We start from the raw sequence: 72,089 nt of genomic DNA on the forward strand, positions 1-72,089 counted from the left end.
TAAAGGCTTCTAATTCTTACCAAAAACAAAAAAACAAAAAAGAGGCCACTGCTCTGTGTGTGTGTGTGTTTTGACTGCTTCAGATGGATTAAAGTCAGAGAAAGAATTTCTCTGTGCTGTAATATATGTGACAAATAAAGGCTCCTAATTCTAAAAATCTAATCAGAAATGTTCTGTAACCCTGTGATTTTTACAGGCAACAAAATACGTGAATCAACAGACTTCACTTTTATGAAGTTTAAATCTCACTCAGCTAGGTAACGCATATGCAGTACTGACAAAGTTACTCGTAAACAATGGACGTTATCACAGCAACATGATTCTTGCTATCTAAAAAGCTCTATTTTCTCAGTGAATGAAAAGCAAAAGAATGTCACATAAAAATACAAGGAAAATTGCATTTTTTTTGGGGGGGGACAACGACTGTGTGAGTAGCTGGTGATGGAGTAAGCATGGGTAGGAGTTTGCTTACTGTTTACTTGTTTGTGTGCATGCGCGTATAGATAGATAGATAGATAGATAGATAGATAGATAGGAGAACAAGAAGGATGTGGTATGACCTCACTGTGTGGCCTTTCAGGAAGGAAGGATGCGGCTTGTTGTCCTCCAGTGACACTCCACATCTCAAGAAAAAAAGAAACAGCATTATTAATTCCAGGCTCATCTCCTCTCTTTCTTTCATCACACACACACACACACACACGTCTCCCTCCTCTTCCTGTGAGCTCCCGTTAGACATGAGAAAAAACTGCAAATTGGCAGACCATGCTTTGCTATGGTCTTTGCGCTTAAGGCTTGTGCTTTGCCTTATCCTGCTTTGCATTAACTTGTTTATTTCTTTGTCATGTTCCTTTTATGTGCCTGCTGCTTGACACCAGACAGAACACAAAACTAATGTGATTCAGGCTTTTCTTTGTGACACTCGTGTTTTTTTTTTATCCATAAACCATACATTATACACAACTACTAAAGACAACACAGTACCTCCTAAAATATGCTTTTGGCTGTATGAAAATGTGTCATTCATCACAATAAAATCCACCTAGGTACATGAGAGCATGGCTAACAGATTTTGTAGTACTTTATAGGAGATCACACTATAGTAACACCGCCATCTAATGGTCACAGCTGTTCACTGCTCGTTTGATAAAGCAGTAAACTTGCACATTAGACACATAATTTTGTTGTAAAATGAAATTGTAAAATACTGAAACAGATGTGAATGTGGAAAGGAAGGGACAGTTATTCACAAGGAGTGTTAATCAGTTTTTATTAGCCAAAATTAAAAGTCTAACCTCTAAACAGTTCACTGTAGAAGTTGATGATGTCATGAACATCTGTTTAAAAGGTGCCAACTGCAAAGTTGAATTAAGGGCAAAATGTTCCATTTTTATTCCTGTTGGAGTTTCAAGATGTTTCACAAGTTCACACATCATGTATCCTATATGTAAATGTTATCCCGAGATAAAACATAGCACGCATTTTACGACTCCAGAGACTGCTGAAGCAAGTGAGCAACAATATCCTCCTGAGAACCAACCCATAGACTTGTGTCCTCTGTAGTTGACATTTGTTTTATGTGCACACCCTCTTACTCTTTCAAGCTATTCACTTGAATCCTGGTGTCTTGTAAAGAGTACATCCTGGGCTTTCCAATGATATATCATGTGACAAGGAGGGTTGCTGGGAAATTCCTAGTAAGGAAATCACAACAAAAGAGAAAGTGAGAGACATTTTTTTCTTGGTTCCCAGGAGGATATCACATGACCACCATGAGGTGTGTTTGACCTACTTTTAACCAAAACAAGTTGGTGTGGGCAAACAGGGACGGATCTAGCCCAAGAATCTGACAAATGCACATTTGCAGAAATATTTTCAGTAATTTTACCAGGTCGCAATGGATTTTTGTTATCAGGTCAACAGACCATGTACAACAATGCTTCATTTATCAGTATCATACTGTTTGAGTTATGTTTTTGTACTGTACACATAAATCACATTTAATAACTATGCAACAAGTTCATATGAATTGTAAAAAAAAAAAAATTTAGAAAAAATTTAAAAAAAATACTGACAAACTGGACTAAAGCTGGTGACAAAGACGAGTGTTTTTACCACAGAAATAAAATCTACAAAAGACTAGGCACAACTACATTATTCTACAGTAATGTTTCTCAAGTGCCATCTAGTGGGCCATGATTTTTTTTTCCAAGTTTGAAGCCAAAGACTAAATAGTTCAGTGTATCGTGCTGTCCCAAATTCAGTAGCTTGTTTGCCATACACTTTTCAAGTAGAATAAATAAAGTTGTGGGTAAATTAAGAAGAAACAGCCTTAATTTTTGTCACATTCCTCCTCTGCATTTAACCCACATGCACGTGCGCGCGCGCGCACACACACACACACACACACACACGTGTGCATACAGTAGGCAGAATAAATAAATAAATAAAATATATGTTTGGGCGGCACGGTGGTGTAGTGGTTAGCGCTGTCGCCTCACAGCAAGAAGGTCCTGGGTTCGAGCCCCGGGGCCGGCGAGGGCCTTTCTGTGTGGAGTTTGCATGTTCTCCCCGTGTCCGCGTGGGTTTCCTCCGGGTGCTCCGGTTTCCCCCACAGTCCAAAGACATGCAGGTTAGGTTAACTGGTGACTCTAAATTGACCGTAGGCATGAATGTGAGTGTGAATGGTTGTCTGTGTCTATGTATCAGCCCTGTGATGACCTGGCGACTTGTCCAGGGTGTACCCCGCCTTTCGCCCGTAGTCAGCTGGGATAGGCTCCAGCTTGCCTGCGACCCTGTAGAAGGATAAAGCGGCTAGAGATAATGAGATGAGATGAATATATGTTTGATACCTGAATGATGCATGCTGGAAGAGAAAAGCAGGGAGGATTGAAAATCAAGCAGCTCTGGTTTGTTTACACCTGATACTAAAACTTGTAGCATCCTAGAAACCATCTCACAGACAGTCAAAAAGCCCAGAAATTCCTCCTTACCCAGGCAAAAATGATACAGGATTGATCTGGTCCCCAGATCTTTAACCCAGCCACATTAAAAGTTATTCACCTCCATGCTCTTCCAGGTTTTCATCCGTTTGTCTGTGTAGAACTATGTCTGCAGCACCAGGTAGTTTGAGATGTTGGGGAACTCAACAGATGGATAATTTTCCAACTCAGAATGAATGAATGACTATTTAAATATTAAAGTTGATCGTCAGAGCTGGTGGGATCATGAATGTACAGATACAAATAATTACAAATACAAAAGACTAAAAATATACACAATGTCAGGATACAGGCACTTACAGATGTAATTGCAGGGGAGAGCAGAGAGCAAACAGTAACCAAGCGAAATCATGAGACTAGAGTCGTGGTCAAAGGCAGGCGAGGGTTGGTTGATCAGTGAACAGGACAATGTAGGAAAGACAAGAAGCGTACATGAGGAAGGATAGCAAGAATCAGAACAACAATAGGCAGGCAGAGAGATAAAGGCTCAGTATGCACTGGAGAACACAGAACGATACTTCACACTGAGTGTTTGTGAGAGAGGTTTAAGTTGCGTTGTTGCCGATTTGTTAATGATCCTCAGTTGAGTTCAATACTCTGGTGACAGGGTACGCTGTGGCTCATGAGCATTGTAGTCTTGAGTGGCCATGTTTTTAGTTTGCTCAGTGTTGTTGTTCTCAATACTCTCACTGACACACAAATCTTTAATCCCTTTTGACTGAGAATGCCCTGCATGCAAGGTTTGGCTTCTGGCACATCCATACAGTTTTAAATACAAGACCTACATTCAAAAAAAATTTTTTTTATTGCATTTATTTAATTCCTTAGCTCCCATCTGTAACAGGGAGTGATGTTGCATTCCATTAATACACTTTACAAGGGATTATTAATTTCTAATAAAATAGAGGAAACAAAATAATTGGGGATCTTTTTAATGGGCCTTGAGTCATTGCAAGTATGAATAGGCGGGATGTGAAGCAGAAAAGGTTGAGAACCCTTGTTGTACAGTATCCAACAGGAACATATGTACACAAATTCTCAGGTCATGCTATTCTTCGTGTGTAACCATGTGACAAAACCAGTGTGACGTAAGCACCCGCCGCCATGTTGGATGATATACAAATCCAGAATGCAAGGACATGTACATAAGTGTCAGTAACAGCGTTGAGAGCACAAGCTTGAAACAGCCATCAAACATGGCCACCACAAACTACACTTTCCAAGAACCACAGTGCCCTCTGTCTCCAGCTTCTTAATTACACCTGTCACTCATTTCCTCCGTGATCAGCTTCCCTACTTAAACACCACTCTCACTCCCAGTCAGCACGAAGTATCATTCAGTGTTTATCTCCTGTCATTACCAAGCCATTTACTTTCTGCCTGCCTTTTTGCTACTTGCCTTTGTTTACGGTTTCCTTGATCTTGTCTCCTAGTCTTGCCTTTGCTATTCTGTTTGCCGATTGACCGACCTCCATCTGTTTGTCTGACCATGATTCTCGTCTACTAACTTGGCTTCATTTACAGTTTGCTTTTCCTGCTCTCCCCTGCCCCTGTGCCTGCATCCGTAAATGCCTGCACCCTGACAGGATATTTTGCCATCAATGGATGTAGCAGAGGAGGTGAAGCAGACTACTCTGAACACTCAAGGGTGTCTCTTAGGAGAACACCAGCAGATACTCAGCTACCTCAACACCCGAATGGCGCAGCTTACTGCTGTGATGTCGTAGGCCCTCCTAACACGCCCTGAGTCCTCCAGGAGTGCCACAAAGCTTCTCTTGCTACCTGAGAAATACACCAGCAATGCTACCAATTGTAAGGGATTTCTTCTCCAATGCTTCCTATATTTCTCATATCTCACTGGCATTTCTGAGGAACAGAAAATTGGCAAGTTTCTCACACTGCTGACTGGAAAAGCTCTGCAAAGGGCTTATGCTGTTTGGGAGCATGGAGGGGAGCACACAACATCTTATGATCATTTCCTGAAATTATTTAAACTAGTCTTCAATCATGAACCAGAGGGCATCGAAGTCGGAGAAAGTCTGTTGACCATCAAGCAGGGTAAGAGAAGAGTCGCAGAATATGCTCTGGACTTCCGAAGCCTCACTGCAGGCAGTGGTTGGAATGAGCCAGCTCTGAGGGTGGTCTACACCCAGAAGTATTGAGTGAGCTAGCTTGTTGAGACCAACATTTAACTTTGGATTCTCTCATTGATCCAGCCATTGGTCTAGACCATTTAATCAACAGTAGACCTTCTTTACAAAATGTTGCCACACTATCTCCTACCACCAACACACCCACACCTATGGAGGTGTCTCAGGCTCATTTAAAATGCTCAGAGAGAGAAAGAAGAAAATGTGAGGGTTTGTTTCTACTGTGGTGATTCCAATCATCTTATTTCCAAGTGCCCTGTTCATCCACCTCGCACCAGTTCTGCTGAAACCTCATCTAGTCTTAAAATGCCAGTCTTATTGAGGCTACCATTGGTGACACATGTGCTCTTTCCATTTATTGACTCGGGGCAGAGGGGATTTCATCAACATTTCAATCCTCCAAAAGTTCAGCCTGTCCACTAACACACTACAGAGACCATTCAGCATCAAGACCTTCAATGGAGGTCCCATAGGGGACAGACTCTGGGCTATTCACGGCTTCAACTACATGGCCTGTTAATTTCTTGGCAGTGTAAGGACATTCTTCAGTGGTCACTAACCTGTTTCCAAAATTGCCTGCTTCGTTCCCAACTGACACTATCTTCCACATCCATGGAGAGTCCCCAGCCTGATTTGTTTAACAACTTTCCTGAATGCTACATGGACTTAAAGGAAGTCTTTAGTAAGGGTAAGGCTTGTGGCCTACCATCTCATCGCACATATGACTGTGCAATTGATCTCCTCTCAGGTACCACTCTGCCACACAACCACATCTATCCACTTTACCAGACTGAGCAAGCCACCATGGAAGGGTATGTACAGGAAGCTTTGAGCCAAGGATAAATCCAACCTTCCACCTCACCTGCCTCAGCTGGCTTCTTCTTTGTGGAGAAGAAGGGAGGAGGTCTTTGACTGTGTATTGATTATAGGGGCCTGAAACAATTCACAGTGAAATACCCCATCCTCTTCCACTGGTACCCTCAGCCCTTGAACAACTACATGCCATGAAAATCTTCTCCAAACTAGACTTACGTAGTGCTTATAATCTGATCAGAATCAGAGAAGGGGATGAGTAGTAGACGGCCTTCAGTACCACTGCCGGCCATTTTGAGTACCAGGTAATGCCTTATGGCCTTTCTTCAGCACCCAGTGTTTTTCAATGTCTGATAAATGACGTGCTCAGAGATGTGGTGGGGAGATATATCATCTACATAGATAACATCCTGATCTACTCCCCAGATGAAGAAAACCATCTTAGACACGTTAGATTGGTACTCTCCCATCTTCTCTAAAATCACCTGTATGTGAAGGCCAAGAAGTGTGAATTTCACATACATCAGATTCCTTTTGGGGGTATGTTATCAACGCTGAGGGAGTTAGTATGGACCAGTCAAAGGTATCAGCCATCACGTCTTGGCCCATTCCTGCTTGTCAAGGAACTACAGCATTTTCTGGGCTTCGCCAATTTCTACCATCGCTTAATTAGGGGCTTTAGCACCATCGCAGCACCACTGACCTCTCTCCTAAAGAACAGACCTCAATACCTCCAGTGGAATCCAGCAGCCGAGGAAGCCTTCAAAAGGCTCAAGGCCAATTTTACCACAGCCCCCATACATCATCATATTGGATTTGGACAAAGAAATTAAAGAATCACAACCTCAGACACCTCCAGAAAACTGCTCCCCCAGTCTCCTGTACAACCTCAGAGGCAGGCTCATTATTTGAGCTTATGCATCTCTTGCCACAGGCCACCCCAGCAGCCACTGTACACACCAGCTGCTGAGGAACAAGTATTGGTGGGAGGACATGGTGATGGAGATCAACCACTTTGTTTCCTCATGTTCAGAGTGTGCTCAAGCCAAGATACCACAAACCCCACCCACGGGAAAATTATGCCCCTTCCCTGTATCTCAAAGACCCTGGTCTCACCTGGCCATCGATTTCATCACTGATCTACCTCCTTCCCAAGGAAACACAACCATCCTGGTCATCACTGACAGGTTTTCCAAAGCCCTCAGACTCATCCCAGTACCTGGTCTACCAACAGCCTTTCAAACCGCCAAACTCTTCTATCGCATTTTGAGATTTTGGCATTCCTGAGGACATTGTCAGAAACTGTGGGCCTCAGTTCATCTCCCAACTCTCGTCTTGCTTTATGGCGAGATTGGGAATTTTGGTGAGTCTCACCTCTGACTATCACCTGCAATCCAACGGCCAGGTTGAATGAGCCAACTAGGAAGTAGGATGCTTCCTACAGATCTTCTGTATTTGGAACCAGGGTGACTGGGCACAATTCCTTCCATGGGCTGAATATGCACAGAACTCGCTCAAGCACTCTGCAACTCCACTAACTCCATTCCAGTGCATACTTGGCTACCAACTCCCCCGTTCCCATGGGATGATGCACCCGTCCAAGTACAAGCAGTCAACAACTGGTTCAGATGGAGCCAACAGGTATGGGAGGAGGTTCACCAAAGAACTGAAGTAGTTGACTCCAAGTATAAACAATATGCTGACAAACACAGGAGCAAGAACCCGGAATACTCTCCAGGAGATCAGGTGTGGGTCTCCACAAGGGATGTGAAGGAACCCAACACATGCAAGAAACTTCAGGCATGCTATATTGGTCCATACAAAGTCCCCCATCACATAAACAAGGTTTCATACAAACTAGAGCTCCCACCTCACAGCTGAGTGGCACCTACATTTCACATCTCCTGTCTGAAGCCAGCTATCCAAGGTCCATTATCTGAAAACACTCCCATCCAAGAGCCCCCCCCCCCAAACATAGAGGGGGAACCCATCTACCAGGTAAACAAGATCCTGCAGCCGGTTTCACTAACTTAGACTATGACTTTAACTTAGACAGCGGGTATAGTCGGGCTTAGCATAGACGTCTAACAAATACTGTTGCACAAAGCAGTTAAGACTCCAACTATCTTAAGTCGTACTATGCTGCAAAGGATTGTGGGTATTTTAAGACTCTTTTCAAAACAAAAAAATGGCGGACAGTGGTCGTTCAGTGCCGTTTAGCCACTCGGAAAATCTGGCTATATTAGAGGAATTTAATTCCTACAAAGACGTTTTATTAGGCAAATTCAGCGAAGAATGTAGCAATAAGAAAAAACATGAAGTGTGGGAAAAATAACGTCTGTGAATAGCGTTAATCCATCTGTGAGAAGAGATGTTGCTGCCATGCAGAAACGGTTTAAAAATATCGTCCAAGAAGGAAAAAAAGAAATTTTCAAACGTAAAAACACCCCCACTGGAGGAGGGGGTTTGAAGAAACTAAAAGTAACCACCGAAATGGTCATCAACATTTATGGTGACGAGTCGCCCTTATTCTGGGGAGTGAAAGGAGGAAAGGAGAGTGGAGTAACCGGCTTCGCCAGACCCAGCAGCAACTCCCTTAGCACCGAAGCTGAGGCTCCTTCATCCTTGGAGTTGTCATCACCCAGTACCTGCGCGGATGTGACACTACACGAAGAGCCTACCGATCAGGAGGAAATTACAGGTAGAGTCTTGTTTAAGTTATAAACGTTGTCAAGTGGGGTTTTATTGTCATTTCAGCATAAACAGTAGGGGAGATTATGTTCCCACAGCACTGAGCTAAGCTACAGTTACCTTGCGATGGCGAAATAGCTATTCCACTCGGTTGATACCAAGGTCTGTTACTAAACGATGGAACATAGGTTTGACCCATAGACTATACAGTCGTTGGTTTGACCAACATAGATTTAAATTCTGCTACAGTAGGTAGTACACGTAAAGAAAGACGTTTGGAACAAGCTGACCTAAATACTATGTTGTGGTGTGACTACAGTTTCTAATAATGAAAACCTTGGTCTGATTTTTTTTTTTTTTAAGTTTCCTTGATCCCTGAACCAGTTGTGGAGGACTCCCAGACATCTGCCACCACCACCACCACCAGAACCACCACCATGGCCATGGTGCTTGACAAGCAATACAACAACCTTCATCTGGAGGAGAAAAAACTCCTTCTGGAGATTGAGGTCTTGCAGCTCCAAAAGGAAAGACTGCAACTTAAATTGAAGAGACTCGCGCAGATGGAGGAGTGATGTAGTAATGTGTGTGCATGTGTGTGTGTGTATGAGAGAGAGAGATAAGTGATGAGTGGTGATGTAATTATATGCATAAATATGTGTGTGTGTGTGTGTGTGTGTGTGTGTGTGTGTGTGAGAGAGAGAGAGAGAGAGAGAGAGAGAGAAGTGATGAGTGGTGATGTAATTATATGCATAAATGAATATATAAATAATATATTTATATTATTTATAAGTAATAAAATGAATAAGCTGGCATTACACTGTTTGTTCTTTATTGAATACTTTATAGTTAGATTATAATAGCCTAAATTTGTGTATTACATACTTGCAATGTACTTCACTGCCTTAACATTTCAAGCTTTCTTGTAGTTATTGACATTGATGGCACTTGCGATGGCGAAATAGCTATTCCACTCGGTTGATACCAAGGTCTGTTACTAAACGATGGAACATAGGTTTGACCCATAGACTATACAGTCGTTGGTTTGACCAACATAGATTTAAATTCTGCTACAGTAGGTAGTACACGTAAAGAAAGACGTTTGGAACAAGCTGACCTAAATACTATGTTGTGGTGTGACTACAGTTTCTAATAATGAAAACCTTGGTCTGATTTTTTTTTTTTTAAGTTTCCTTGATCCCTGAACCAGTTGTGGAGGACTCCCAGACATCTGCCACCACCACCACCACCAGAACCACCACCATGGCCATGGTGCTTGACAAGCAATACAACAACCTTCATCTGGAGGAGAAAAAACTCCTTCTGGAGATTGAGGTCTTGCAGCTCCAAAAGGAAAGACTGCAACTTAAATTGAAGAGACTCGCGCAGATGGAGGAGTGATGTAGTAATGTGTGTGCGTGTGTGTGTGTGTATGAGAGAGAGAGATAAGTGATGAGTGGTGATGTAATTATATGCATAAATATGTGTGTGTGTGTGTGTGTGTGAGAGAGAGAGAGAGAGAGAGAGAGAAGTGATGAGTGGTGATGTAATTATATGCATAAATGAATATATAAATAATATATTTATATTATTTATAAGTAATAAAATGAATAAGCTGGCATTACACTGTTTGTTCTTTATTGAATACTTTATAGTTAGATTATAATAGCCTAAATTTGTGTATTACATACTTGCAATGTACTTCACTGCCTTAACATTTCAAGCTTTCTTGTAGTTATTGACATTGATGGCACTTATGGCTTGACTGTTTTTTTTTAATTAAATTTTATTCATTTAAGAAAGTATGTCCAGTAATAATAGTAACAATAGTAATAATAATAACAATAGTAATAATAATTAAAGCCGCAAGCGGCCTCGACGGGCCCTCGCGCCAGCAGCCAAGGGGGGCGGGGGCATGCGTCCCCGCGAAAAACCTTCCACAGCTTCTTCGGCAAGAGACATTACTCCCGCAATGGCGACAAAGAACAGAATTGGACACATGGCAACGATAGGGTCTCGCACTGTACGGTGCTCGGGCCCTAATGATAATAGCGCCCTAATAAGGGTCTTGTAAAGAGTTTGCTTGCCAAGTTTGACAAATCAGAAGCTGCAATATCATTTTTGCCATAACCAGCACCCCCAGGGGCGAAAGTGCACAAAATTAGGTGAACATGTAAGGTGAGCTATGAAGAGTTTGCGTATGAAGTTTGATGACAATTGAGTAAAGAGAAGATGAGATATAGATTTTTGAAGAATAAAATTTTTGGTTTTTCCCATGTCAGTAGGTGGTGCTATGCTGTACATGAGCGATTATGAGTTGGAAAAATAAGTGTCTACAACAGCAACGCACTATCACAAGGTAGTGGTGTGAAGGAAAAGCATTATGGAATTATTTACCAAAAACCCGTTTTGGAGCAATTGCGTCGGCCAAAAACAGTGCCCCCCATGGACAAAAATTCCCAAAATGTGGTATACATGACATGGGAGGTAGGAAGAGGGTGGCCGTGAAGTTTGACCAAATTTGAGGAAAGACTGGAATTTTTGCCCAAAAATAGCGCCCCCAGTGGCGAAATATCACAGAAAGTGGGTAACATGTCAGAAGCCCAATGAGTGATCTGCGTGTGAAGTATGAGCAGTTTTGAGCAAGTAGAAGATTTGTTATGAATTTTTAAGCATGTAAAATGTTGCATTGAAAATTGATTGGCGTATAACTTCTGAACGGTTTATGCTACGTGAAACCTATGTAGTAACTTTTGTCAGCCATGTCTGTAGATGATGTGTATCAATTTTGGTGACATTCCTATGAACGGTCTAGGAGGAGTTGCGCCGTCTTCGTGGCCATGCATTTCGCACAAAAGTGAAATTACCTCACTTCCTGTGGGGCGTGGCTAATGCATTGGCATTACATTTTTGTCCGGCTTAGTGAGATACATATGCGTACCAAATGGCATGCCACTACTACAAACTACATGGCAACCAGGCACCTTAATGCGGGAGGCCAAAATCACAACGAGTTTAGGGGGCGCTATAGAGGCCCTGAGGCCCGCCTGGATCTGGGCTTCTGGTTCTCAGTAGCGGTGGCAGTCTAAGAAAAAGGAGCCAAATTTCGTGCGTTGTCGACCATGGCAAGCGCCCCAGTAAGGGTCTTGTAAAGAGTTTGCTTGGCAAGTTTGACAAATCAGAAGCTGCAATATCATTTTTGCCATAACCAGCACCCCCAGGGGCGAAAGTGCACAAAATTTGGCGTAGACGTCAGGTGAGCTATGAAGAGTTTGCGTATGAAGTTTGATGACAATTGAGTAAATAGAAGATGAGATATAGATTTTTGAAGAATAAATTTTTTGGTTTTTCCCATGTCAGTAGGTGGCGCTATGCTGTACATGAGCGATTATGAGTTGGAAAAAGAAGTGTCTACAACAGCAATGTACTATCACAAGGAAGTGGTGTGAAGGAAAAGCATTATGGAATTATTTTCCAAAAACCCGTTTTGGAGAAATTGCGTCGGCCAAAAACAGCGCCCCCCATGGACGAAAATTTCCAAAACGTGGTATACATGACATGGGAGGTAGGAAGAGGGTGGCCGTGAAGTTTGACCAAAATTGAGGAAAGATTGGAATTTTTGCCCAAAAATAGCGCCCCCAGTGGCGAAATATCACAGAAATTGGGTAATATGTCAGAAGCCCAATGAGTGATTTGCGTGTGAAATATGAGCAGTTTTGAGCAATCAGAAGATTTGTTATGAATTTTTAAGCATGTAAAATTTTGCATCGAAAATTGATTGACGTATAACTTCTGAACGGTTAATCCTACGTGAAACGTATTTAGTAACTTTTGTCAGCCATGTCTGTAGACGATGTGTATCAATGTTGGTGACATTCCTATGAACGGTCTAGGAGGAGTTGCGCCGTCTTCGTGGCCATGCATTTCGCACAAAAGTGAAATTACCTCACTTCCTGTTGGGCGTGGCTAATGCATTGGCATTACATTTTTGTCCGGCTTAGTGAGATACATAAGCGTACCAAATTGCATGCCACTACTACAAACTATATGGCAACCAGGCACCGTAATGCGGGAGGCCAAAATCACAACGACTTAGGGGGCGCTATGGAGGCCCTGAGCCCCGGCCAAGTTTGGGCTTCTGGTTCTGAGTAGCGGTGGCAATTCTCGGAACTGGTGCCAAAATTCGTGCGTTTTCGCCCATGGCAAGCGCCCCGAAAATGGCCCAACAGCGGAGAAAAATAAAGAAGAAGAAGAAGACGGAAGAAGAAGAAGAAGAAGACGGAAGAATAAATAATAGTGAACTCTTACAAGAACAATAGGGCCTTCTCCCATAGGGCTCGGGCCCTAACAAGAACAAGCCCTTAGACCCATATTAGACTGGGGGGAGGGTGTCTTACTTTTTAAGCCTAAAATTAGACTTAAAAAATTAGTCTTAACTTTTGTGAAACTGTCTTACTTGCATTAGACTGGTCTATAAAGAAACTTAAGACCAATCTTAACCCATAGAGCAGTCTAAACTACTTTAGTGAAACCGGACCCAGGTTAAACATTATCAGTTCATTTGTTTACAAACATGAGAATTACTTCCCAACTTACATAAGCACCGACATCAATATACTTATATAAAATATTTTTGTACTAAATGTCTATGTAAAACAAATTTTAAATAAAAAACTATTTGTTTTGTTAAATTAATACTACGTACCTTTTTTTAATAAATAATCATCTGGATATTGATAATTGTGGAATGGTGTCTACTGTAACTGTGGACAAAGGTGTCAAATTGTGGTGCGGTATCATATGATCTGATATGCTAAGTAATTGGGAATCTTTTTTTTTTTTCAAGGGAAAGTTTGAGTAATTATTCATGCACAATTTATGTATTGAAAGTCTTTTCTACTTCTGCAATGGCTAAAAGATCATTAAGGTATTGATAATTGTAGCTGCTGCTCGAGTACTATTTTATGCTAATACTATTTCCTTTTCATAGACAAAGTAAAATCACTCTAACCAAAAGGAACAATCAGTGGAGATAAGTTACACAAGGCACAGCATACTTTGGCAATGTTATCAAGTTAAATCACCTTCCAATGTTTTTTCTTAAGTTCCACCAATTCACAAGTCATTGTACTGCTCCATTTGAGATATTTGAAACCCAGTGAGCTCCGTCTGGCAACCACTTTCAGTGTGCCTCTCTGTTGGGACGGTTTCAGGCACAATTTCATTTAACTCTGATAAGTCTGTAAAACAAAAAGTGCATAAGTAAAATGGAGTTACTGGAACAGCATCGCTAATATCTCAACTGGCAAAGTTGACCCACATTGTTTTTGTCTATCCAAACTCATTAAGGTTTGCGCTGCTTCTAATCTGGCATTCTTGGCAGATCTTTCATTTATCCTGTTGCTGCTTGATACTGCAAGATGAGTTTTTGTCATGATCTTATTGTGTCCTAATTTGAGTGTTGGTGCCCAATCTGGATTTGTTTTATCGTGTAGGTTTGCCGGTGCTCCTACAAGGTGAGAAGCAGAGTGTTCACACTAAAGCTCAAAAGTTCAATTTAATCAGCAGAAAACTGCTTTAACAAGATCAACTGTGAGCTACTGCTCACTTCTATATACCCCCGCTCTTGCTTATATCAGAATGCAAGCAATCAAAGGAACAGGACACTATTATGAATGTTGACTTCAACAAATAATTAACCCTGAAACAAGTAAAGAGCAGTGTTCTCCCCTGGTATTTCAAATAACATCCTGGTAAACTGTCATTTTGAAATAGCACTTTGCTTCTTGAAATAGTGTCAAAATCCACCCTATATGTTATGTTACTGACAGTGTATTTACATTGTCTGTCAGTAAGCAGGAAGTCAAAAAGTGTTTCGTAACACTTTTGCTGAGAAATGTGTGTTGAAAATTGTGTAAATCCACCCTGTGTTTTCATAAATACATTGTCAGTAAACAGGAAGTCGATGTTTGTTTGTTTGTTTGTTTGTTTGTTTGTTTGTTTGACAGACCTGAAAACAGTATACATGGTATAGAACCCCAAACTGAAGCTTGGTACCAAATATCAAGCAGTTGTGATTTGTAGTTGCTGAGAAAAGTCTTACAAAAATTTTGTAAATCCACCCTATATGTTTCATAAATACATTCAGTTGGTAAACAGGAAGTCGATGTGTGACAGACCTGAAAATGGTATACATGGTATAGAATCCCAAGCTGAAGCTTGCAAGTGGCTATGATTTGTGGTTGCTGAGAAAAAGGGTGTTTCAGATGGATGGAGATACGGACGGACAGAGACAAATAAATTTACATAAATAAATCACCAGTATACCCCCTCCTTTGGAGCAGGGGTATAATTAGCAATGAACTCTTACAAGATATTAAGTGGTCACCACACACGTGGGTATAATTGGCTTTTTCCTCAGTTAAGTCCTTATGATGCATGTTTTTGAACCATAGCACATGGCATTCTCTGAATAGTTCTTCATCTGTTTAGTTGCTGTTTTTAATCATTTTGGGAATTCTGAAGAACCATTTGTCATGAGTAGCATTATTACTGCAATTACAGTGGCACTTGAAAGTTTGTGAACCCTTTAGAATTTTCTATATTTCTGCATAAATATGACCTAAAACATCAGATTTTCACACAAGTCCTAAAAGTAGATAAAGAGAACCTGATTAAACAAATGAGACAAAAATATTATACTTGGTCATTTATTTATTGAGGAAAATGATTCAATATTACATATCTGTGAGTGGCAAAAGTATGTACACCTTTGCTTTCAGTATCTGGTGTGACCATTAATGTGAACATTAACTTTTCTTCTTTACCCATTCCTTGGTAGAATGACTTGTGTGCTTAGGGTCATTGTCTTGCTGTATGACCCACCTTCTCTTGAGATTCAGTTCATGGACAGATGTCCTGATATTTTCCTTTAGAATTCGCTGGTACTGTATAATTCAGAATTCATTGTTCCATCAATGATGGCAAGCTATCCTGGCCCAGATGCAGCAAAACAGGCCCAAACCATGATACTACTACCACCGTGTTTCACAGACGGGATAAGGTTCTTATGCTGGAATGCAGTGTTTTCCTTTCTCCAAACATAACGCTTCTCAATTAAACCAAAAAGTTCTATTTTGGTCTCATCTGTCCACAAAACTTTTTTCCAATAGCCTTCTGGCTTGTCCACGTGATCTTTAGCAAACTGCAGATGAGCAGCAATGTTCTTTTTGGAGAGCAGTGGCTTTCTCCTTGCAATCCTGCCATGCACACCATTGTTGTTCAGTGTTCTCCTGATGGTGGACTCATGAACATTGGCTAATGTGAGAGAGGCCTTCAGTTGCTTAGAAGGTACCCTGGGGTCCTTTGTGACCTCATCAACTATTACATGCCTTGCTTTTGGAGTGATCTTTGTTGGTCAACCACTCCTGGGGAGGGTAACAATGGTCTTGAATTTCCTCCATTTGTACACAATCTGTCTGACTGTGGACTGGTGGAGTCCAAACTCTTTAGCGATGGTTTTCTAACCTTTTCCAGCCTGATGAGCATCAACAACGCTTTTTCTGAGGTCTTCAGAAATCTCCTTTGTTCATGCCATGATACACTTCCACAAACATGTGTTGTGAATATCAGACTTTGATAGATCCCTTTTCTTTAAATAAAACAGGGTGCCCACTCACACCTGATGTGTCATCCCATTGATTGAAAACACCTGACTCTAATTTCACCTTCAAATTATCTGCTAATCCTAGAGGTTCACGTACTTTTGCCACTAACATATGTAATATTGGATCATTTTCCTCAATAAATAAATGACCAAGTATAATATTATTGTCTCATTTGTTTAACTGGGTTCTCTTTATCTACTTTTAGGACTTGTGTGAAAATCTGATGATTTACGTCATTTATGCAGAAATATAGAAAATTCTAAAGGGTTCACAAACTTTTAAGCACCACTGTAGCTCATTTATGATAGACTAGGTGAAGTGGACTGTCCTGTGATTTGACAAATTGAAATTTTTTTTTTTGGAAATCATTAGACACTGCATCCGCCAGGCTAAAGAGAAGAAGGACCATCTGGCTTGTTACCAACATACAGTTCAAAAGCCAGCATCTGTTATGGTATGGGGGTGCATTAGTGCACATGGCATGAGTAACTTGCACATCTAGAAAGGCACCATTAATGCTGAATGGTATATAATGGCGGTCCACTGTAATACGCTATTACATGAAAACTATTGTAACGGGGTCAGCTCATGGCTTCCAAAATTTACATTTAGCTTTACACAGCTGCATTCGAGAACTCAACAGTCTCATACTCAGAGTTACTTGAAATGAATTAAGATGGTTTCAATACAACGAAACTTCTGCCGGCGAACATCACGCACCTATGAAACATGCTTCATTTCATCCGATAACAGGCCCGCATGAGATTTCAACAAACAAAAGTTACAGAGTTTTTCAGTAAAACCAAGAACTAAAATGTCCTGTGTTATGCACTATGCCTGAACTGTGCTTGTTGCACGATAATCATGTGTTCAAAGAATAGAACACTTCTCATTTACTTGTTACATGCAGTTATTACTGTACATGATTGTTTTTTTATAATGACTTGTAATTAACTTAGCGGTGCTACTACGCTGTTTAGAATTATGTTTACAGTTCAGAGTAGGCCAAAACTTGTATTTTTAATATGTTGCAATGCAAACATAGCATGTCACTACAGAAAAATGAATTTTTATGAGAGTACAGGCACTTATGTACAGATGTATGTACAGAAGAAGGCATGAAGCAAACTGTAAATAAAGCCAAAATGAGAGACTGGAATCATAGTCAGTAACAAGTGAGGGTTGGGCGATCAGCAAACAATGTGGTAGAGAGAAGACAAAGGGTGAAAATATGAAAGAGTGAGCAAAGAGTCAGAAAACGAGAAGCAGTCAGAGTAAGCAAGGCTTGTTATGAACTGAATGGAGCAGAACAATACTTTGCACTGAAGTAGCATGTGTGAGAGGCTTAAATGGGGAGAGCGGTGATTAGGAGAAATGAGTGTCAGCTGAACTCAGTAATTGGGAGACAGAGGGTGCTGTGAAACTTGGGGATTGTAGTTTGAGGTGTCCATGTTTGTAGTCAGAGCGTTCTTAGCTGATTTACTGACAGAACCCCTCCCCCCCCCCCGAGGAACTCCCTCTGGGAGCTATATTCTTCCTGGGATGCCCCCTACTTCTGGGTGCTGGCTTGTCGGGATTTAGAGTGTGGAATTCTTGCTTGAGAAGCAGGTCTAGAATGTCCTTGGTGGTGACCCAGCTCTGTTCTTCAAGGCCATACCCCTCCCAATCTACTAGGTATTCAATTTGTCCTCCTCTTCATCTTGAGTTGAGGATCTTATTTAGCTGGTAGATGGGTTCACCCTCTACCAGAGCTGGGTGCTCCTGGACCAGTGTGTTCTCAGCAAGGAGCCCTGGGACAGCAGGTTTCAGACTGGAGACATGAAATGTGGGTGCTAACTTGCTGTGAGGGGGGAGTTCCAGATGGTACGAGACCTCGTTTATGCAATGAATGACCTTGAATGGGCCGATGTATCATGGCTGGAGCTTTTTACAGGTGTTGGGTTCTCTTAGGTTCCTTGTTGCCACCCATACTCTGTCACGTGGAGAAAAGTCTGGATTGTTTGCCCGATGTTTATCAGCATACTCCTTATACCGGGCATTGACAGTTTCTAGATGTTGATGGACCTCTTCCCATATTGCCTGGCTGCATGAAAACTAATCTTCGACTGCTTGTACATGGCTGGGCATGTCATCCCAGGGGAGCAAAGGTGGCTGGTAGCTGAGTATGCACTGAAATGGTGTCAACTGAGTTACAGAGTGTTTCAGGGAATTATGTGCATATTCAGCCCATGGGAGGAATTGTGCCCAGTCTCCCTGGTTATGCATGCAGACAATCCTTAAGAAGCAGGCAATTTCTTGATTCACTCTTTCTACTTGGCTGTTTGACTGGGGATGATACCTGAACATGAGACTCACTGACACCCCCAGTCTTTCCAGGAAGCATGTCCAAATGTGTGAGATGAACTGAGGGCCCTGATCACTGACAATGTCCTCAGGGAGGCCATAATATCTGAATACTTGCTGGAATAGTACAACCCCGATTCCAAAAAAGTTGGGACAAAGTACAAATTGTAAATAAAAATGGAATGCAATGATGTGGAAGTTTCAAAATTCCATATTTTATTCAGAATAGAACATAGATGACATATCAAATGTTTAAACTGAGAAAATGTATCATTTAAAGAGAAAAATTAGGTGATTTTAAATATCATGACAACAACACATCTCAAAAAAGTTGGGACAAGGCCATGTTTACCACTGTGAGACATCCCCTTTTCTCTTTACAACAGTCTGTAAACGTCTGGGGACTGAGGAGACAAGTTGCTCAGGTTTAGGGATAGGAATGTTAACCCATTCTTGTCTAATGTAGGATTCTAGTTGCTCAACTGTCTTAGGTCTTTTTTGTCGTATCTTCCATTTTATGATGTGCCAAATGTTTTCTATGGGTGAAAGATCTGGACTGCAGGCTGGCCAGTTCAGTACCCGGACCCTTCTTCTACACAGCCATGATGCTGTAATTGATGCAGTATGTGGTTTGGCATTGTCATGTTGTAAAATGCAAGGTCTTCCCTGAAAGAGACGTCATCTGGATGGGAGCATATGTTGCTTTAGAACCTGGATATACCTTTCAGCATTGATGGTGTCTTTCCAGAAGTGTAAGCTGCCCATGCCACACACACTAATGCAACCCCATAACATCAGAGATGCAGGCTTCTGAACTGAGCACTGATAACAACTTGGGTCATCCTTCTCCTCTTTAGTCCAAATGACACGGCGTCCCTGATTTCCATAAAGAACTTCACATTTTGATTCGTCTGACCACAGAACAGTTTTCCACTTTGCCACAGTCCATTTTAAATGAGCCTTGGCCCAGAGAAGACATCTGCGCTTCTGGATCATGTTTAGATACGGCTTCTTCTTTGAACTATAGAGTTTTAGCTGGCAACGGTGGATGGCATGGTGAATTGTGTTCACAGATAATGTTCTCTGGAAATATTCCTGAGCCCATTTTGTGATTTCCAATACAGAAGCATGCCTGTATGTGATGCAGTGCCGTCTAAGGGCCCCGAAGATCACGGGCACCCAGTATGGTTTTCCAGCCTTGACCCTTATGCACAGAGATTCTTCCAGATTCTCTGAATCTTTTGATGATATTATGCACTGTAGATGATGATATGTTCAAACTCTTTGCAATTTTACACTGTCGAACTCCTTTCTGATATTGCTCCACTATTTGTCGGCGCAGAATTAGGGGGATTGGTGATCCTCTTCACATCTTTAGTTCTGAGAGCCGCTGCCACTCCAAGATGCTCTTTTTATACCCAGTCATGTTAATGACTTATTGCCAATTGACCTAATGAGTTGCAATTTGGTCCTCCAGCTGTTCCTTTTTTGTACCTTTAACTTTTCCAGCCTCTTATTGCCCCGTCCCAACTTTTTTGAGATGTGTTGCTGTCATGAAATTTCAAATGAGCCAATATTTGGCATGAAATTTCAAAATGTCTCACTTTTGACATTTGATATGTTGCCTATGTTCTATTGTGAATACAATATCAGTTTTTGAAATTTGTAAATTATTGCATTCCGTTTTTATTTACAATTTGTACTTTATCCCAACTTTTTTGGAATCAGGGTTGTAGTTCTGCTGTTTGAGATGCTGTGGGGATGCCAGGGAACGGGATGAATTTAAGGGCTTTGGAGAAGCAATCAATGGTTACCATTATGGTGGTATTGCCTTGAGAGGCAGGGAGGTCGGTGATGAAATCGATGGCTATGTGGGACCAGGGTCTCTGAGGTACAGGGAAGGGACAGAACTTGCCTGCTGGTGGGGCTCTTGGAACTTTAGCTTGGGCACAAATGGAGCATGAAGCGATGAAGTGGTTGATATCTGTGATCATGCTTTCCCACTAATACTTGTTTCTCGACAACTGATTGGGCTGATTGCGTTGGCTGCTGGGGTGTCCAGTGGCAGGAGATGCATGAGCCCAAGTGATGAGTCTGCCTCTGAGGCACCTTGGCATACATGTCAACCTATACAGAAAGTCCGTATTTTATACGGATTTGATTCAATAAACGTAGTATACGGGCGTACAAATAAAGTTATACGGATTCTTTCAAAAAACTTCAATATTTATTTAGAGCTATAATCAATTCCCACAATGATAAAAGAGCGCATAACGTTTACAAATGTACTGTACACCACAGAAAGCACAGACAGCCAGTAAAGAGTCTTATGAAATCGCGCGTTATCTTGTGGTAGCAAGACTTTGTTCCACTTTTGATCATGCGCACACCGCATTGCGAGAATCCCACCAACTGGGAAGTAACATTTTGTTTGAAAAGCGTATTTCCACCTGAGCAACTTTCACTAGCGACTGAAAAGATTCTGAATGGGCACTCCGGCAAGATCAACACAGACACTTGCTGTGACATGCAGCCTAGTGACGTATTGGTGCAGAGTGCTAAAAAAGCTGTCATGGAGTACAGTTCAGAAGATTAGAGTGACACTTTGTGTTTTTGTCAAACACTAGAGCTTTGTATTCATTCTGAAGGTTTATTGTTATTAATATTGAATAAAAAGTAACTTGGATATATCATTGTTAATTATCATTCAAATTTTAGGTAAATTATTTAATTTGCATCTTATAAGGATTTTCTAAGGGAAATACAGATTTTGGAGGTTGGTTATACAGGTTTGATTGACCAAAGGTTGACATGTATGCCTTGGTACATACAGTAGTCCTGGTGGAAGATTGTGGGGTTGAGTCTGAGATTGTGAGTCCCTTATTTCTTTGTCGAGGTCCCAGGTGATAGACTGTATGAAGCATTGCTGTGGAAGAATCATGTGTGACTGAGTCCTGATGAGGCAAGGCAAAGACTCGAGATAATGCATCAGCTTTGGCGTTCTTGGAGCCTGGACAGAATGATATGGTGAAGTCAAAATGTGTAAAGAAAAGGGCCCACCTGGCCTGGTGAGGGTTTAATCTCTTAGCTTTCCTGAGGTACTCCAGGTTCTTATGATCCATGAGGATGATAAACAGATGAGTTGCTCCCTCTAACCAGTGTCACCACTCTTCAAGGGCTAATTTTATGGCGAGCAGCTCTCTGTTCCCCACATCATAATTTCTCTCTGCAGATAAGTTTCCTGGAAAAAAAGGCTAAGGGATGAGTTTTCAATTTCTTCCCAAAATGGCCCCTACTCTGGTATCAGATGCGTCTGCCTCAAGGATGAACAAATTTGATGGGTTGGGCCCTGTAACACTAGAGCGGAAGTGAAAGCTTGCTTCAAACGACTGAAACTTTCTTCTGCTGCAGGGTTCCACTGGAGCTGCTTGGGTCCCTTCTTGAGCAGGGCAGTTAAAGGAGCAGCAATCATGCTGAAACCCCTAATGAAATGGTGATAGAAGTTTGTGAACTCCAGGAAATGTTGGAGGTCCTTGATGGACTGCGGAGTGGGCCAGGAGGTGACCACTGAGACCTTGGATGAGTCCATGCTAACCCCTTCAGCATGATGATATACAGTGAGAGTAAAAAGTATTTGATCCCTTGCTGATTTTGTTGGTTTGCCCACTAATAAAGACATGATCATTCTATACTTTTAATGGTAAATATATTCTAACATGGAGAGACAGAATATCAAAAAGAAAATCCAGAAAATAACTTTAAAGAATATATATTAATTGATTTGTATTTCATTGAGGGAAATAAGTATTTGATCCCCTAGTATGCATTAGGAGTTCTGGCTTTCACAGACCAGTTAGACACTCCCAATCAACTTGTTACCTGAATTGAAGACACCTGTTCTAACTAATCACCTGTATGAAAGACACCTGTTCCCAGAATCAGACAATCAGACAGATTCCAAACTCTCCAACATGGGTAAGACCAAAGAACTCTCTCAGGACCTCAGAGACAGGATTGTTGACCTGCACAAATCTGGAATGGGCTACAAAAACATTAGCAAGATGCTGGGTATTAAAGTAACAACCATTGGTGCACTTGTGAGAAAATTTAAGAAGTATAACATGACCATCAATAGACCTCGGTCTGGTGCTCCACAGAAGATTTCACCTCGTGGGGTGGCAGTGATCATGAGAACTGTGAGAAATTGGCCTGCAACCACATAGTGGGAGTTAGTGAATGACCTCAAGGCAGCTGGGACCACAGTCACCAGGAAAACAATTGGCAACACTTTGCGCCGCAATGGATTAAAATCCTGCAGTGCCTGAAAGGTACCCCTGCTTAAGAAGGCGCCTGTGGAGGCCCACCTAAAGTATGCCAATGATCACCTCAAAGATGTACAAAGTGATTGGGAGAAGGTTCTGTGGTCAGACGAGACCAAAATTTAACTATTTGGCCTAAACTCTACTCGTCATGTGTGGAGGAAGAAAAATGCTGCCTATGACCCCAGGAACACTGTGCCCACCCTCAAGCATGGAGGTGGAAGCATTATGTTTTGGGGGTGTTTCTCTGCCAAGGGCACAGGGCTACTTCACCGCATCAGTGGGAAGATGGATGGAGCCATGTACCGTGCAGTCCTGAGGGACAACCTCCTCCCCTCTGCCAGGAAGTTGAAAACGGGCTGTGGTTGGGTCTTCCAACATGACAATGACCCGAAGCATACAGCAAAGGCAACAAAGGAGTGGTTCAAGAAGAACCACATTAAGGTCATGGAGTGGCCCAGCCAGTCTCCGGACCTCAATCCAATCAAAAATCTATGGAGGGAGCTGAAGGTCTGAGTTGCCAAGCGACAGCCCACCAACTTTAATGATTTGAGAGGATCTGCAAAGAAGAGTGGGCCAAAATTCCCCCTGATATGTGTGCTAACCTTGTGGTTAACTACAACAAACGTCTGTCCACTGTGCTTGCAAACAAAGGCTTTGCCACCAAGTATTAAGTGCTTTTGGCTAGAGGGATCAAATACTTATTTCCCTCAATGAAATACAAATCAAAATATATTCTTTAAAGTTATTTTCTGTATTTTTGTTTTGATATTCTGTCTCTCCATGTTAGAATACATCTACCATTAAAAGTATAGAATGATCATGTCTTTATTAGTGGGCAAACCAACAAAATCAGCAAGGGATCAAATACTTTTTACTCTCACTGTAGCCTAAGAAGGAGATACATTCCTGATGGAACTCACAATTTTCCACTTTGATGTAGAGGTGGTTCTTAAGCAAGTGACTGAGAACCGCTCTAACATGATCCTCGTGGGTTGCTTCATCTGGGGAGTAGATGAGGATATCATCTACATATACGATGGCATATTTGCCTCGCATATCCCATAGAACATCATTAATTAGGCACTGGAACATGCTAGGTACTGAAGAATGGCCATACGGCATTACCCAGTATTCAAAATGGCCGGTGGTAGTGCTGAAGGCAGTTTTCCACTCATCGCCACTTTTGTTTCTTATGAGATTTTAGGCACTGCATAAGTCGAGCTTGGAAAAGATTTTAGCTGACCTGAGTTGCTCCAAGGCTGCGGGGACCAGAGGAAGAGGATATGGATACTTTATGGAAACCTGATTAAGTCCTCTATAGTCAATGCATGGCCGAAGACCACCAGCCCATTTTTCCACAAAGAAGCCCACCGAAGCTGGAGATCGGGAAGGGCAGATATAGCCTTGCTTATTTAAATAACATGCACAAGCATCTATTGCTCTAATCCAGGACAGGTGTATGTAATCTGTCTTTGAGGTACATGCTGCTCAGAGCGTGGAAGCGCAAGAGTGAGAGTACGAAGTGTGCAGGTACGAATACATGCGGATGTGACAGGCAGCAAAATATTTTTTTTACATATTTGTTTCAATGACAGTCAACTTTTTTGTTTTTTCAAAAAGAGTTGTCAGCATGGTAAAAAATGATCTTGGTTCTTGCAATTTCTTCATTAGATATCTTCAGGGGACTGGTTTATCTAAAAAAATAAAGCTTACAGAATGTTTTCTAATTGAGCCATGCCAGATTTTCCATACCATTATAACACAGATTCACTCATAACACGGACAGATTCTTTGGATCCCAACTATCGTGTTATAACGGCACTCCACTATATACAGGTTTTGGAGCAATGTGCAATCATCTAGATGACATCTTTTTCAGGGAAGGCCTTTCTTATTTCAGCAAGACAATGCTAATCCACATTCTGCAGTATTACAACTGCATGGCTCCATAGTAAGAGTGTGGGTGCTAAGCTAACCTGCTTGCAGTCCAGACTTGTCTCCCGTTGAAAACATTTGGTGCATTATGAAGCACAAATACAACAAAGAAGACTGCTGAGCAACTGAAATTGTATATCAAGTAAGAATGGGACAACAATTTCACTTTCAAAACTATAGCAATTAGTCTCCTAAGTTCCTAAACATTTACAGAGTGTTTTTAAAAGTAGATGTGATGCACCACAGTGGTAAACATGGCAGGAATGTGTTGCTGGCATCAAATTCAGAATCTTCATTTCAACATTTGATATGTTATCTGTGTGTATGATTTTGCAAATCATGGCTTTTTTTTTTTAATTTACATTTTACAGTGTCCCAACTTTTTTGGAATTGGGGTTGTAGTTTCATGGATGGCATTTATTTAAAAATTCAAGCAGCCATAAAAATGGGGCAGCATTATTTATAGGTTTTCATTAATTGTGTGTAAAACTACAGTATATATTCATTATATTCACATGAACTATTCAGGTGGGGGCTTTGTCTGAATATTATATTATAGAGGGTTAAGCAACATCATTGCAAAATATTCCTATTCATTCCCACTAATACCTTCTGCCAACAACTGAGGGGAGAACTATTTCATCAAATTTGATGTGAGTAGTGTTTACAATTTAAGATATAAAGAGCAGGAGATGAGCGTTTTCATGACAACCAACATTGCTGTATGTCAATACACTTTGTCTTTAAAGCTTTCATCAATGATTTGCTTAGAGAAATCTTAGTTATCCATTTGCCTATATTGATGATATATTTTAATCTACTCACATATTTGAATAGTGCTTCAGAAATTCCTCAACCCAAGCTTGTTTGTCAAAGCATGGAAACATGATTTTCAGTGTGTTACTTTTCTCAGTTACATCATTTTTATATTGGGCATCACCAGGGATTTTAGTAAGGTGTATAGAGTTCAAAATGGCCTAATCTCAGTAATATTAAGGACCTTCAATGTGTTCTTGGCTTTCACAGGCTTTTTTTTTTTTTAGATTCTTAGTAGCACCACGAACTGCTCTCCTAAATGAGGGCATTTGTCACTGATAGACTTTATTCTACTATCTCCTTTAGGCCTAAGGTTCAAAACAGGGCTGCTGATGTCCCATTGCATCTATACCATTCCAAGGACTCCACTGGAGATCAGTGTATCCTCCCAGAACACTTCTACTCGTGTAGATTGTCATGAGATTGGAATGTATGTACACCCTGAACAGACAGATAAGTTGAGTACCTTGATTAAATTGAATAAGTTGATAAGGTCTACCAGCTCCTGGGCTCATTCCTCCCTTTTGTCTGGTGATCCAGGTGAAGCCATGGTTTACCAGCTCCTGGCCAATCAGTACAGGTAGGAGACTATGCTCAGTGAGGTTCCCTGCTTTGTATATTCTTTTATTTAGTGTGCCAAATCTAAACTCAAGAACTCTCCAGAGATGCAAGCTCAATCCTCCACTCATACTTGAATGCCCTTGGTCCCATATCACAGCAGATTTTTGCCTGGTGATTCCCCCCTCTGTTGGATATTGAGGAACTTTTTTTTTAACAACCAACGAAAGAAAGACACCTTTTCCATCTAAAAATATAAGGATACATTTACAATTGTATTTTCTAGTTTAATGCAGGTGAACCAGATTTTATTCAAGTAATAGCCAGAATTTTATGGTAATCCATGTTATGTGTAATCAGTTATTGATTGTGAAACATGAATTCTCCTGAAAATAAGTTCACACACTTGTAGACAAAAAAAACCCTTACTTTCTTTCTAAAGAGATTCTACTTGGAACCCTCTTTGATAATGAAACCATTAGGGTTCTTGTTGGGGTTCAACCCAGTCTGAAACGGTCAATCGGTCAACTTATTTCTCGGGACCCCCGCCCTCGTACCACCCAGACGTCTGGGACGGAACACTGCAAAAAAACAGAGAACCAGAGATCGGTTTAACTGCTGTTTATTCACAGTATTCTCGCCAAAGATGAAAGATTACAAACACCTTTTATAACAAATCATAATCTCTCCAAACGGCTATTGTGTCTGTCAAATGTGTGTGTGTGTTTGTATGTGACCTCAGAGAGGGGTGTGTGTGTGTGTGTGTGTGTGTGTGTGTGTGTGTGTGTGTCTATGGGAGGGTGTGAGTAAGTGACATCATTTTGATATCTGTGTCTATGTGTGTGTGTGAGCAGGTCACATTTTAATTACATCACTGTTCTGATGGAGTGTTCAGATGTATGTGTGTGTGGTTGACTTGCGAGCAAGTGAGCAGCTTGATCTTGGGGTAGGTCAAATAATCATAACAAGGTCATTGCTTACACACAGACGGAATCTTTCAACAAAGATATGTTATAAGTAAATAAGAACAAACCTAAAAGACAGTCATATGAAAAATAAGAATATGTCTGGCAAAGCAAAGAAATGCTACTTCACCAGAGAAAGGTCAAACAGGATTCAGGATTAAACTCATGAAGTCTTAACATTAGAATCATAAGGTCTTAACAACCCTAAATTATATTCTGTAATTATAAAACTAACTTAAAACTATAAAACTAACTTAAATCATTGAATGCATCTTAGATCTAACAATTAAATTTAAATCACTGCCATAGTATATGCAATAATCCAAAAATATAAAGGATCTTAAAAAGCTCTAAAATATAAAGTCTTAACTCTTTGTTCAGCAATAAGGCTACCATTACATCCAACATTAAAGTGTGTGTGGGTCGATTTGACATCAAAACAGACCTTGGCGTCGTTCAGACACATCTCTGATCAAAAATACACATTTCATATCAAAATAAACAAAATGTTCCCAAACAATGTCCAGCCGAGACAGAAGGTCATCCTTAAAGTTAATCCTTAATTTTGTCACCATTTTAATAAATTACTGCCTTCTTGGTCAAGAATAATACTTATATAAACCTAATAGTTCTACATAGAATCTTGAAGGGTTTTCCCACAAGACACAAGCTAAAAACCCCTTTGGAATTTTAGGATTTAAAAATTAAAACCAGGTGGCACGGTAGTGTTGTGGTTAACACTGCCGCCTCACAGCAAGAAGGTTCTGGGTTTGAGCCTAGTGGCCGACGGGGGCCTTTCTGTGTGGAGTTTGCATGTTCTCCCCGTGTCTGCGTGGGTTTCCTCCAGGTGCTCCAATTTCCCCCACAGTCCAAAGACATGTAGTTTAGGCTAATTGGTGGCTCTAAATTGACTGTAGGTGTGAATGTGAGTGCGAGTTGTTGTTTGTCTCTGTCAGCCCTGCGACGATCTGGCAACTTGGCCAGGGTGTACCCCACCTCTCGCCCATAGTCAGCTGGGATAGGCTCCAGTTTGCCTGCAAGCCTGTAGAACAGGATAAGCGGCTACAGATAGTGGGTGGATGGATTATGGATAATGGATTCCTGTCCAGTCAGTTAGATGCACATGCAGACCCAGGCAAATGAGTGAAGGGCAAAGCGGAGCTTCCCACAATAAACAGATAACAGCTACACTCCGCTGTTGACAGCAGCCACCTTTCCAAAGGTCACAAGCTAACTCAAGTCTATGAAATGAGTTCTTCATCATCATCATCATCACACATGCATGTATGTACTCCTCCCTACACACACAAAGTTAGCTAACATTACTCTCATATTTTGTTCTACTTTTTTTTTCTGTCCTCAGATAATGGCTCATATAGCACCTTGTGATAAAATTCTGCCACAACATTGCAGATTTAGCTCATGAATGGTGTGTTATAGTTGGGGATACATAATAATTACTGTATATTGTACAATTCTCAAAAATGTATATGACTGGCATGCTTTATAGTAAATCTTTTGAATTTACACAAAATAAGAGATTTGCATGGTACACCAAGCAACCTGTAGTTTAATCTTTCTAGAATCATACGCATTCCTTATTATATACAGAAATACACTTTTTTTTTTCTTAAATCCCCACTTTTACTGCAGTAGACCAGATGGCCGCAATGAGTCATATGTCTGCTGTCCCATGACTCCAACTGAGAGAGAATTCCTGAGCTGAAGTTAATGGCTGAAAGAAACGACAGGGTAAACCAATACATGCAGCATGTGGATACAATAGAGATGAATAAAACAGAGAAAGAAATCTTGTAGTTGAGGTTTCATTCAGCCTGCATTTTAAGTTGTTTCCACTTTTTTTTTTAGAAGACTTTAAGTATTGTAGCCATAGTCTACTCTAATATCTCTTTAGCATCTACTGTCAGACATGTACCTCACCCAAAAAAAAAATGCTCACACTCTTTCTGATTAATGACTGCTGTTCTCAGATCACTACTTAGTTGTCAATTTTCTCACTTGTGTTCCTGCTGTTAGGATTTTTTTTTTTTTTTTTTTTAATCTGACAGCAGCCCTGTGTGTGAGGTTTTAAATCACAGCACCTCAATCCCTGGATGTGAACAGGAAGCAGAGGCAACATTCAGGATTTATGGCCCGAATTGAACTTGCTGTGAATTCAAAGAAAGCACCATTACATGTGTGTTCATATGCATGACAAATGTTAGCTAGCAATCCCAGTTATAAATTATGTTGTTTCATAACAGAGCAGGCCACTGGATTTATCACCTAATCGATCCTTGCAATGGTATACACCCACCAGCCATAACATCATGACCAATGACTGCTGAAGTGAATAGCATTGATTATCTTGTAACAGTGGCAAATATCAAGGGATGGGATATATTAGGCAGGAAAAGAACAGTCCATCCTTGAAGTTGATCTGTTGGAAACAGGAAAAATGGGCAAGCATAAGGATCTGAGTGACTTTGACAAGGGCCAAATTGTGATGATGATTTTTGATTGATGATTGGGTCTGAGCATCTCCAAAATGGCACATCTTGTGGGGTGTTCCTGGTATGCAGTCCTCAGTACTTGCTTCCAACAAATCAACTTCAAGAACTGACTGTTCTCTTACTGCCTAATATATCCCACCCCTTGACAGGTGCCACTGTAATGAGATCATCAATGTTATTCACTTCACCTGTTAATGGTCATAATGTTATGGCTGATCAGTGTATAATCTAATAACAAGAGCACATATGTTTTTTTTTTATTCACTTTTCAGTTATATTTAGACCTGCTTGGGAAAACTGGACTGTCTTCATTTCTTTCACTATATTTAAGTTATTTTAGCTCAAAGGAGATACACAGAACCATGGCCTCACTTTTTGTTTATAAATGCCTTGAGACCTCAAGAATGGCATATGAATAGTTTTAAGCATTAACAATGAATCTAATATAGTAATTTTTATGATTAAAATTATTATATAGGTAGCGGTCTGAGTGAATGACCTTGACATTTGTGACATAACATCAGGAAGGCTTTCAGTCACATCGCCATTTTCGCTATACTAAAACACAGAGCTAACTGCAACTTCGATCCTCCATTTTGAGCTAATTTATCGCCATGCCATGTAGATGTGTTGCTGGTGAGTGCAGCAATATGACAGAAGGTGGATTTATGTTGCATTCATGGCCCAAGAATGTTCAAACTGCAAAGATTTGGATGTGTTTTGCGAGAAATTCATGGGCAGATTTTACTGATGACTCATATGAAACCTCTGATTTGTTGAGGAACGTTGGCTACAGCAATATTAAAGCCAGTATTGAAAGAGGGTGCAGTACCAACAATTAAAGGAAAAGAAAACTAAAGGAAAAGTAAGTTCAGTTACATCTGTTCTCCCGGAGTGTGAGCCAAGCAGTAATGGCGGAGTACTCAGTATGGAGAAAATGGAGAATGAGTGGACCAGTCGTCAGATTTCTCCGCTGGATATGCTCCCCCCCCCCCCCCCACCCCCCCACAGGATATGCTTGCCTCAGCAGCAATATCTTGCCCTTACGTGGAAGAAGTGAATGAACAAAGAACTGAAAGTCAGATTGTTTCAAAACAATCAGCCACAAGATCAGCCTTCAAGAAGCGAGAACACAGATGGGTAAGATGCGACTCTCATTTGGTTACATAACAACACTCATTGTTTACCTGCATTTAGATTAATACATGTAACTTGTATTGTGTATTTAAATTACCGCTATAAGATTATTTAATTTGCTTCAGAATGTGACTGTCTCAGTTCATCTGATTATTTAATTAGCCTTTTACGTTTTATCAGTGAAAATACATGTACATTTATGTTGTATAAGTTATAACACCTATCCTGTTTTAAATAGAGTCACATGAGACTGTCAGTTCAATTCCATCCAATTCTCTAGATGGCTTTGTTCTCTGGCTTTATTTCATAAAATGGGGGCCGACATGTTACTATCAGATTCACTTTCCAATGGTTTAAAACTTATACAGTTCTACGTGTATAGCAGTAGCATGTACACAAACTCCAATTTCAGGACTATCACAGTTAGATGTCTATCTAACTGTTACTATCTGAGGAATCCAAAGACTCTCCAATAAATCCGAACGAAGAGGCCATTGCAACCACTCTCACCTGCCGAGTCTGGCTTTGGTCTATAGATGTCAAAGGCCTCAGCCTTAAAACCAGTTACCGCTGTGATGTCATACACTCAGGGCTGGTTGGCTCAGCGGGGCAGCTCAAATGGCAACTTTGCAGTCTATTTTAACACTCAAAAACCGGTTACCGCTGTGATGTCATACACATACAAATGGGAATATTTTTTTATTCCCATTCATGCAGCATACAAGAGTCAAAGATGGAGATACTATCCACTCAGAAATGTATTTAAAAAAAAAGGTTCTGCATATCTCCTTTAAAGACAGCAAAACAACCATTATAATAAATAAGGCACCTTCAGGCTTTTGTGCATGAACTGTTTCTGCTACCATAGATGGAGTGGTGTCTTCTTCATCAGGGAAGGTGGTGATCATATCAATCAAAAAGTCTTAAACTTCATAAAGTCCTCATTCACAACTACATACATTTTAAATACCACTGAAATACAAGTTATCTCTTTTAAATATTTTTTAAAAATGTTATTTGATAGATACTGTCAGCTGTTGACTATTTCCAGTAAAGAACCATGCCATATCTAAGTTTCCATGCTGAATATGGATAGTTTTGCTCACATATCATGTCAGCTCAGCCAGAACATATGGGTGACACTAAATCATCCTGATTGTGTCCCTGTTTGGAATTGCTTCTCTACTAACACAAAAACTTCATTAGGGTTTCGCACATTTTTTGCACTTAGTGTTTCCCACACAAAAAGGGCTAGCACTAAAGATGCAGTTATGGATATGGTTGTTTGTGGGTCCATATGAACATTAAAACAAGCATTTTCTCATGTGCTTGCCACATCACTGTGTGAGAGAGAAAAGCATCAGCACTACACATCTCCATCCACATACCACTTATCCATCAGTTTTGAGGGGGAAGCTGGAACCAATCCCAGCTAACTTCAGGTGAGAGGTGAGGTACACCCTGGGTAGGTTGCCAGCCTATCACAGGGCTAACACAGAGATAAACAACCATTCACACCTACCTATCAGATTGCCTGTCTTTGGACTGTGGGAGGCAACTGGAGCACCCAGAGGAAACCCATGCAGGCACAGGGAGAACATGCAAACTTTGCACAGAAAGAACCCAGTTGGTAGTACAGTTTGAACCCAGAACTTTCTTGCTGTGAGGCAGCAATGCTAACCACTGCACCACCGCGCCACCCCACTATACACATCTCATCTCGTTATCTCTAGCCGTTTTACCCTGTTCTACAGGGTCGCAGGCAAGCTGGAGCCTATCCCAGCTGACTACGGGCGAAAGGTGGGGTACACCCTGGACAAGTCGCCAGGTCATCACAGGGCTGACACATAGACACAGACAACCATTCACACTCACATTCACACCTACGGTCAATTTAGAGTCACCAGTTAACCTAACCTGCATGTCTTTGGACTGTGGGGGAAACCGGAGCACCTGGAGGAAACCCACGCGGACATGGGGAGAACATGCAAACTCCACACAGAAAGGCCCTCGCCAGCCACGGAGCTCGAACCCGGACCTTCTTGCTGTGAGGCGACAGCGCTAACCACTACACCACCGTGCCGCCCCCACTATACACATTTTACCATCAAATAAGATGTGCCTGGGTTTGTTTCTAAATTTATTTATATTTTAATTTCCAGAAACTGCCACAGAAACTCATCCCATGTTCACAGGTAGTTTGTCTTATATGATGGGCTTTTTGCTGCTGTAGTGCTATTTGGGTCCATTGCCTGTCTAGGATCCTAGGAATCATCCCCAAATCACCCCAACCCTTGTTCTTTCCTTCATGCAGGGAAAACATGCATGTCTAGTAAGCCAATAATAACTATGAACTGTGTAAAATATCAATAATCTCTTAACAATTTTAAATAAAAGACTTGGCCAACTGTGAACACCAAAAGAAACTGCTTGTGTTCAAAAATGTAATTAAAATATTTATTCTACTTGCTGTAATGCCTGCTCAGTTGGCACCAAGAGCTGTAGGCATGCCAGTTTGTGCCAGTGGTGCAGAGCTCTGCCACTGGCATGTAAACAGTGGGAACATTGCTGGCATTGTATTTCCCCACACACAGACTCCAATGGGGAGAGTGTCACTTGGCACAATCCACAGCTGAGCTAGCACTTGTTCTGCTAACATTTGGTAGAAGGCTTGAAGATGTGGTCTATTATCAAACATGCATGAACTACTGACCTTAGACAAGCTGACTTACACTTTAACTTTGTTTTTGTATTAGGTAGGTATTAAAAGAGTTTTAACCTTCATGTTCTGTTCACTAGTTGGAAATGAATACCCAACTGACTCAGGTCATCCCTTTTGATGTTGTACCAGTGAAGTTTAATTTACAAATACCCAATATAATGTTTCTTAATCTCTGTTTTATCAATACATCATTGCCACAACTTTAAGGGGGACATTCTGGTCCAACTAGTACATAATGATTAAGAGATTTGTAAGTCAGTAAGTATTGCTAAATTTTGTATTGAGAATTTTACCAAATACATACTGGCAGATTGACACAACACAGTTTATTGGACAGTTTAAAATTAATCTGAGATATTCTAAAATCCCATTCTGGATATTAAAAAAAAGAAAAAACCTTGAGCTGTAAGTAAAACACAATTTAACTGATCATAATGGTCTAATATTAAAAAGCTTCTGAGAATACAGTAGCAATGTTACTTGCTTACTTAAAACCACCCTACTGCTACAGCAGTTCTCCAGTTGTGTCTATGTGCAACCAAACAAACACAAAGTTCTGACTATACACATTCAAACACATGTTACTGGTGCACATGTAAGCCATCCTTGACAGGGCTGTTAATTTTTCTGAACTCTTGGCCCAGATTCCCAGTTTTGTTTTGTTTTTTCACCATCCTTCCTTCCACAGTGGCCAGTTGCTGAAATCTGTGACAGGTGTAAATGGGGTCGAACCAATTTCAGCTGTTGAGAGGCTTTACTGAGTAACTGATGGGTGGCTGGGATAAGCAGGCACAATGGAGCTACAAATTTAGCATGATAGAATAGATATACAGGACCTAAATGTTTTTGCAATCCTCCTTGTGAGCTTTTTAGAAAGACCAAGGACTATAGCAGCTCACCAGGCACGCATGCACTTAGAGCTGTGTTTCATGCATATATATTTTCTGAGTAGTTCAGTTAGTTGGATGTTCACCAATTATAGATGCTAGATTACAAGATGGAATTAAAATGGATTTTTGGAGGGTTAGCACCATTTTGATTTACACAACATGCCTACCACTTTAAAGGTGCAAATTGTTGTTTTATTGTGACACAAACAATAATTAAGATGAAAAACCAGAACTCTGGAGTGTGCATAAGTATTCACCTCTTTCATATGAAACTCCTAAATAAGAGCTGGTCCAACCAATTCACTTCATAAGTCACATAATTAGTTGATTAAGATCCACCTGTGTGCAATCAAAGTGTCACATGTTCTGTCACATTATGTCTATATAAATCAACCTGTTCTGGAAGGACCCTGACTCTGCAACACTACTAAGCAAGCAACATGAAAACCAAGGAGCACTCCAAACATGTCAGAGACAAAGTTGTGAAGAAGTATAGATCAGGTTTGGGTTATAAAAAATATCCCAAACTTTGAATATCCCAGGGAGCACCATTAAATCCATTATAGCAAAATAGAAAGAATATGGTACCACTGCAAGCCTGAGAAGAGAAGGCCACCCACCAAAACTCACAGACCAGGCAAGGAGGACATTAATCAGAGATGCAACAAAGACACCAAAGATAACACTGAAGGAGCTGCAAAGATCCACAGCAGAGATGGGAGTATCTGTCCATCGGACTACTTAAAGCCATACTGTACGTGCCACAGAGTGGGGCTTTATGGAAAAGTGGCCAGAAAAAAAGTCCATTACTACAGAAAACATGTTTGGAGTTTGCCCAACCTCCAAAAGTGTGGCAGACTCTGTGGCAGATTCTCTGGTCAAATGAGACATTGATCTTTTTGGCCATCATGGAAAATGCCATATGTGGTGCAAACCCAACACCCTGAGAACACCATTCCTACAGTGAAGCATGGTGGTGCAAGACATCATGCTGTGGGGATATCTGCAGGAAAGCTGGTCAGGACAGGGCAATTCTGGAGGAAAACCTGTTTGAGTCAGTCAGATGTTTGAGACTGAGATGAAGGTCCACATTCCAGCCTGACAATGACCCAAAACATACTGCTAAAGCTACACTGGAGTGGTTTAGAGGGAAACATTTAAATGTCTTGGAATGGCCTCATCAAAGTCCAGACCTCAATCCAATTGAGAATCTGTGGCATCACTTGGAGATTGCTGTACACCAATGTAACCCATCTAACTTGAAGGAGTTGGAGCAGTTTTGCCTTGAGGAATGGGCAAAAATCCCAGTGGCTAGATGTGCTAAGCTAATAGAGACATACCCCAAGAGACTTGCAGTTGTAATTGCAGCAAAAGGTGGCTCTATAAAGTATTGACTTTTTTTTTTTTTGGGGGGGGGGGGGGCAATACCTATGCACGCTCCAGATTTCTGTTTTTCCATCTTAATTATTGTTTGTGTCACAATAAAACAACAATTTTCACCTTATCATGTTCTCGACACTCATTATTGTCTCTTTCTCATTACTCTTTAGTCTAGCCCTTATTACTCTGTCTGCCGATCGACTGATCCCTGCCTGTCCCTCGACTTCGATTTCGTCAAGCATTTTGGATTTGTTTGCCAGTCTGCATTCTCCGCTTTCCATTGCACATACGTACATCTGTAAGTGCCTGCATCCTGACAGGATACTTCGTCACATATGGATGCAGCAGAGGAGGTGTGGCAGACTGCCTTGATTGCTCAGGGGTGCCTCTTAGGAGAACATCAGCAGATGCTCACCAATCTTAACACCATGATGGCTCAACTCACTGCTATGATGCTGCAGGCCCTTCTACTGTAATGTGCCCCAAAGCTCTTCCAAATCCTGCACTCCCACTTCCACGTCCTGAGAAGTATGCACTCAGCTGCAAGGGGTTTCTTCTTCAATGCTCCATGTACTTCTCCTCACGCCCACACATCTCAGATGAATGCAAGATTGCCAGATTTCTTTCGCTTTTAACCGGCAAAGCACTACAATGGGCCAGCGCAGTGTGGAGGAGCGAAGGCGAACACATCACCTCCTATGACAGCTTTCTGGAGTTATTCAAGCGTGTGTTCGATCACAAACCAGAGGGAATTGAAGTTGGCAAGAGCCTACTCACCATCACCCAAGGTTCAAGGAGAGTCGCCGATCATGCCCTAGATTTCCAGACTCTTGCAGCCACCAGTGGATGGAATGAGCCAGCATTAAAGGTGGTGTTTCACCAAGGACTTCACCCCCAGTATCGAGTGAAATAGCATGCCGTGATGAACATCTCACTCTGGACGCTCTCATTGATCTTGCCATTCAGCTAGACCATCTGCTATCCAGCCGCCCATCCCTCCGGGAGGAAGCCAAGCCTGCCATGGCCTCTGATTCTCCCTCTCCCATGGAAGTTTCTTGTGCTCGCCTGAAATGCTCCAAACATGATTGGAGAAAGAAGTATCGTTCAGTGTCTTACCTGTCAAAGCAAGCCTTGTTATTCTGCTTGCCTTATTGTGTTCTCGACCCTTGTTATTGTCTCATTCTTATTACTCTTTAGTCTAGCCCTGATTAGTCTGTCTGCCAATCAATCAACCCCTGCCTGGTTCTTTGACTTCGATTTCATATAGCGTTTTGGATTTGTTTGCCAGTCTGCATTTGCCGCTCTCCCCTGCATATACATCTGTAAGTGCCTGCATCCTGACAGGCTATGCAAACATAAAAATGGTGTTCATCTTACAGGTGAATGCTGCTGGCATGTTCCTCATTGTTAATGCATGCCATCCAAAACAATTCAGATGAGGACCAAATGAGTTACTTTGAAAAAATGACACAGAACTTCAACATCAGAACTGATTTTGTAGAGAATCTCTCTGTTATATATTTGATTTGTTGCAAGAAGATTTGGAACACCCAATGTGAAGAAGCCATGCATTATCCATTGAGGACCAGGTGCTCATTGCACTTAGATTTTAAGCAAGTGGCAGTTTTTTCCAAGTCATCAGCGATACTATGGGCATCAAGAAAGGAACTGTTAGTAGAGTGGTTAATGAAGTGATAAATGCCCTTGTGTCCAAGTCTCCTCCACCATTGCTTGTATCAAATTTTCTTCATCTGGAGAAAAGTTCTTGTTTCTCTTCTTTTATTTCTTCAGGGAAGAACAGTTGAGTGAAGCAGACATAAAATCAGCCATCTTGTTGCAAAGGTGGGTGTGGCATTATGGGATTGATTTTGACATGGTGGGATGTCATAACCAACTGGTTAGGGCTAAAGCAATTGGTTTGCTAACGGTATGGTTAAATTAGCTTCAAGAAACAAATTTTTAATGGCTGGTTAACTAACGGCAGGTTAAAATTTTAATGGATGGTTACAGGTTAACCTGCCATTAAATCAACCATATTTTGAACAACTGGACCCAGATCATTCCACTGTGTGTAGTTATCAATGTTGATTTTAAAAGTAACTCAGTAAATTACACAGGGAAAATAATAATAATAATAATAATAATAATAATAATAACTGGTTTGACTGTGCTAGCATTGGCCTACACTAACACTATACAAGCTAGAAGGGAACTGGATGGTTGCGCTAACAGCACCGAGTCATGGGTAAGCTCACGTTGGCCTTCGCTAATGCGAAGCAGTAGCTGAATGCTACACCAGCTAGAAGGAAACTGGACTGGCACCAAATCTCAGGTAAGCTCACATTGGCCTTCAAGAATGCTGATATGAAGAGAGCGTGTATGTATAATAATAATAATAATAATAATAATAATGGCTTTTTTTCATGGTCTATTAAATATATTGCATTCAGTGAGTATGATATTGAACTCGTCTTCAACTTGTTCAATATCATGCTAGCTGAATGGAATACATCTGATAGACCACTCAAAGCCAATCAATATTATTTAAATATGTCACTCAGCTCCGCAATGTAATTCAGATGAAATATGCAAGTTTTTCAATGAGAAGAATACTTCATATCTTCCAGCCAACCTGTGATGTTCTTTTTATTACATAGATATATTCACAAACAAAACATACCCAAATTTATACCCAGATTTCCTCACGAATTACATATAGAGATTTATGGCAGAACGGTGGTGTAAGTGGTTAGCATGGTCGCCTCACAGCAAGAAGGTTCTGGGTTCAAGCCTAGCGGCCAGCGGGGACCTTTCTGTGTGGAGTTTGCATGTTCTCCCCATGTCATCGTAGGTTTGCTCCGGTTTCCCCCACAGTCCAAAGACATGCAGTTAGGTTAATATGGGATGGCCTTGGGCTGAGGTGCCTTTGAGCGAGGCACCTAACTCCCAACTGCTCCCCGGGTGCTGTTAGCATGCCTGCCCACTGCTCTGGGTATGTGTGGGGGCTCATTGCTTATGTGTGTGTGCATGTGTGTGTTCACTACTCCAGATGGGTTAAATGCAGAGAGGAATTTCACAAGTGTGTGATGAATAAAGTTGTTCTTTCTTTATTTATTTATTTCTTATGTCATGGTTTTGGTTCTCCATGTCCCAGATTTAGCAGGTATGAAAAATACAAGTGGTGTATTTCTTAGCAAAACACTCATGTCCCTCTATATATTTATAAACAGTGGTGCTTGAAAGTTTGTGAACCCTTTAGAATTTTCTAGATTTCTGTATAAATATGACCTACAGTAAAACATCATTAGATTTTCACACAAGTCCTAAAAGTAGATAAAGAGAATCCAGTTAAACAAATGAGACAAAAATATTATACTTGGTTGTTTATTTATTGAGGAAAATGATCCAATGTTACATAACTGTGAGTGGCAAAAGTATGTGAACCTCTGGGATTAGCAGTTAATTTGAAGGTGAAATTAGAGTCAGGTGTTTTCAATCAATGGGATGACAATCAGGTGTGAGTGGGTACCCTGTTTTATTTAAAGAACAGGGCTCTGTCAAAGTTTTATCTTCACAACACATGTTTGTGGAAGTGTATCATGGCATGAACAAAGGAGATTTCTGAGGACCTCAGAAAAAGCGTTGTTGATGCTCATCAGGATGGAAAGGGTTACAAAACCATCTCTAAAGAGTTTGGACTCCACCAATCCACAGTCAAACAGATTGTGTACAAATGGAGGAAATTCAAGACCATTGTTACCCTCCCCAGGAGTGGGTGACCAACAAAGATCACTCCAAGAGCAAGGCATGTAATAGTCGGCGAGGTCACAAAGGACCCCAGGATAACTTCTAAGCAACTGAAGGCCTCTCTCACATTGGCTAATGTTAATGTTCATGAGTCCACCATCAGAAGAACACTGAACAACAACGGTGTGCATGGCAGGGTTACAAGGAGAAAGCCACTGCTCTCCAAAAAGAACAGTGCTGCTTCATCTGCAGTTTGCTAAAGATCACATGGACAAGCCAGAAGACTATTGGAAAAATATTTTGTGGACTTTTGAGACCAAAATAGAACATTTGTTTAAATGAGAAGCATTATATTTGGAGAAAGGAAAACACTACATTCCAGCATAAGAACCTTATCCCATCTGTGAAACATGGTGGTGGTAGTATCATGGTTTGGACCTGTTTTGCTGCATCTGGGCCAGGATGGCTTGCTATCATTGATGGAACAATGAATTCTGAATTATACCAGCGAATTCCCAGATAGCAAATGATGTTATTTCAATGTTGATATTTGGTCAAGATGGTTGATTTACAGTTATAGTTGAACACTGATGGTGGATCAACCATTAATCAACCACTGATAAAATAAAAATTTGAAAAAATGTGTTCGAATCAATGTAATGGTTGAAGAAAACATTTGATCAATGTTGAATATATGTTGATTTTGTTGCCATCATACACTGCACCACTGGACGGGAGCCTGGGGTGCACTCTGGGTGAGACCATTTTGTGGGAGGGGGTTTCCTATATTTCATTGAATTTCATTTATTTAATTTAGAATTTTGATAGAGCACAAGGAACTATGAAGAATAGATTATTATTAATGGTTATGTGCAAATCTTGTGTGTGCAACATATAAGGAAAAAACGAACAGAAAAACAAACATCTCCGTTTTCTACCATACCGGCCGCTATTTGGAATGGTCCAAATAACCGTCTCTCAGAAGAACTTTCAGAAGAGCTCTAGCTCCGTTGACGACGAGACTTGCGACCATAGACTGTCCATGCTTGCGACTGAAGAAATTTGCTTCAACAACACTGGCCAGTTCTCCTCTTTGTGGTAAGTGTGGTTAAAAATAGTGGTTAAGTGCATAGGCTTCGTAGTAGCGAAATGGTAGCTATAAAAGGACAGCCCTCTGTGACAATTAACCTGACCTGTATTATCGTGATTTTCATAAGGTGAGGCGGGTCTGCTATGCTAGAAATGGCTAGGCTTACCCAGCAGGCCTTCAGCGAATTGGTGAAAAATTGGCTTCGGTACGCCCCTTGGCGTGTCGGGGGAAAGAAAAGGAACTAGATGTAAGTGAACTTGATATTCCTAAATTGATGTTTTGTAAAAGTAAGAGGTGATTTGTAGTATTTGCTGTCTGCAAAACATTCTATCATGAGCACTTACATAAATGTTGCCTCTGCTTCTCCCACAGCCTCCACTTCAGGATTGAAGTCTTTTTTTTTCTGTTGTTACTGATACAATAAAACAACAATAACAAACAACCCCTCTTCTGTTATTTCATTCAGTAATTGACAAATATGTACAGTGGTGCTTGAAAGTTTGTGAACCCTTTAGAATTTTCGATATTTCTGCATAAATATGATCTAAAACATCATCAGATTTTCACACAAGTCCTAAAAGTAGATAAAGAGAACCCAGTTAAACAAATGAGACAAAAATATTATACTTGGTCATTTATTTACTGAGGAAAATGATCCAATATTACATATTATGTGAGTGGCAAAAGTATGTGAACCTTTGCTTTCAGTATCTGGTGTGACCCCCTTGTGCAGCAATAACTGCAAATCAACATTTCCGGTAACTGTTGATCAGTTCTGCACACTGGCTTGGAGGAATTTTAGCCCATTCCTGCATACAGAACAGCTTCAAATCTGGAATGTTGGTGGCTTTCCTCACATGAACTGCTCACTTCAGGTTTTTCCACAACATTTCTATTGGATTAAGGTTAGGACATTGATTGGCCATTCCAAAACATTAACTTTATTCTTCATTAACCATTCTTTGGTAGAACGACTTGTGTGCTTAGGGTCGTTGTCTTGCTGCATGACCCACCTTCTCTTGAGATTCAGTTCATGGACAGATGTCTTGACATTTTCCTTTAGAATTCAGTGGTATAATTCAGAATTCATTGTTCCATCAATGATGGCAAGCCATCCTGGCCAAGATGCAGCAAAACAGGCCCAAATCATGACACTACCACCACCATGTTTCACAGATGGGATACGGTTCTTATGCTGGAATGCAGTGTTTTCCTTTCTCCAAACATAACACTTCTCATTTAAACCAAAAAGTTATATTTTGGTCTCATCCATCCACAAAACATTTTTCCAATAGCCTTCTGGCTTGTCCACATGATCTTGAGCAAACTTCAGACAAGCAGCAATGTTCTTTTTGGAGAGCAGCCTTTCTCCTTGCAACCCTGCCATGCACATCATTGTTGTTCAGTGTTCTCCTGATGGTGGACTCATGAACATTAACATTAGCCAATGTGAGAGAGGCCTTCAGTTGCTTAGAAGTTACTCTGGGGTCCTTTGTGACCTTGCCGACTATTACATGCCTTGCTCTTGGAGTGATCTTTGCTGGTCGACCACTCCTGGGGAGGGTAACAATGGTCTTGAATTTCCTCCATTTGTACACAATCTGTCTGGCTGTGGATTGGTGGAGTCCAAACTCTTTAGAGATGGTTTTGTAACCTTTTCCAACCTGATGAGCATCAACAATGCTTTTTCTGAGGTCCTCAGAAATCTCCTTTTTTTGTGCCACGATACACTTCCACAAACATATGTTGTGAAGATCAGACTTTGATAGATCCCTGTTCTTTAAATAAAACAGGGTGTCCACTCACACCTGATTGTCATCCCACTGATTGAAAACACCTACTCTAATTTCACCTTCAAATTAACTGCTAATCCTAGAGGTTCACATACTTTTGCCACTCACAGATATGTAATATTGGATCATTTTCCTCAATAAATAAATGACAAAGTATAATATTTTTGTTTCATTTGTTTAACTGGGTTCTCTTTATCTACTTTTAGGACTTGTTTGAAAATCTGACGATGTTTTAGATCATATTTATGCAGAAATATAGAAAATTCTAAAGTGTTCACAAACTTTCAAGCACCACTGTATGTATGAATGTATGTGGTTGTATGCAGTGTTTGATCTGTCTGTGTAGGCTGATAGACACCCATGAAGTAACTCTGAATGAATAATAAAAGTAATTATACTCTATTAGCATATGTACCTTTTAGATAATGGTCAAACAGATATCGATTCAGGGCGGCACGGTGGTGTAGTGGTTAGCGCTGTCGCCTCACAGCAAGAAGGTCCTGGGTTCGAGCCCCAGGGCCAGCGAGGGCCTTTCTATGTGGAGTTTGCATGTTCTCCCCGTGTCCGCGTGGGTTTCCTCCGGGTGCTCCGGTTTCCCCCACAGTCCAAAGACATGCAGGTTAGGTTAACTGGTGACTCTAAATTGACTGTGAGTGTGAATGGTTGTCTGTGTCTATGTGTCAGCCCTGTGATGACCTGGCGACTTGTCCAGGGTGTACCCCGCCTTTCGCCCGTAGTCAGCTGGGATAGGCTCCAGCTTGCCTGCGACCCTGTAGAAGGATAAAGCGGCTAGAGATAATGAGATGAGATGAGATGAGAGATATCGATTCAGTGTCATGACATGTCGATTTCCATTTAGATGATGGTTGAATCACCATTGATTCAGTATATTATTTCAACATGAAATCAACGGAAATTTAAATGTAAGTTTCTATTTAGATGATGGTTGAATCACTATTGATTCAATGCTGATAGGGTTGAAAATTCAACGTTGATTCAATCCAAATTCAAGGGGACACTTTCAATATCATTTCAACATTATTTCAATGTTTTCTGCCAAACGCTATTTCAATGTTGATTCAACTGATTTTTGCTATCTGGGTTCTAAAGGAAAATGTCAGGACATCTGTCCATGAACTGAAACTCAAGAGAAGGTGGGCCATGTAGCAAGACAACGACCCTAAGCACACAAGTCGTTCTACCAAAGAATGGTTAAAGAAGAATAAAGTTAATGTTTTGGAATGGCCAAGTCAATGTCCTGACCTTAATCCAATCGAAATGTTGTGGAAGGACCTGAAGCGAGCAGTTCATGTGAGGAAACCCACCAACATCCCAGAGTTGAAGCTGTTCTGTATGGAGGAATGGGCTAAAATTTCCTCCAGGCCAGTGTGCAGGACTGATCAACAGTTACCGGAAATGTTTAGTTGCAGTTATTGCTGCACAAGGGGGTCACACCAGATACTGAAAGCAAAGGTTCACATACTTTTGCTACTCACAGATATGTAATACTGGATCATTTTCCTCAATAAATAAATGACCAGGTATAATATTTTTGTCTCGTTTGTTTATCTGGATTCTCTTTATCTACTTTTAGGACTTGTGTGAAAATCTGATGATGTTTTAGGTCATATTTATGCAGAAAAATAGAAAATTCTAAAGGGTTCACAAACTTTCAAGCACCACTGTGTGTGTGTGTGTGTGTGTGTGTGTGTGTGTGTGTGTGTGTGTGTGTGTGTTTGATTCTGATGGATGCTGAATGAACTGGCAGATAGGGTCAGGTTCACTTTTTGGGTTTTATTTTGTAACCACAACTCAAACACAGACGTGTTTTAGTGGATTTTAATGAAAGGTTACTGGTACATTTCAGCCTGGGGAAGAAAAACTCTCTTCTCCTCTCCCTCTTTTATCTGTTCCCCATCACTGCATGCGCACACACACACACACACACAGAGCACGTTAATCCACAACAGGTGCTTCCACTTTTTTTCACACTGTGTGTGTGTGTATACACATAGTGTGGAAATATACATGCATACATGTGGCAGTGGGGGCGTGGTCAAGCGCCGGTCTGTGACAGGAGGGCGGAGTCAGGGAAGGTAAGTGGCAGAATCACTATATCTGTGAGTAGCAAAAGTATGTGAACCTTTGCTTTCAGTATCTGGTGTGACCCCCTTGTGCAGCAATAACTGCAACTAAACATTTCCGGTAACTGTTGATCAGTCCTGCACACCGGCTTGGAGGAATTTTAGCCCATTCCTCCATACAGAACAGCTTCAACTCTGGGATGTTGGTGGGTTTCCTCACAAGAACTGCTTGCTTCAGGTCCTTCCACAACATTTTGATCAGATTAAGGTCAGGACTTTGACTTGGCACTATTCTTTAAATTCGTTTCTTAAGACAAGGATTTTTTAAGATTTTACCTTGACAGTTTCGGCGATAAACTTCCACCTTCTTCAAAACAGTCACCAGATGTCGAGTGGTGACGTGCCTTATCAGCTGATGTTACAGTGTGTGTGACAGCGCGTACGCTCCCTCATCCCGGTTCATCATTCTCTGCGCACGCTTTCGTATCTCCACTGCCTCTAAAATCCAACGCTGGAATCTATTTTCTTCAGCGCGAATGACTCTGGCCTCTTCCCAATTCATTATATGATTTTGCCGTTTACAGTGGTCTGAAATGGCTGATTTTAAGTTTTCTTGGTGTGCTTTTTCTTTTTCGGATCTTGTGAGTCTTTTTGTTGTTTCTTTTTCACATTCTATTTGGTGTTCTTTTTTGCGAGTATGGAAGCATCTGCCCGTTTCGCCAATATAAACTTTATTACATGAACGGCAAGGGATTTCATATATGACGTTGCATTTATTGTCCAGTTTTTTTTTGTCTTTGGGGTGAACTAGCAGCTGTCGGAGGTTTTTGTATGGTTTGACCGGGGTGTTGATGTGGTATTTCTTCATGGATCGTTGGATGCGTTCTGTAACTCCTTTTATGTATGGTAGTGTGACAAAGCCTCGGTTTGTTTTTTCTGTGTTTTTCCTTGTTTGTTTGTTTTTTTCCTTTGTTTGTGTCTGTAATTTCCCTTTTCGGATTGCCCACGGTGGCAATTGCCGAAACCGTCAAGGTAACATCTTAAAAAATCCTTGTCTTAAGAAACGAATTTAAAGAATAGTTTCAATAGGTAGACATAATGAACTTTCACTACATATTAAAAATAAGTTATGGAGAAGATTGTGCCAAAGAGGTACGCTACCTGTAAAAGCTAAAGAAAAAATTGGCGCGACAAAGAAACCATCTCCGCTTCAATCTCCGCTGCCGGGACGAGGGCATCATTCCAGCAAGCCTCTACATAAAAAATCCAATTCCAACAAGAAACGCGGAAAGGGCCATCGAAAAAGCACGAATGACTCTGGTAAGAGAAAGCATTAGATGCACGACAAACAAAATCAACAACTTAAATACAGAAATAACACAAAGAACACAAGATTTCAAACGCCGGTACAAACTCAGCAGGGACATGGAAAAAATTATGGAAGAACATCTGAATATAATACAAGAACAAGAATTCTCAAAAACAAAAACACGCCATATTAAAAAACTAAATAGACTTATCAAAAAGAAACAAAATAAATGCAAGGACAAGTAAATAAATGAAAAATGGATTTGCAACCTGTCTAAACACACACTAACAACAGCAGAACACACTATACTCTCACGGGGACTAAACTATGCCATCACACCAAATAAAATCCCGAATGAAGAATTCATATTAGCCACGGAACTAGCATGCAACATGGTACAGGACCAAGGACAGAAGGCCGCATTAAGAAACGAAATAGTATACGAAAAACAAATGAATGAAATGCTCATGGACCCAAACACATATGAAATACTCAAAAAAGACCCGACGGAGGAAAAGAAAAAAAGACTAAAACTATTACTCAAACCGTTAATGGACAACAATAAAATCGATAAACAAACATACAACCACCTCATCCCCACAGCAGACATCACCCCCCGGATATATGGCACATCGAAAATTCATAAACCCGGAGCACCACTAAGACCCATAGTAGACAGTATAGGATCAGTTACTTACAACCTTTCCAAGATGCTGGCAGACATAATTAAACCACTCCTCGGACTCACAGAATACCACTGCAAAAACTCAAAACAACTGGCGAAAGAACTAAAGGAAATCAAGATTAAAAAGGATTAAATTTTCGTATCACATGACGTCATATCCCTCTTTACAAAAACACCAGTCACAAACACTCTCAACATAGTAGAAAACCGGTTAAAAGCAGACAAAACCCTGAAAAAACGTACAAAACTTACAGCACAGGACATAACAAAACTATTACATTTCATTTCCACTTCCACATATTTCCAATTCAGAGGCACAATTTACAGACAAAAAGAGGGATTTGCAATGGGGGACCCGCTATCTACCACTCTATGCAACTTTTTTATGGAGGATCTGGAAACCCGAGCCATAGAAACAGCACCGGATGACTGCAAACCGATCTTCTGGAAAAGATACGTTGATGACATTCTTGAAATAACCAAAACAGGTCACACACAACAATTCACGGATCATCTAAACTCCATAGACAAGACAGGCAACATCAAATTCACACACGAAGAGGAAACGGACAAGACAATAGCTTTTCTGGACCTAAAAATACACCACACAGAAGAAGGGAACATTAAAATCACAACATACAGAAAACCTACACACACCAACCAATATCTACTCTGGACATCTGAACATCCCATCGCACACAAAATGTCAGTAATCAGAACACTATACGACCGAGCACAGAGCATCACGGAGGAGAAAGACAGACAGGAGGAGGAACAACACATCCAACAGGCATTAAAAAACTGCCAATATCCACTGTGGGCAATCCGAAAAGGGAAATTACAGACACAAACAAAGGAAAAAAACAAACAAACAAGGAAAAACACAGAAAAAACAAACCGAGGCTTTGTCACACTACCATACATAAAAGGAGTTACAGAACGCATCCAACGATCCATGAAGAAATACCACATCAACACCCCGGTCAAACCATACAAAAACCTCCGACAGCTGCTAGTTCACCCCAAAGACAAAAAAAAACTGGACAATAAATGCAACGTCATATATGAAATCCCTTGCCGTTCATGTAATAAAGTTTATATTGGCGAAACGGGCAGATGCTTCCATACTCGCAAAAAAGAACACCAAATAGAATGTGAAAAAGAAACAACAAAAAGACTCACAAGATCCGAAAAAGAAAAAGCACACCAAGAAAACTTAAAATCAGCCATTTCAGACCACTGTAAACGGCAAAATCATATAATGAATTGGGAAGAGGCAAGAGTCATTCGTGCTGAAGAAAATAGATTCCAGCATTGGATTTTAGAGGCAGTGGAGATACGAAAGCGTGCGCAGAGAATGATGAACCGGGATGAGGGAGCGTACGCGCTGTCACACACCTGGAGCGCCGTCTTGGAGGAGCGACCTGACAGCAGGAGGCGTGAACTACCTGTCAAATTGGGCGGGACGTTCATGCCTCCTTAGAGTAACATCAGCTGATAAGGCACGTCACCACTCGACATCTGGTGACTGTTTTGAAGAAGGCGGAAGTTTATCGCCGAAACTGTCAAGGTAAAATCTTAAAAAATCCTTGTCTTAAGAAACGAATTTAAAGAATAGTTTCAATAGGTAGACATAATGAACTTTCACTTTGACTTGGCAGTTCCAAAACATTAACTTTATTCTTCTTTAACCATTCTTTGGTAGAAGGACTTGTGTGCTTAGGGTCGTTGTCTTGCTGCATGACCCACCTTCTCTTGAGATTCAATTCATGGACAGATGTCCTGATATTTTCCTTTAGAATTCACTGGTATAATTCAGAATTAATTGTTCCATCAATGGTGGCAAGCCGTCCTGGCCCAGATGCAGCAAAACAGGCCCAAACTGTGATACTACCACCACCATGTTTCACAGATGGGATAAGGTTCTTATGCCGGAATGCAGTGTTTTCATTTCTCCAAACATAATGCTTCTCAATTAAACCAAAAAGTTCTATTTTGGTCTCCTCCATCCACAAAACATTTTTCCAATAGCCTTCTGCCTTGTCCACGTGATCTTTAGCAAACTGCAGACGAGCAGCAATGTTCTTTTTGGAGAGCAGTGGCTTTCTCCTTGCAACCCTGCCATGCACACCATTGTTTTTCAGTGTTCTCCTGATGGTGGACTCATAAACATTAACATTAGCCAATGTGAGAGAGGCCTTCAGTTGCTTAGAAGTTACCCTGGGGTCCTTTGTGACCTCGCCGACTATTACACGCCTTGCTCTTGGAGTGATCTTTGTTGGTCGCCCACTCCTGGGGAGGGTAACAATGGTCTTGAATTTCCTCCTTTTGTAGACAATCTGTTTGACTGTGGATTGGTGGAGTCCAAACTCTTTAGAGATGGTTTTGTAACCTTTTCCATCCTGATGAGCATCAACAACACTTTTTCTGAGGTCCTCAGAAATCTCCTTTGTTCATGCCATGATATAGTTCCATAAACATGTGTTGTGAAGATCAGACTTTGATAGATCCCTGTTCTTTAAATAAAACAGGGTGCCCACTCTCACCTGATTGTCATCCCATTGATTGAAAACACCTGAGTCTAATTTCCCCTTCAAATTAACTGCTCATCCTAGAGGTTCACATACTTTTGCCACTCACAGATATGTAATATTGGCTAATTTTCCTCAATAAATAAATGACCAAGTATAATATTTTTTGTCTCATTTGTTTAACTGGGTTCTCTTTATCTACTTTTCGACTTGTGTGAAAATCTGATTATGTTTTAGGTCATATTTATGCAGAAAGAAAGAAAATTCTAAAGGGTTCACAAACTTTCAAGCGCCACTGTACTTTGTCAAATATGCAATGGGCAAAATTTAAAAGGAAAAATTAGATATGAAATGAAAACACTTTGAAGCATGCCTCTTAATTTTCCAATTCCAGCATGCCAGGAACAGAATCGAGGTCAAATCATGCAACAGTGCCATCTAGTGACCAGCGCCGAAATTGTGGTTTAATGTATCATTGTGAATGGCAGTCACGCAGCAAAACCCTTTATTTTCACTTCTGGTTTGAGTACCAGGATAGTCTAGACCTATATATGACAATATCTTCCTATTTCTATCATTATTACTCATTTTCAGAGGGGATATTTAGGTGTGGAAAGCAGGAGTTTTATTAAGAAATGGGGGGGGTGGAGCAATGCATGTGATACCCAAGTCTGGCTCAGCGGGTGAGAGTGCAGGAGGGGGCATCCCCTTCTCGCTGGTGGGTCTGGGGGTCTTCCCCCATAAAATTTTTAATTTTTAGATTCTCTTTGGTGCAATCTGGTGCATTCTAGGCCCCATTTTCACTGCTGATAATAACCATTTTTGTTGGTATTTTATGGGTGTTTATCAATTTGTGTTTGAAACTGAGTGTATGGCATAACACAATCCAAAATAATAACATGCTAGTCTAATTAATAGCCTACACAAGCATTTGGAATGTCAGCCAATAAAGCATGAATGATTAATGAAACCTGTGTTGTTAAAATAAATAATTTGTTCGTATTAAACTAACCTGCAGAGAGAAAAAAGGTCTAATTATTTATATTTATCTCATCTCATTATCTCAAGCCGCTTTATCCTTCTACAGGGTCGCAGGCAAGCTGGAGCCTATCCCAGCTGACTACGGGCGAAAGGCGGGGTACACCCTGGACAAGTCGCCAGGTCATCACAGGGCTGACACATAGACACAGACAACCATTCACACTCACATTCACACCTACGGTCAATTTAGAGTCACCAGTTAACCTAACCTGCATGTCTTTGGACTGTGGGGGAAACCGGAGCACCCGGAGGAAACCCACGCGGACACGGGGAGAACATGCAAACTCCACACAGAAAGGCCCTCGCCAGCCCCGGGGCTCGAACCCAGGACCTTCTTGCTGTGAGGCGACAGCGCTAACCACTACATCACCGTGCCGCCCTATTTATATTTATTAATAATAAATATGCTACTTCAGCATAGTCCATATATGAGGGAGCGAGAGAGAGAGAACCCATGTTAGACCTTTGCACCTTTGTACATGCCAACTCATTCATACAGTGGTGCTTGAAAGTTTGTGAACTCTTTCGAATTTTTATATATTTCTGCATAAATATGACCTAAAACATCATCAGATTTTCACACAAGTCCTTAAAGTAGATAAAGAGAACCCAGTTAAACAAACGAGACAATAATATTATACTTGGTCATTTATTTATTGAGGAAAATGGTCCAATATTACATATCTGTGAGTGGCAAAAGTATGTGAACCTCTAGGATTAGCAGTTAATTTGAAGGTGAAATTAGAGTCAGGTGTTTTCAATCAATGGGTTGACAATCAGGTGTGAGTGGGCACCCTGTTTTATTTAAAGAACAGGAATCTATCAAAGTCTGATCTTCACAACACATTTGTGGAAGTGTATCATGGCACAAACAAAGGAGATTTCTGAGGAACTCAGAAAAAGAGTTGTTGTTGCTCATCAGGCTGGAAAAGGTTACAAAACCATCTCTAAAGAGTTTGGACTCCACCGATCCACAATCAGATAGATTGTGTATAAATGGAGGAAATTCAAGACCATTGTTACCCTCCCAGGAGTGGTTGACCAACAAAGATCACTCCAAGAGCAAGGCGTGTAATAACCGGCAAGGTCGCAAAGGATCCCAGGGTACCTTCTAAGCAACTGAAGGCCTCTCTCACATTGGCTAATGTTAATGTTCATGGGTCCACCATCAGGAGAACACTGAACAACAACGGTGTGCATGGCAGGGTTGCAAGGAGAAAGCCACTGTTCTCCAAAAAGAACATAGCTGCTCATCTGCAGTTTGCTAAAGATCATGTGGACAAGCCAGAAGGCTTTTGGAAAAATATTTTGTGGATGGATGAGACCAAAATAGAACTTTTTGTTTTAAATGAGAAGCATTATGTTTGGAGAAAGGAAAACACTGCATTCCAGCATAAGAACCTTATCCCATCTGTGAAACATGGTGGTAGTAGTATCATGGTTTGGACCTGTTTTGCTGCATCTGGGCCAGGACGGCTTGCCATCATTGATGGAACAATGAATTCTGAATTATACCAGCAAATTCTAAAGGAAAATGTCAGGACATCTGTCCATGAACTGAATCTCAAGAGACGGTGGGTCATGCAGCAAGACAACGACCCTAAGCACAGAAGTCATTCTACCAAAGAATGGTTAAAGAAGAATAAAGTTAATGTTTTGGAATGGCCAAGTCAAAGTCCTGACCTTAATCCAGTCAAAATGTTGTGGAAGGACTTGAAGCAAGCAGTTCATGTGAGGAAACCCACCAACATCCCAGAGTTGAAGCTGTTCTAAAATTCCTCCAAGCCGGTGTGCAGGACTGATCAACAGTTACCAGAAATGTTTAGTTGCAGTTATTGCTGCACAAGGGGGTCACACTAGATACTGAAACTAAAGGTTCACATACTTTTGCCACTCACAGATATGTAATATTGGATCATTTTCCTCAATAAATAAGTGACCAAGTATAATATTTTTGTCTCATTTGTTTAACTGGGTTCCCTTTATCTAATTTTAGGACTTGTCTGAAAATCTGATGATGTTTTAGGTCATATTTATGCAGAAATATAGAAAATTCTAAAGGGTTCACAACCTTTCAAGCACCACTGTATTTACTTCTGTATTGTGACTATTTTTCTACATTGTAGAACAATACTGAAGACATCAAAACTATGAAATAACACATGTAACAGATATGGAATTTTGTAATAAACAGAAAAGTGTTCAAAACAAAATACATTTTCTGTTTTAGATTCTTCGAATTAGCACAGTTTACCTTGATGACGCTTTGCACACTATTGGCATTATCTTAACCAGCTTCATGAGGTAGTCACCCATAATGCTTTTCAATTAACAGGTGTGCCTCATCAGAAGTTAATTCATGGAATTTCTTGCCTTCTTAATGTGTTTGAGGCAAACAGTCAATAGTAAATAATAAAAATCCAGTAAATAGCCACACACACTATCTTTTATATATTTTTGTCTATCTTCTATAAATTTCCTGCATGATATAAAGATATGTTCCACTGTCTCAGCCTCATGGCATTAATTGCAAAGACCTATTCAGTGTTTTACTGTGACAAAATGTGCTGTGCCCAATTCTCCTCCTGGTTATTATTACTTGCTATTTTCATTTTGTTCCCCGATTTCTTATCATATAGTACCTACTTTGTTTTGAATCAAGTGTAAGTGTCTCTTTCATTACATTGTCCTGGTACTATTGCCAATTCTGATTCACCTTTCTCTACAGTATACCTTTCCCCTCCTTGACAAAAGTACATGCCATCATCAATTCTACCTTCTTATTTGTTACTGCAGTCTCATTTCCATCAGTGAAAACCAGATAACTCAATGCCCTTCTGTCTCCTTCCATTTTTTTCATCATTCCCCCACACCTCTCCCACCTGAGTTGCATTTCCTATTGAGTCGCAGTATTTCATCCAGTATGTCCTTTTTGCCTGTATTATTGTCCTCCTTACTCCTGCCTGGGCTTGTTTATACTAAATCATATGTTGAAATTATGAGTTCTTTTAACTAGTTTAAATGATTAATATCTTCTCACTACTTCCTTACACTTGTCATCCCTCCATGCTACTACTTTCTTCTTTAACCTACCTTTTCTTTTAAGGATGGATTCTGCTGCAGCTGATGGTATGCCTTGCTTTGTTTTATTGTCAAGTGTTTCTATACTCACTCTTTTCTCATCCTGATTTGGAGATGTGTCACTTTCTTCTATAAATCTCTCCCAATTAGCTTTCTCATCCACTTCCCAGGTATGCCCTCTGTGGTCACTGGGGTGGCAATATTTATCTTGCACCAGACTGGGTAGTGATCACTCCCTCTTGGTATACTCTTCAGTCACATACTGATGCTATGGTATTTGATACAAATGTAAGATCAAGGTCTTTTCCTGTATTAACAGCAAATCTTGTTTTACTGCCATCATTTACGCATACTAAATTCTTCTCATCGAACAACTCTTCATTACATGACCATTAATGTCTGTTGTCTTCAAGCCATGCTGATATGTGTAATACTTATTGGACTTGAGGTAACTTCTTTGGGGCAGCCATGGCCTAAAGGTTAGAGAGGTGAGTTTGCTGGTTTGAGTCCCTGGACTGGAATAATAATATGTGGATAAGGGAAGAATGAATGAACAGTGCCTTCCTCTCCCTCTATATCCACAGCTGAAGAGCCCTTGAGCAAGGCACCTAACCCTAACTGGGTGCTGGAGTGCAGCTGCTCACGTGTGTGTGTGTGTGTGTGTGTGTGTGTTCATTGCTTCGGACTGGTTAAATTTCCTTTCAGAGATGACTAAAGTGATAGAACAATTAGATCGCTTAAGGCATGAATGGGGATCAAGCCCAAACACCTTCCCACTTGGCCATCATGCCTGAGCATGATGTGTGTGCCTGTGTCATGGTCATTAAAATCACCACCCCAAACAATGTTACTATTAGTCTGCCCTTCTATCTCCTCAGACTTGCTTAATTTTCATCTTTTGTACACATTTTAGTAATTCGCATTCACTAATTCTTTTCACATCCTATACCCAAAACTCATCAGTTTTCTTTTCTCATCCCTCCACCTCCAATCTCAGCATTCCATTAAGCAATGCCTTAGAGCCCTTCTCTTCCCTTGCTTATCAAATCTTCTACACTAGATACCTCTTTTTGCTTCCTCTTAGAACTTCTCATCTTCCTGGCTGTACTCCCTTCAACCACCTCTTCCTATTCACTCTCCCTCCTTTCATTATCCTCACTAACCTCTATGCTGTCATTGTCATCATCCATCTCCCTCCCTGCTATCCTGCCAGAGCTTGTACTCTGCAGGATATGCAGAGTATGCCCCAAAGCTGTTTGGTCTGATAATAAAGTCACATTACCCAGAGCAGTGGGCAGCTATGCTACAGTGCCTGGGCAGCAGTTGGGGGTTAGATGTCTTGCTCAAGGGCACTTCAAGGCTGCCTCATGTTAACTTAACTGCATGTCTTTGAACTGTGGGGGAAACCGAAGCACCCAGGGGAAACCCACACAGACACGGGGAGAACATGCAAACTCCACACAGAAAGCCCCCATTGGCCGGTGGGCTCAAACCAAGAACCTTCTTGCTGTGAGGCAACAGTACTAACCACTATGCTGTCCAAGTAGAGGAGGGCTCTGAAGTTTTAGAACCCTGCTGGATAAATGATAAAAGAACAAACTTTTTATATGGAATAAGATATCAAATGGAGTTCCATATATTTCACAAACAAGGCTCTGCTATCATGCCATTTACTAGGTTGCCATCTCAAAAGTGGTCTTATGAGCATGTTTGAGATATTCTATCATGAGGCACACAAAGCTTTCGTTTATGTTGATTTGTTCATCTGTTGATCTCATTTGCAATTTATTTCCATGGCAGGCTGCAGAGTATAATCCAGAAAAGGTGAAGAAGGCAGAGAAGTTGGAAGAAAACCCATATGACCTGGACGCATGGAACATACTGATTCAAGAAGCACAGGTTTAGTGACACAGGGTTGTATTCCTTTTTACCCAGGGACACTTAATCGAGGAGTTGAAATCAGGATGGTGGAGAGGGTTTGTCTATCTGACGCTGCCTTAAATAAACTGATGATTTTCTTTCATGTAAGTAAATGCATTTTACATCTTCTAGAACCAACCTATAGATAAAGCAATCAGAAATCTCCTTTGTTTGTGCCATGATACATTTCCACAAGTCGGCATACTGACCAAATGATCCATACTGTGTAAATACACATACCGGTACACACACACACACACACACACACACACACACACACACGTGTGTGTGTGTGTGTGTGTGTGTATATACAGTATATACAGCCGCTTGTGTATATCTCTAGCTGCTTTATCCTGTTCTACAGGGTTGCAGGCAAGCTGGAGCCTATCCCAGCTGACTACAGGCGAAAGGCGGGGTACACCCTGGACAAGTCGCCAGGTCATCACAGGGCTAACACATATGGCCCTTTTCCACTACCCTTTTTCAGCTCACTTCAGCTCGCTTCAGCTCACTTCAGCCTGACACGGCTCGCGTTTCGACTATCTAAGAACAGCACGACTCAGCTCGCTTCAGCCCTGCTTAGCACCCAAAACTCGCACGGTTTTGGAGTGGGGCTGAAGCGAGCCAAACCGAGCTGAGTGGGGCTATGTCCTCCATGTTTATTGTTTACTCGCCGGGTTGTGAGACTACTGCTTAAAAGCTCACTGATATCACTGTTTGCGCCGCCTAACGACATCACCCGACGTCCACCCACTTTCGCTAACTCCACCCAATGTGTCCACCCACTTCCAGCCAGCACGGTTCAGCGCGATTGTAGTCGAAATGCAACGCCAACAGCCCCGCTCAGCTCGACTCAGCCCAACTCAGCACGGCACGGCTCAGCCCAGTTGGTAGTGGAAAAGCGGCAATAGACACAGACAACCATTCACACCTACGATCAATTTAGAGTCACCAGTTAACCTATCCTGCATGTCTTTGGACTGTGGGGGAAACCGGAGCACCCGGAGGAAATCCACGCGGACACGGGGAGAACATGCAAACTCCGCACAGAAAGGCCCTCGTCGGCCATGGGGCTCGAACCCGGACCTTCTTGCTGTGAGGCGACAGCGCTAACCACTACACCACCGTGCCGCCACCACACACACACACACACATATATATATATATATATATATATATATATATATATATATATATATATATATATATATATATATATATATATATATATATATATATATATATATGTATGTGTGTGTGTGTGTGTGTGTGTTTTTAAGGACTGTGCTGTTCAGTGAGAAGTATTACGATACGTTAGTACGCATTACTGAGCCTTTTTTCCCGTGGTTCTGAGTTCCTGTTCTCATTCTCGCTTTGTCTCTGATATCCTGTTTGCGCCTCGCCTGACCCTTTTGCTTGTTTCACGTGTTTGAATTTTGCCTGCCGATTTGGACTGTTTGCCCGTGTGTGTGTGTGCATACAGTATATACTGGGCTTATTAAATTGATTGATTACTTTTGCACTTACGTCTGCCTTCCTCGCGTATCTGACAACTGAATGCAATGCACAAGGTATTAAAGTAGGTATTTATATCATTATCTAATAATTTATTTAGTGTGCACTCTGTGTTCATGGTCTTTTATTTTAATAGTATCAGAGTGTTTTATCCTTTTATTCACTTGTGTCAATTTCTTGCCTCCTGTGTCATTTCTTTGAGGCAATTGTGGATTATCTGGGTGAACACTGCAAGACAGATCTGTGCATATTAACATATTTTGTTCTTTGGCCAATTTTAGTTATGGCCGGTTTACAACATAACTTTAGGCAAGAGTTCCAACTCGTCTTGGTTTTCTCCAACATAAAAATAAAATTAAAAAAAAAATTAAAATACTTCCACACATTGTCCATGAGGCACATGACTAAGTTTTGGAATAATGTTACAACAACAATCTCTAAAAAAAAAAAAAAAACAACAACAATCTCTACCCCTCCTAGAACTGCCACCTTATTGTGGTGGAGGGGTTTGTGTGCTTGAATGATCCTAGGAGCTATGTTGTCGGGGGCATTATGCCCCTGTTAGGGTTTCCCAAGGCAGACAGGTCCTAGGTGACAGGCCAGACCAAGAGCAGTTCACAAAAAAACCCCTATGGAGAAAAAATCCAGGACCGTGACGTCGCCCGGTAGGACGCAGCCGGGGCCCCACCCTGGAGCCAGGCCCGGGGTTGGGGCTCGTATGCGAGCGCTTGGTGGCCGGGCCTTTGCCCATGGGGCCCGGCCGGGCTCAGCCCGAAGAGGTGACGTGGGTCCGACCTCCTGTGGGTTCACCACCCACAGAGGTAGCAGTAGGGGTTTGGTGCAGTGTGGATTGGGTGGCAGTCGAAGGCAGGGGCCTCGACGACCTGATCCCCGGACACAGCGGCTGGCTGTTGGGACATGGGGGGGAAGGAGCCTGAGCTTGTGCGGGAGGTTGAGAGGTACTGGCTAGAGATAGTCGGGCTCACCTCCACGCACAGCTTGGGCTCTGGAACCCAGCTCCTCGAGAGGGGCTGGACTTTCCACTTCTCTGGAGTCGCCCATGGTGAGCGGCGGCGGGCTGGTGTGGGCTTCCTTATAGCTCCCCAGCTCAGCCGCCATGTGTTGGAGTTTACCCCAGTGAACGAGAGGGTCGCCTCTCTGCACCTTCGGATTGGGGAGAGGGCTCTTGCTGTTGTTTGTGCCTACGGGCCAAATAGCAGTATAGAGTATCCGGCCTTCTTGGAGTCCCTGGGAGAGGTACTGAGGGGTGCTCAGACTGGGGACTCCATTGTGCTACTGGGGGACTTCAATGCTCACGTGGGCGATGACAGTGACACCTGGAGGGGCGTGGTTGGGAGGAACGGCCTCCCCGATCTGAACCCGAGTGGTGTTTTGTTATTGGACTTCTGTGCTAGTCACAGTTTGTCCATAACGAACACCATGTTCGAGCATAGGGGTGTCCATAAGTGCACGTGGCACCAGGACACCTTAGGTCGGAGGTCGATGATCGACTTTGTAGTCGTGTCATCTGATCTCCGACCCTATGTCTTGGACACTCAGGTGAAGAGAGGGGCTGAGTTGTCAACTGATCACCACCTGGTGGTGAGTTGGATCCGCTGGCGGAGGAGGAAGCTGGACAGACCTGGCAGGCCCAAACGTATGGTGAGGGTCTGCTGGGAACGTCTGGCCGAGCACTCTGTTGGGGAGGTCTTTAACTCCCACCTCCGGGAGAGCTTTTCCCAGCTTCCGAGGGAGGCGGGGGACATTGAGTCTGAGTGGACCATGTTCTCTACCTCCATTGTGGACGCAGCTGTTCGGAGCTGTGGCCGCAAGGTCTCCGGTGCCTGTCGTGGCGGCAATCCCCGAACCCGGTGGTGGACACCAGAAGTAAGGGATGCCGTCAAGCTGAAGAAGGAGTCCTATCGGGCCATGTTGACCTCCGGGACTCCTGAGGCAGCCGACGGGTATCGGCAGGCCAGGCGTGCTGCAGCTCGGGCAGTTGCAGAGGCAAAAACTCGGAACTGGGAGGAGTTCGGGGAGGCCATGGAGAAGGACTATCGGTCGGCCTCGAAGAAATTCTGGCAAACCGTCCGGCGCCTCAGGAGGGGGAAGCAGTACTCTGCCAACACTGTTTACAGTGCGGGTGGGGAGCTGTTGACCTCGACTGGGAACATTGTCGGGCGGTGGAAGGAATACTTTGAGGATCTCCTCAATCCCACCGTCATGTCTTCCACTGAGGAGACTGAGGCTGATGACTCAGAGGTGGACTCGTCCATTACCCAAGCCGAAGTCACTGAGGTGGTTTGCAAGCTCCTCGGTGGCAAGGCACCGGGGGTGGATGAGATCCGCCCTGAGTATCTCAAGTCTCTGGATGTTGTGGGGCTGTCTTGGTTGACATGCCTCTGCAACATCGCGTGGCGGTCGGGGACAGTGCCTCTGGAGTGGCAGACTGGGGTGGTGGTCCCTCTTTTTAAGAAAGGGGACCGGAGAGTGTGCTCCAATTATAGGGGAATCACACTTCTCAGCCTCCCAGGGAAAGTTTACTCCAGGGTACTGGAGAGGAGAATTCGACCAATAGTCGAACCTCGGATCCAGGAGGAACAATGCGGTTTTCGTCCTGGTCGCGGAACACTGGACCAGCTCTATACCCTTCATAGGGTGCTCGAGGGTTCATGGGAGTTTGCCCAACCAGTCCACATGTGCTTTGTGGATCTGGAGAAGGCATTCGACCGTGTCCCCCGTGGTATTCTGTGGGGGGTGCTTCGGGAGTATGGGGTTCGGGGCTCTTTGCTAAGGGCTGTCCGGTCCCTGTACGAACGGAGCAGGAGTCTGGTTCGCATTGCCGGCAGTAAGTCAGACCTGTTCCCGGTGCATGTTGGACTCCGTCAGGGCTGCCCTTTGTCACCGGTTCTGTTCATAATTTTTATGGACAGAATTTCTAGGCGCAGCCAGGGGCCGGAAGGAATCCTGTTTGGGAACCACAGGATTTCATCTCTGCTTTTTGCGGATGATGTTGTCCTGTTGGCTTCTTCAAACCAGGACCTTCAGCATGCACTGGGGCGGTTTGCAGTCGAGTGTGAAGCGGCTGGGATGAGAATCAGCACCTCCAAGTCCGAGGCCATGGTTCTCGACCGGAAAAGGGTGGCTTGCCCTCTCCAGGTTGGTGGAGAAGTCCTGCCTCAAGTGGAGGAGTTTAAGTATCTCGGGATCTTGTTCACGAGTGAGGGAAGGATGGAGCGTGAGATCGACAGGCGGATCGGTGCAGCCTCCGCAGTGATGCGGTCGCTTTACCGGTCCGTCGTGGTGAAGAAGGAGCTGAGCCAAAAGGCGAAGCTCTCAATTTACCGGTCGATCTACGTTCCGACTCTCACCTATGGTCATGAGCTTTGGGTAATGACAGAAAGAACAAGATCGCGGATACAAGCGGCTGAAATGAGTTTCCTTCGCAGGGTGGCTGGGTGCTCCCTTAGAGATAGGGTGAGAAGCACAGTCACTCGGGAGGAGCTCGGAGTAGAGCTGCTGCTCCTCCACATCGAGAGGAACCAGCTGAGGTGGCTCGGGCATCTTTTTCGGATGCCTCCTGGACGCCTCCCTGGGGAGGTGTTCCAGGCATGTCCCCCCGGGAGGAGGCCCCGGGGAAGACCCAGGACACGCTGGAGGGACTATGTCTCTCGGCTGGCCTGGGAACGCCTCGGTGTTCTTCCCGAGGAGCTGGCCGAGGTGTCTGGGGAAAGGGAAGTTTGGGCTTCCATGCTTAGACTGCTGCCTCCGCGACCCGGTCCTGGATAAGCGGAAGAAGACGAGACGAGACGAGACAACAATCTCTAGTTATACCAAAGCCAAGTCAAGCAAGACATGTTTGGTCTCTGTCTCTTTAAATTTGATCTGTGCAAACTGTATGCTGAAGGGTGCTGACACATGCAGGGTTTTGTCTGAGTGGAACCTGGGTGTGTCCTCTCACTTGGTGTGGTTCTTGAGGCAGGTGAGAACACCTCAGTCACACTAGTATCTGAGATTGTCTGAGTGAAGTGATCTCAATCTGTTTTCAAGTCAACTTTAGTGAGGAAAGCAATTTAACTCTCAATCAACCAAGCTGCAGAATGTGAATCCAGCATAACATGGGTATAGAGTGCTTTTTTTTTCTTCTTTTTTTGTGGCATTTTTTTGGTGGATGCCATATGTTATACTGAGCCAATACATAGAGCTGTAGCGCTGTGAAATGAGCTCTGGCGATATGGACCACCAAACAAGGAAATAGAATGTACGCTGGTGTCAGTCCTGTACGCTGTGGCGCGTGCACCTGAAGGTGCACCTCAAGCTGAGCACACGTCGAGTGGTCTTCAGCACACGCACTGTTAATGAAGCGCACCTGAACTCTATTAAGGAACTATGTGTTTATTCTGTTTGTATTGTTTATTCTCAATTATTCTATTTTCTATTTATTGTATTGCCTGTTTGCACTGTCTGCCCCATGTCTTTTGTTTATTTAGTCTGTGTCTTGTTTATTTAGTCTACGTCTAGTTCTTATCTAGAGTGTTTATACTGTTTGTATTGTTTATTTCAATTATTCTTATTTCAATTATTCTATTTTTTATTTATTGCATTGCCTGTTTGCACCGTGGGTCAGAGAGGACTGAAATTTCATCTGTGCTGTATGTCGAGCATGTATAGCATATTTGACTTGACTTGACTTGACTTGGTCACCATGCATTAAGGTAGGTAAATGCATAATATATTTTATTGATCTTTCAAGACAAGGAGGAGAAATGTCTTGTATAAATCTACCTTTTTCTTTTCTCTTTAATTGGTGATAATTATTGGAATGCAGACAACCAATTTTCTAACAGAATGATCTGGTTTGCTTTCTTTAGGTCAGATCATAATTGTAAAATGAACCATGTTGAGCATTGGGTGACATAAATTTGTGTCATGATGAAGAGTTTCTCTTGAAGGTATTTTCTAACAATGGCAGTAAATAACACAACTTGTGCTTAAGTGTAACATACATACATCCATTATCTGAGGCTGCTTATCCTGTACAGGGTCGCAGGCAAGCTGGAGCCTATCCCAGCTGACTGACTATGTACACCCTGGACAAGTCGCCAGGTCCTCACAGAGACCTAACCTGCATGTCTTTGGACTGAGGGGGAAACCGGAGCACCCAGAGAAAACCCACGCAGACGCAGGGAGAACATGCAAACTCCACACAGAAAGGCCCTCGTCGGCTGCTGGGCTCAAACCCAGGAGGTGTGAAGCTGTGAGGCGACAGTGCTAACCACTACACCACCATGCCATCAAAGTGGAACACAGCCATTATAATCAATAAATACAGTGGAAACTCTTTAAAATGAGGTCCTTGGGACTGGGGAATTTTGTTTGTCATATCAGGTATTTTGTTATAGCAGTAGTCAATAAACAATACAAAACAAAGCAAATTGATTTTATTGGGACCGGAGAAAAAGTTTGTTTATATTAGGTATTTCATTATATCGGATCTCATTATATCAAGTTTCCGCTGTATATAATCATGTACAGAAATTTTCAGACAATAATAAATACTATGGGGCGGCACGGTGGTGTAGTGGTTAGCGCTGTCACCTCACAGCAAGAAGGTCCGGGTTCGAGCCCCGTGGCCGGCGAGGGCCTTTCTGTGTGGAGTTTGCATGTTCTCCCCGTGTCCGCGTGGGTTTCCTCCGGGTGCTCCGGTTTCCCCCACAGTCCAAAGATATGCAGGTTAGGCTAACTGGTGACTCTAAATTGACCATAGGTGTGAATGTGAGTGTGAATGGTTGTCTGTGTCTATGTGTTAGCCCTGTGATGACCTGGCGACTTGTCCAGGGTGTACCCCGCCTTTCGCCTGTAGTCAGCTGGGATAGGCTCCAGCTTGCCTGCGACCCTGTAGAACAGGATAAAGTGGCTAGAGATAATGAGATGAGATGAATAAATACTATATTTGCATGTAGAAGGTTACTTGTATGAAAATATGTCACATACTGTTCTCCACTAGCAACGTAACTGAATGATGATAAATCTGGGTGACTGCACATTTTTATTTTCTAACTAATTGTTAGAAAATTGCATAATATTGCATTGATCTTCAAGTAGATGATTCTCATTTAGTTAAACATCCAAATAGTATACATTCTTGCAACTCCGGTGGAACTGTACTAAAGCCTGAATTCAGACTGTTTAATAACTTGCTATTTTAATAACATTCACTCACTTCTTCCAGCTTGTCCCATTTACATTTGTGGAGTCGCTGCCACGTGGACCCTATTGATCCACATGTCATATTAATTGAAGCATTGTTTTACGCCAGATGCCTTTCCTGCCACAACCCTCCCATTTCCACACTTGGGAAGCAACCATTCACACCTAAGGTTAACTGGCTACTCAAAATTTTCCATAGGTGTGAATGGTTGCTTCCCAAGTCCCCAAGCCTGCCCCATGTGAACCTAACCTGCATGTCTTTGGACTGTGGGGGAAACCCATGCAGACACGGGGAGAACATGCAAACTCCACACAGAAAGGCCCCTGTTGGCCACTGGGGTCTAACCCAGAATCTTCTTGCTGTGAGGCAACAGTGTGAATCACTACACCACCATGCCGCCATATATATTGATAACATGTTTCACATATTCTTCCAGGAGCAAAATTGTAATCCTTGCACATGTATCTAACATAGATCTGGGTGTTTTGGTGGCATTTGTGTTTAAAATGTACTAAATACCTTGTTTTTTAGGTAGTTTTAGATGAAAGTTATTTCATCTGCTGACTGAAGTGTATTTGCATGTCAGTGTAGTATAGTTTACATCATATTCATTGAACCCAAAAATAATATGTGAAAGTATTCTGATACATTACAGAGTAAAGTCCAGCCCTATAAATCTTGTAGCCATGGGTAGCCATTTTTCCTCAATGTTATTTTGTGGCTCCACAGGGGTCCCCATCATGTCTTTCTTCATAAATTTTAGCAAAATGATTTATATGTATAAAACAGGATGTTGAAATAAGCATGGATGCAGAAGTGTTAGAGTAAATTCATTCCATACCAATTACCATACATATTGATTTCAAATGTACTCCAACCCTTCTTTGTTCTGCTGCACCCATAATGAGTTGAGACATCAGTTATTGTCTTCTAGTTAAAGCAAGACAGCCTTTCTGTCAGTAAACCCGCTGGAGATGAGCAGACTAAAAACATGGACAGTTCAGACTACAACTCCCAGCACACACAGCACCCTCTATCTCCTGCCTTCTGACTCTCAGCTGACATTCATTTCCTCATCACCTGTCTCAGTATTTAAACCCCAGTCACACAAGCACACATTGCGAAGTATTGTTCTGGTTTTTCCATACATACCAAGAGTTGTTATTCTCTGGCTGCCTTTCTGCCTGTTTGATCTTTGCTAGTGTTTTCTCATTTCTTCGATTTCTGCTTTGCCCATGTTACTCTGTTCGCCAATTGCCCGACCCTAGCTTGTTCTTTGACTACGATTCCTGTCTCTCATTTTGACTTGGTTTGCTATTCTAAAGCTGTCTTCCACCTCACGTACATCTGTAAGTGCCTGCATACTCACAGGATACTTTGCCAGCATGGATGTAGCGGAGGATCACAAACAGATGGCTCTCAATGCACAGGACTGCTAGGAGAACATCAACAGATGCTCGCCAATCTGAACACCAGGATGATGCAGTTAACAATTGTTATGTCACAGGCCCTCCTAGCATGCACTGAGTCTCCTCCTCGCTAGGCGTTGCAACTCACTACACCAGAAAAGTTCGCTGGCAACCCTGCCGCATGTAAGGGCTTCTTGTTACAATGCTTATTGTATTTCGACACCATGCTGGATATTCCAGAAGAACACAAACTCGCTAAATTTCTGTCTCTCCTCACCAGCAAAGCACTCCACTGGGCTACAGCCATCTGGAACAAAAGTGGAAAGCCAACAGGGTCATATGAACAGTTCATCTCCCTTTTCAAGAAGGTATTCGATCATGAGCCCGAGGGAATCAAAGTTGGTGAAAGCCTTCTCACTAGCTCACAGGGCACCAGAAGTGTCACCAAGTATGCCCCGGATTTCAGGACTCTTGCAGCCTCCAGTGGATGGAACGACCCAGTACTCAAAGCGGTCTTTCGCCAGGGACTGTGCCCTGAAATACTCAGCGAGCTGGCATGTAGGGATGAGACCCTCTCACTGGACTCCCTGATCGAACTGGCCATACATCTACACCAGCTGTTGAAGCACCAGCCTTTGCTCCTCACGGAGAAGAAGCAAACGTCGCCTCCCAAGGACCACACACCCATAGAGCTGTCATGCACACGGTTGTCCCACACTGAGCGTGCCAGAAGGCACAAGGAGGGTTTGTGCTTCTACTGTGGGAGTGCCGGTCATGACCTCTAACACTACCCAGTTCAACCTGCCCGGGGAACCTCAACCAAGAGACCTGTTCCAGCCCAAAGTCCGGTGAGGAAACTTAACTCTAAATCCTTCAGAATACCAGTATTACTGAAGATGGTGTCCTCCACTCATGTCTTATCCACCTTCATAGATTCAGGAGCAGAGGGGAACTTCATCAGTGCAGCCCTCGTGCAAAAGCTCAACCTGCCATTCACCTCTCTGCAAAGTGTGCTTAGCATCCGGACTATCGACGGTGGACCCATAAGTGACAGACTTGTCACATCATGGACACAGCCACTGTAGATACAAGTGGGGGCCTTACATCACGAACTAATTTCTTTGTACATCACAACCACTGACCATCATGATATCATCCTCGGCTACCCCTGGTTACAACTGCATGATCCCCTCATCTCATGGCAGAACAAGGAGATACTCCAGTGGTCACCTATGTGCTTTCAGAGCTGCCTCTCTCGTCCCCAACTCATCATCTCCTCCACCTCAGTTGAGAGCCAGCTCCCCGACTCCATGGACAACATTCCAGAATGCTACCAGGATCTTTCTGAGGTCTTCAGCAAGGGGAAGGCCTGCGGACTACCACCGCATAGGCCCTGTGACTGCGCCATTGAGCTATTGCCAGGCATGGCACCACCACAAGGTTGCATCTATCCCCTTTCCCAGAAAGAACACACTACCATGGAAGAGTATATCCAGGAGGCTCTCAAGCAAGGTTACATCCGACCATCGAAACCTCCTGCCTCGGCTGGCTTCTTCTTCGTGGAGAAACGAGGAGGTGGACTTCGGCCCTGCATAGACTCTAGAGGGCTTAATGAAGTCACTGTTAAATATCTGTATACTCTCCCTCTGGTTCCAGCAGCTCTGGAGCAACTCAGATCGGCCAAGGTGTTTTCCAAGCTGGATCTTCAAAGTGCCTACAACCTGATCCGGATTAAATGAGGTGACAAGTGGAAGACCACCTTCAGCACAACCACTGGTCACTTTGAATACCAGGTTATGCTATATGGCCTATTTTCAGCTCCCAGCATGTTCCAAAATTTCATCAATGACATGCTGCGGGACTCATCTCATCTCGTCGTCTTCCGCTTTATCCGGGACCGGGTCGCTGAGGCAGCAGTCTAAGCATGGAAGCCCAAATTTCCCTCTCCCCAGACACCTCGGTCAGCTCCTCGGGAAGAACACCGAGGCATTCCCAGGCCAGCCGAGAGACATAGTCCCTCCAGCGTGTCCTGGGTCTTCCCTGGGGCCTCCTCCCAGGGGGACATGCCTGGAACACCTCCCCAGGGAGGCGTCCAGGAGGCATCCGAAAAAGATGCCCGAGCCACCTCAGCTGGTTCCTCTCGATGTGGAGGAGCAGCAGCTCTACTCCGAGCTCCTCCCGAGTGACTGTGCTTCTCACCCTATCTCTAAGGGAGCGCCCAGCCACCCTGCGAAGGAAACTCATTTCGGCCGCTTGTATCCACGATCTTGTTCTTTCGGTCATTACCCAAAGCTCATGACCATATGTGAGAGTCGGAACATAGATTGACCGGTAAATTGAGAGCTTTGCCTTTTGGCTCAGCTCCTCCTTCACCACGATGGACCAGTAAAGTGACCGCATCACTGCGGAGGCTGCACCGATCCGCCTGTCGATCTCACGCTCCATCCTTCCCTCACTTGTGAACAAGATCCCGAGATACTTAAACTCTTCCACTTGAGGCAGGACTTCTCCACCAACCTGGAGAGGGCAAGCCACCCTTTTCTGGTCGAGAACCATGGCCTCGGACTTGGAGGTGCTGATTCTCATCCCAGACGCTTCACACTGGACTGCAAACCGCCCCAGTGCATGCTGGAGGTCCTGGTTTGAAGAAGCCAACAGGACAACATCATCCGCAAAAAGCAGAGATGAAATCCTGTGGTTCCCAAACAGGATTCCTTCTGGCCCCCAGCTGCGCCTAGAAATTCTGTCCATAAAAATTATGAACAGAACCGGTGACAAAGGGCAGCCCTGCCGGAGTCCAACATGCACTGGGAACAGGTCTGACTTACTGCCGGCAATGCGAACCAGACTCCTGCTCCATTCGTACAGGGACCGGACAGCCCTTAGCAAAGAGCCCCGAACCCCATACTCCCGAAGCACCCCCCACAGAATACCATGGGGGACATGGTCGAATGCCTTCTCTAGATCCACAAAGCACATGTGGACTGGTTGGGCAAACTCCCATGAACCCTCGAGCACCCTATGAAGGGTATAGAGCTGGTCCAGTGTTCCACGACCAGGACAAAAACCGCATTGTTCCTCCTGGATCCGAGGTTCGACTATTGGTCGAATTCTCCTCTCCAGTACCCTAGAGTAAACTTTCCCCGGGAGGCTGAGAAGTGTGATTCCCCTATAATTGGAGCACACTCTCCGGTCCCCTTTCTTAAAAAGAGGGACCACCACCCCAGTCTGCCACTCCAGAGGCACTGTCCCTGACCACCACGCGATGTTGCAGAGGCATGTCAACCAAGACAGCCCCACAACATCCAGAGACTTGAGATACTCAGGGCAGATCTCATCCACCCCCGGTGCCTTGCCACCAAGGAGCTTGCAAACCACCTCAGTGACTTCGGCTTGGGTAATGGATGAGTCCACCTCTGAGTCATCAGCCTCAGTCTCCTCAATGGAAGACATGATGGTGGGATTGAGGAGATCCTCAAAGTATTCCTTCCACCGCCCGACAATGTCCCCAGTCGAGGTCAACAGCTCCTCACCCGCACTGTAAACAGTGTTGGCAGAGTACTGCTTCCCCCTCCTGAGGCGCTGGATGGTTTGCCAGAATTTCTTCGAGGCCGACCGATAGTCCTTCTCCATGGCGTCCCCGAACTCCTCCCAGTTCCGAGTTTTTGCCTCTGCAACTGCCCGAGCTGCAGCATGCCTGGCCTGCCGATACCTGTCAGCTGCCTCAGGGGTCCCGGAGGTCAACATGGCCTGATAGGACTCCTTCTTCAGCTTGACGGCATCCCTTACTTCTGGTGTCCACCACCGGGTTCGGGGATTGCCGCCACGACAGGCACCGGAGACCTTGCGGCCACAGCTCTGAACAGCTGCGTCCACAATGAAGGTAGAGAACATGGTCCACTCAGACTCAATGTCCCCCGCCTCCCTCGGAAGCTGGGAAAAGCTCTCCCGGATGTGGGAGTTAAAGACCTTCCCAACAGAGTGCTCAGCCAGAGGTTCCCAGCAGACCCTCACCATACGTTTGGGCCTGCCAGGTCTGTCCAGCTTCCTCCTCTACCAGCGGATCCAACTCACCACCAGGTGGTGATCAGTTGACAGCTCAGCCCCTCTCTTCACCCGAGTGTCCAAGACATAGGGCCGGAGATCAGATGAAACGACAACAAAGTCTATCATCGACCTCCGACCTAAGGTGTCCTGGTGCCACGTGCACTTATGGACACCCCTATGCTCGAACATGGTGTTCGTTATGGACAAACTGTGACTAGCACAGAAGTCCAATAACAAAACACCACTCGGGTTCAGATCGGGGAGGCCGTTCCTCCCAACCATGCCCCTCCAGGTGTCACTGTCATCGCCCACGTGAGCATTGAAGTCCCCCAGTAACACAATGGAGTCCCCAGTCTGAGCGCCCCTCAGTACCTCTCCCAGGGACTCCCAGAAGGCCGGATACTCTATACTGCTATTCGGCCCGTAGGCACAAACAACAGCAAGAGCCCTCTCCCCAATCCGAAGGCACAGAGAGGCGACCCTCTTGTTCACTGGGGTAAACTCCAACACATGGCGGCTGAGCTGGGGAGCTATAAGCAAGCCCACACCAGCCCGCCGCCGCTCACCATGGGCGACTCCAGAGAAGTGGAGAGTCCAGCCCCTCTCGAGGAGCTGGGTTCCAGAGCAAGCTGCGGGACATGCTGGGAAAATACATCATTGCCTACATAGATGACATCTTGATCTATTTCTCAGATTTTCCCAGTCATCAGGGCCATGTCAGAACTGTTTTCAAATGGTTGCTGGAGAACCACCTCTGTCAAAGCTGAAAAATGTGAATTCCACTGAGACAAGATCTCCTTCCTGGGCTACATCATTAGCTCAGAAGGGGTCAGCATGGACTCAACCAAAGTCTCGGCCATTACCTCGTGGCCCCAACCTAAGTCTGTCAAGGACCTCCAGAGATTTCTAAGTTTTGCCAACTTCTACCACCGTTTCATCAAAACCTTTAATATCTTTGGTAATAATGTCACAGGCTTTAACCTTAACCCCCACCCCCCATAGCATTGATAAATATCCCTGTTGTATTGTCTGAAGCAATATGGATGTTTTAATTCCAGGCTTGATCAAGGAGAGATCTTAAGCCCAACTTAACAGCCAACAATTCCAAAACATTGATATGGTATGTTGCCTCCAGGGTAGACCACAAACCCTGAGTAGAAAGACTTCCTGAAGAAGAACCCCAACATTTTAGTGAAGCATCAGTGGTAACCCAGACATGAGTACCCAAACTGAGATTGTAAAGTAGCAAATTCAGGTTTCAAAATTTTGGTGAAAATTTAAACTCTGGTGCAATGGGAACAGAATAATAAGCATTGTGTAAATCAATAGATGATATGTAGCACCTTTTTTCAACATTTTTAGGGCCAATTCATCCATCCATTATCTGTAACTGCTTATCTTGTGCAGGGTCAGGGGCAAGCTGAAGCTTATCCCAGCTGACTATGGCCGAGAGGCAGGTTACACCGTGGACAAGTCACCAGGTCATTGCAGGGCTGACACATAGAGACAAACAACCATTCACACTCACACCTACAGTCAATTTAGAGCCACCAGTTAGCCTAGCCTGCATGTCTTTGGACTGTGGGGGAAGCTGGAGCACCCAGAGTAAACCCACACAAACATGGGTAGAACATGCAAACTCCACACAGAAAGGCCCTCATTGGCTACTGGGCTTGAACTCAGAACCTTCTTGCTGTGAGGCAACAGTGCTAACCACTACACCACCATGTTGCCAGGGCCAATTCAACAGTATCCATTTTAAACTTGTTGTAGGCGACTGCTTCATTCAGTGATTTAAGGTTAAATATGACCTTAAAAGTTTTTTGGGTCTAACAAAAATGGGAGCAATAATCTCCTCTGGCTCTGGAACTGTCGGCTCAATAATATGGTTGCCCAGCAATGTCTCAATTTCTTTATCAATGGCCTCTTGTTGCACTGGGGAGAATTTATGCTCATAGGTAGCTGCACTTTGGATGCAGGATGGATTATAGTCAAATTCAGTGGGGCACTTCTTTACACACTAATATATAAGGATCTGAAGTGAGCTGTTCCCACTGATTTAAACAATTTTTTTTATTTGTCCAGCTACAAAAGGCTGCTGAGAATTGAGTATTGTACTTAAACTATCATAGCTGACCTGTTGTGTTGGTTTCAGTCTTGAGTGCTCTTGTTGTGGGAGACTGACCTCGCAGACGTCTTCCTGGGATTGGCTAACCTAAAAATGGGTGCAACCTGCTGAATCCTGTGCCACCATAGCGAGCCCTTGATTGGTTGAAGCAATCTGTAGACCTTCCCTGACTATTGCCATAGGGTTGAAAGTGTGAGCCACGATTCTTCCTGGGCAGTGCACGCTTTTTCCCAAGCTTATTCGCTTTGGTCACTGCATCGATTTCTTTCCCCACATCACCAACTCTATTGTAATAGGTGTTGAATCATTGCACAATGCACTGTATTGAGAATTAAGATCTGGTTTTAGCAGCTGTCTTCACTTCAGATTGATTTCTCAATTTCCGGAAAGAATGAGCACACAAAGGCATGAACTAGGCTGGTTTTCATTTCTCCAGAGGCTGTCTTGGAGGTCCCGAGAATCGCCTACACTGCAGTCAAAAACATCCATTGACATCTCTGCATTCCAGTATTTGCTTTCTTGGTGCAGTCTTTGAGCCCATACAGCCTTCCATATGGTTCATGTTAGAAGTGAGCAATAGTTTGCAATTTTGCAGTTAAGCTTGTCAAGTTTTACTTTAGGCAGCTTGTCATTGATAAGGCCTTCTGTAATTTTCACCAGATTCTCATCGATTGGTGGGCTTATTTTCTCACTGGTAGCAAACTCCTGGGGAAGATCTTGGAACTTGCCAGAAGTTGTAGCCTGTTTGTCTGACTGTTGATTTTTATCTTGAGAAAGGAATTTTTCTATATCAGCAGCAAGACCTGCATTAGAGGTATTATCACGGGATTCATTGCCTTGTTCATTCATATAGTCTTTATTGTAAATGTAGTTTTCAATGGTGGTCACAACACACTCTTCTACATGTTGTTTCAGATCAGTTTTCATTTCTGAAAACATGTTGGCTAAAGAGGTCTTCAGATCTTCTGATATGATGGGTTCAGTAGATTTCTGCGAGTCATCCATACTATTATTATAATGGTTCGTGGTTACTGCAAACAAGTAATAAACATATACAGTGTGAATAAAAATTCACAAGTCTTATATGCACAACAATAGTGCTACAATGAACTGAATATTCTTTGAAACCAAGCTATCACTTATTTCCCGAACTTCCATTGATAGACATTATAATTGAGGCTAGAAAGCTCACGAGAAGTGGTCTAATTGATGATTTGAGACCATGTGACTGCATGTCACCCTAGACACACCAATGATGGAGTGTAAAATATTATCATCTATGGCCCTATGACCCTTGCCGGCTATGGGAAGAAGAAGAAGAAGAAGAAGAAGACTGCATGTTGTAGCAATGAAAAACTCTCACAAAACCTTAATGAAGTCATAAACACCTGGAAGTATTATAGAAACTATGAGAGATGTATAATGAGACCATGAAAAGTTATTTACCTGTATAGGTTTAAGAAGTAACACGAGGAAACCCAAGGTTTAGAAATCCACATAAAAGCTCTGAATACCATGGCATCCAACATCGTACTGATCCACGGTGGCATGTGTGCATCTCTCATGTTAACTGGAAGTACGTCACTGTGATTTG

General features: G+C 42.7%; 1 protein-coding gene across 1 annotated transcript; it reads left to right on the forward strand.

Moving 5' to 3' along the window:
• Window positions 1-45,929: 45,929 nt before the first annotated feature.
• On the forward strand, window positions 45,930-55,170 carry LOC132869027 (cleavage stimulation factor subunit 3-like). The gene is made up of 2 exons (XM_060902386.1): window positions 45,930-45,938; window positions 55,066-55,170. Exons 1-2 carry the CDS (start codon window positions 45,930-45,932, stop codon window positions 55,168-55,170), a joined length of 114 nt encoding a protein of 37 aa, XP_060758369.1.
• The last annotated feature ends 16,919 nt before the right edge of the window (window positions 55,171-72,089 follow it).

This window comes from Neoarius graeffei, chromosome 20, assembly GCF_027579695.1.
Source record: "Neoarius graeffei isolate fNeoGra1 chromosome 20, fNeoGra1.pri, whole genome shotgun sequence".
NCBI lineage: Eukaryota > Metazoa > Chordata > Actinopteri > Siluriformes > Ariidae > Neoarius > Neoarius graeffei.